At 44.7% G+C, this 71,824-nt stretch overlaps 3 protein-coding genes across 6 annotated transcripts; 2 read left to right on the top strand and 1 right to left on the bottom strand.

Annotated features, from left to right (window-relative positions):
- Positions 1–27,513: 27,513 nt before the first annotated feature.
- LOC119307284 lies at positions 27,514–29,851 on the bottom strand. 4 transcript variants are annotated; one of them, XR_005149225.1, is made up of 6 exons: positions 29,488–29,851; positions 29,349–29,413; positions 29,157–29,276; positions 28,959–29,057; positions 28,502–28,594; positions 27,514–28,245 (listed from the first exon to the last, which is right to left on the bottom strand). XR_005149225.1 is itself a non-coding variant. In XM_037583363.1 (4 exons), the coding sequence occupies exons 1-4, from the start codon at positions 29,525–29,527 to the stop codon at positions 28,132–28,134; spliced, it is 312 nt and encodes a 103-aa protein (XP_037439260.1). In that variant the 5' UTR covers positions 29,528–29,847; the 3' UTR covers positions 27,514–28,131. The 4 variants fall into 4 exon arrangements, 1 of the variants encoding a protein (XP_037439260.1); XR_005149224.1 differs by lacking the exon at positions 29,157–29,276 and having other exon boundaries at positions 27,514–27,803; positions 27,893–28,245; positions 29,488–29,849; XR_005149223.1 differs by lacking the exon at positions 29,157–29,276 and having other exon boundaries at positions 29,488–29,848.
- A 15,808-nt stretch (positions 29,852–45,659) lies between these two features.
- LOC119307283 (60S ribosomal protein L36-3-like) lies at positions 45,660–48,459 on the top strand. Its single transcript, XM_037583362.1, has 4 exons — positions 45,660–45,761; positions 45,849–45,978; positions 47,207–47,406; positions 48,199–48,459. Exons 2-4 carry the CDS (start codon positions 45,877–45,879, stop codon positions 48,236–48,238), a joined length of 342 nt encoding a protein of 113 aa, XP_037439259.1. The 5' UTR covers positions 45,660–45,761; positions 45,849–45,876; the 3' UTR covers positions 48,239–48,459.
- Positions 48,460–66,281: 17,822 nt separating this feature from the next.
- Positions 66,282–70,203, top strand: LOC119307282 (hydroxyproline O-galactosyltransferase GALT2-like). Its single transcript, XM_037583361.1, has 7 exons — positions 66,282–67,161; positions 67,676–67,908; positions 68,018–68,308; positions 68,616–68,744; positions 68,822–68,995; positions 69,068–69,175; positions 69,382–70,203. The coding sequence occupies exons 1-7, from the start codon at positions 66,324–66,326 to the stop codon at positions 69,595–69,597; spliced, it is 1,989 nt and encodes a 662-aa protein (XP_037439258.1). The 5' UTR covers positions 66,282–66,323; the 3' UTR covers positions 69,598–70,203.
- The last annotated feature ends 1,621 nt before the right edge of the window (positions 70,204–71,824 follow it).

The raw sequence follows: 71,824 nt of genomic DNA, 5'->3' as shown, positions 1-71,824 counted from the left end.
TTCGAAGAGACTTGCAAAGATAACTCAATCATACATAAAAGAATTCAGAGGAGATTCAAATATTTCTCATACATAAACTTGATCATAAACCCACAATTCATCGGATCTCGACAAACACACCGCAAAAATAGATTACATCGAATAGATCTCCACAAGAGAGGGGGAGAACATTGTATTGAGATCCAAAAAGAGAGAAGAAGTCATCTAGCTAATAACTATGGACCTGAAGGTCTGTGGTAAACTACTCACAACTCATCGGAAGGGCTATGATGTTGATGTAGATGCCCTCCGTGGTCGATTCCCCCTCCGGCAGAGCACCGGCGATGGCTCCAAGATGGGATCTCGCGGATACAGAAGGTTACGGCAGTGGAAATTGTGTTTCGGGTGCTCCCTGGATGTTTTCGGGGTACATAGGCTTATATAGGAGGAAGAAGTACGTCGGTGGCCGCCTGAGGGGCCCACAAGACAGGGGGCGCGCCCTATAGGGGGGGGGACGCCCTACCCTCTCGTGGCCGCCTCGGCTGCTTCTTGGCTTGCAGTCCAAGTCCTCTCGATCACGTACGTTCCAAAAATCACGCTCCCGAAGGTTTCATTCCGTTTGGACTCCGTTTGATATTCCTTTTCTTCGAAATACTGAAATAGGCAAAAAAATAGCAATACGGGCTAGGCCTCCGGTTAGTAGGTTAGTCCCAAAAATGATATAAATGTGTAAAATAAAGCCCGTAAACATCCAAAAGGGGTAATATAATAGCATGGAACAATCAAAAATTATAGATACATTGAAGACGTATTAGGCGGCCCCCACGGCCATCGCAGTTCTTGTTGCCGGACCGACCAGCGCCATCTTGGCCTTTCTCTTTGCCATGCTTCTCATACTCGCTAGATCAGGATCGCGCCCTGGCGCGAGGGTGCCGGTCCAAGCGTTTTGCCGAAGCACGTAACACTATGTCAGTAGGAACCCAGAGTAAAGAAACATTCAATTGTGATAGAATTAAAAACAATGGAGCACAAGATCAACATCAAGCTTATAAGGCAGGATCAAGCTTTTTGCATTCATACGACCACAAAATATAGCCATTCGACATGAAGTTCGATACCAAAAGCGAGAACACATTAGAGGTAATAAGAACAGGAACGTAATAAAAAGAGCCAACTATGGATCCATAATCACTAAGCATACTAATAAGTGGCGTAATCCATCTGCCTTGTCAATGCACTTCATAGGGACCGCCTCACACGAACCTTCTACACAAATATATTGAAACATGATACTATAAGAAAAGGCTGATGAGAGATACATAGTGAGAGACATGTTCAGAGATTTGCGGCTCCGAATTGCCGCTCAGCCAGCGGACACGACACCGAGCTCTTACTGCATCAACGACTCTGTTGTACGTTGTATGGAGAAGCAGGAAAAAGTTGATCAGAACTATGTATATATGGACATCTATGAGAGTGGAACCTGGGATGTAGTACCTGAGCGCACGCGCAACGCGAGTACAACAACCACACTTGATGGTGACCCCAACGAAGCAGCAGCGTGAGCCGCGACTTGCGCTCCTGCCATCAACAACGACGACGCCCATCATCGCGGTCATGCTCGACTTCACGCACACGAACAAGCAAGGGTTATACCATGTCCGTGCTCCCGCTGGACGATGCTGCCAGTTCTGTCGCCTCATGCGCTAGCTGGCTGATACGTTTCCAACGTATCTATAATTTATGAAGCATTCATGCTATATTATTATCTGTTTTGAATGATTATGGGCTTTATTATACACTTTTATATTACTTTTGGGACTAACCTATTAACCGGAGGCCCAGCCCATATTGCTGTTTTAATGCCTGTTTCAGTATTTCGGAGAAAAGGAATATCAAACGGAGTCCAAACGGAATGCAACCTTCGGCATCGTGATTTTTTGGAAGAATATCATCCTGGAGGCTTGGAGATCGAGTCAGAAGATACTCGAGGAGCCCAGGAGATAGCCCCCCCCTACAGGGCGCGGCCCCCTGTCTCGTGGACCCCTCGAGCACCTCCCGACCGACTTCTTTCGCCTATATAAGCCTACGTACCCTAAAACCATCGAATATCAAGATAGATTGGGAGTTCCGCCGCCGCAAGCCTCTGTAGCCACCAAAAACCTCTCGGGAGCCTATTTTTGCACCCTGCCGGAGGGGGAACCCATCACCGATGGCCATCTTCATCATCCCGGCGCTATCCATGATGAGGAGGGAGTAGTTCACCCTCGGGGCTGAGGGTATGTACCAGTAGCTATGTGTTTGATCTCTCTCTCTCATGTTCTCTTTCGTGTTCCCTCTATGGCACGATCTTGATGTATCCTGAGCTTTGCTATTATAGTTGGATCTTATGATGTTTCTCCCCCTCTACTCTCTTGTGATGAATTGAGTTTCCCCTTTGAAGTTATCTTATCGGATTGAGTCTTTTATGAGAACACTCGATGTATGTCTTGCCGTGCTTATCTGTGGTGACAATGGGATATCATGTGCCTCTTGATGTATGTTTTGGTGACCAACTTGCGGGTTCCGCCCATGAACCTATGCATAGGGGTTGGCACACGTTCTTGACTCTCCGGTAGAAACTTTGGGGCACTCTTTGAAGTACTTTGTGTTGGTTGGATGAATCTGAGATTGTGTGATGCATATTGTATAATCATGCCCACGGATACTTGTGGTGACAATGGAGTATCTTGGTGACATTAGGGTTTTTGGTTGATTTGTGTCTTAAGGTGTTATTCTAGTATGAACTCTTTAATAGATCTATCCGAAAGAATAACTTTGAGGTGGTTTCGTACCCTACCATAATCTCTACGTTTGTTCTCCGCTATTAGTGGCTTTGGAGTGACTCTTTGTTGCATGTTGTGGGCTTGTTATATGATCTATCTATGTTATTATTGTTGAGAGAACTTGCACTAGTGAAAGTATGAACCCTAGGCCTTGTTTCCTATCATTGCAATACCGTTTACGCTCACTTTTACCACTTGTTACCTTGCTGTTTTTATAATTTCAGATTACAAAAACCTAAATCTACTATCTATTTTGCACTTGTACCACCATCTCTTCGCCGAACTAGTGCACCTATACAATTTACCATTGTATTGGGTGTGTTGGGGACACAAGAGACTCTTTATTATTTGGTTGCAGGGTTGTTTGAGAGAGACCATCTTCATCCTATGCCTCCTACGGATTGATAAACCTTAGGTCATCCACTTGAGGGAAATTTGCTACTGTCCTACAAACCTGTGCACTTGCAGGCCCAACAACGTCTGCAAGAAGAAGGTTGTGTAGTAGAAATCAAGCTCTTTTCTGGCGCCGTTGCCGGGGAGGTTAGCGCTTGAAGGTATATCTTTAGATCTTGCAATCGAATCTTTTTGTTTCTTGTTTTATCACTAGTTTAGTTTATAAAAGAAAATTACAAAAAATGGAGTTAAGTTTGTCTCATATGCTTCGTCTTTTTAATATCTTTCGTGAGTATGATGAAAAGGAAAATTGTGCTCAAGTGCTAGAAGAAGAAAACTATAGAATGTTTGATACTAAATCTTTGAATGATGAGCATGGTTGCAATGTTGTTAGTATGAATTCCTTGAATATTCATGATGCTAATGATATGCAAAGCCACAAGCTTGGGGAGGCTATGTTTGATGAATATGATATTTTTAGTCCCCCAAGTTTTGATGGGGATATTTATTATGATGAAAGCATGCCTCCTATTTATGATGAATGATGAAAGTGGGTTTGGAAGAGTGTCAAATTTAGGAAGTAGTGATCCCACTATTTTGGAGGATGTTGAATCTTATTGTGATGAACATGAAAGTGGATTTCGAAGAGTGTCAACTTTATTTAGTGATGATTCCACTATCTTGGGAGAGGTTTCAATCGATTATGATGAGAACGAAGTTGCTACTTATGATGATTATTGTGATGAAACTTATGCTATAATAAGTAGTGATGATTATAAAACTTGTCATGATTATGATTACCCTTTTTCTGAACATTACTCTCTTAATGTGGAAACAATTTTTAGTGTTCAAGTCTCTTATGATACTCCCACTATTCTGAATGAGAAGAATTTTGCTTATGTGGAGAGTAGTAAATTTTCTATGCTTGTAGATCATGAAAATAATGCTTTAGGTGCTGGTTATATTGTTGAATTCATTCATGATGCTACTGAAAATTATTATGAGGGAGGAACATATGCTTGTAGGAATTGCAATAATGTCAAATTTCCTCTCTATGTGCTTAAAATTTTAAAGTTATGCTTGTTTTACCTTCCTATGCTTGTTGATTATTGTTCCCCTAAGTTGTTTGCTAACAAAATCCCTATGCATAGGAAGTGGGTTAGGCTTAAATGTGCTAGTCATATTCTTCATGATGTTCTCTTTATGTTTCAATTCTTATCTTTTATGTGAGCATCATTGTCATCATCATGCCTAGCTAAAAAGGCATTAAAGAAAAACGCTTGTTGGGAGACAACCCAATATTTATCCTTAATGTTTTTGTGTGTCCACATGATTATGCTACTGTAGTAATCATGTTTTATAGCTTTTCTTTCAATAAAGTGCCAAGTAGAACCTTTGGGAAGACTTGGGTGAAGTTTATATGATCTTGCTGTGAAAAACAGAAACTTTAGCGCTCACGAGATTAGCTGCCTTTTTTTACTGGAGAGTGCTTTTAGGTTGATTCTTTTTTCAGATGATTAATAGACAAATTTCTCAGGTCCAGAAATTTAGTTCATAATTTTTTGGGTTCCATAAGTATACGTTTGATACAGATTACTACAGACTGTTCTGTTTTTGACAGATTCTGTTTTCATTGTGTTGTTTGCTTATTTTGATGAATCTATGAGTAGTATCGGAGGGTATGAACCATAGAGAAGTTAGAATACATTAGATATTACACCAATATGAATTTAGAATGAGTTCATTACAGTACCTAAGTGGTGGTTTTATTTTCTTATACTAACAGAGCTTACGAGTTTTGTGTTGAGTTTTGTGTGGTTGAAGTTTTCAAGCTTTCGGTAAAGATTCGATGGACTATGGAATAAGGAGTGGCAAGAGCCTAAGCTTTGGGATGCCCAAGGCACCCCAAGGTAATATTCAAGGACAACCAAGAGCCTAAGCTTGGGGATGCCCCGGAAGGCATCCCCTTTTTCGTCTTCGTTCATCGGTAACTTTACTTGGAGCTATATTTTTATTTGCCACATGATATGTGTTTTGCTTGGAGCGTCAATTTATTTTGTTAGTTTTTGCTTGCTGTTAGTTAGAATAATGTTTTGCATCTTTAGTTTCAATAAAAAAGTCAAGGATAGCCTTTGCCATGCTTATTTTGCTAGTTTACATGTTGCTGTTTGAAAACAGAAAGTTTACCACTGTTGCAAAAATTCCCGAGAAAATTCAGAGAATGGTATAATATTGAATATTTTTGCATATTAAGATATGATAAATTTATTACAGTGGGAATTTTAGTTCATAATTTTTGGAGTCAGGGAAGTATTGATACTCTTGCATTCTTTACAGACTGTACTGTTTTGGCAGATTGCTGTTATAGTTGCATTGTTTGCATATGTTTGCTTGTTTAATGATCCTATTTGAGGATAGGAGTATTAAATATGCAGAGGCATTTAGTATGCAATGTTGAATAATAATGATAGTGATTTGTTACAGTAGAAAATGATAAGGTTTTGCATTGGTTTATACTAACCTATCTCACGAGTTCTTGTTGAGTTTGTTGTGAATGAAGCTTTTGATAAAAAGAGAAACCATGATATGAGAGGAATTAAGGAGACTGTCGTGGAATTAACACGTCAGATGTCCTCATGAAAGGACTTAGTCGTGGATCCATCGCTACGGGTTAGCTTGAAGGGGTTAAACCAGACAAGGGACACGGGAGTTTATACTAGTTCGGCCCCTTCGATGAAGGTAAAAGCCTACGTCTAGTTGTGATGGGATTGATTGGGTTTCGATGATCAAGGAGCAAATGTGCTTTGCCTGAGTCTTGAGTTGTTGTCTGTTGTCCCTGAACTGCCGCCAGGTCGTCCTTTATATACACGGGTTGACGCCCGACCGGTCTACAGAGTCCTGAGGCCGACTTATACAAGAGTCCGGCTCGGTCTCTCCTTTCCTAACTTTACAACACAAGTTTACATAAGCATGGCGGTTTGTTATCATGGGCCCTAATCCGCCGCTGGGCTCTGGGCCTCTAAGCTTCATAGTAAAACGACATCGTCTGAGTCTTCATGGGCTTCAATACGGTTGAGGGTAAACCGACCCCTCCTGGGCGGTTTATACTCAATAGTTATATCCCCAACATTAGGCCCCAGAGTGATTTGAACCTGTTCATGTCAATCTTCAGTACTTAGAAAAATCCTGAAACATCTTCCTTCGTTTCTCGTAAACCGCCGTGACGTCATCCTCCAGACACCGCAATGGATCATCATGATGTCATCTCTGTAAAAAACGAATAAAAAGATTCCCTTCATTTAATGTTATCCCAGAAATCGAGGCGATAGCTGCGCCACTTGCCACTTTGGACTCCTCGATTTTCGCGCCGGTCTTTATCTCCCTCCCCTGTTATAAATAGCCCCAACGGGCACTTTCATTTTTCCCCGTTCTCCTCATCTTCTTCCTCGCGACCGAAGAACTCCAGCGCCGCCGCCGCCGTCGATCTTCAAGTCTGCACCGACCAAGGCCGCTGTATCACCCTGTTTGTACCAGAGACTCTGCCGCACTCCTCCGCCGCCGAGTGGCCTTGGTAAGTTCACTCCCTGTAACCCTAGATATTCATTAGGGTTTTCGAGTTCATCCATGTCCGCCGTCGTTCCTTAGTTCTTCCGCAACCTTCTCGTTAGTCCGTTTACTGAGGGTGTATATATGCGTCTGCTAGGCCTTGACTTGTGGCTAGATTCATTTTGGTAGTCCACCGTCCCGTAGCTTCTTGCTGCTCGAAACAGATTCTTCCTGGATCTTCCCTGTTCCTCTTAACGCCATTGTAGGGTTCAGAAAAAATTTCTTTAGTTATCCACGGTAGATCCAAAATTGTACTGCAATATTGTGAAACCTGTTTTTGTAACACTTAGTAGATTTTGATCCCAGGCCCTTCTGCCTGCGGGCGGTTTAACCTTTGACAATCAATCCGCCATATACCATTAGCCCTGTCTTAAACTGCCAAATGACTTTGAACAGCAACTCTCCGGTTTAACACTGAATAATGCACTTAAACCGTTTAATTGTAAACCGGCTTTTAGTTTTCCTTTCAGTTTCCTTCTGAGATGACCAAACAATTCTCTGCTTGCAATTGGGTCCCGTCCCGGATTACGGAGACACAAATTAATGGTTATGTCACCACTGGCGCTTTAGCCTCAAAAAGGGTCCTTCACTGGCAAGTTCCGGGATCTGAATGCCCACCTGAACCTCAAGATGGAGAAGTGATTGTATTTATGCAACACTTAGACCAGGGATTCAGCCCGCCCAGATCAAAGTTTTTCTGGGATGTCCCCGCAAGCTTCCAGCTCCATCCACAAGATATTGGACCCACCTCCGTGTCCAATATATGCAACTTTCAAGTATTCTGCGAAGTCTACCTTCAAGAAGAGCCATCTGTGGACTTGTTCTAGGATTTTTTCCATTTGAACCACCGTACAGAGTTCTCTGATGGTCCCAACACAGAACTTGGTGGTGTTTCAATTCAGAAGAGGAAGGAAGTTGACTTCCCACATGCAAAACATCATAGCCATCCTAAAGATTGGAACCAAACTTGGTTTTATTGCCGGAACACCGCCCCTGATGGAGAAAATCCTTTGCTGGGTTATCGTCCTTACCGGCTTAGCAACGGTCACCCATTACCTTCACGCTTGTCCGCCACGGAACAGAAAAACTTTGCACCTCAAATCGCCAAGCTCCGGGCTCTCACGGCCAACGGTTTGACTGGCATTGACCTTGTCCGCTGCTGGGTATCTTGGGGCATTTTGCCTTTAAGCCGCCGCCCCGGATTGATGCATGAATATACTGGCAACGCCAAAGACCCTCAACGCTATCATGAAGTAGTATTGACGGATCTTGAAGTTACTGAATCTGTGAAGAAGATGCTCGATGAAACAATCACTTCATGCAGTCAAACCGGGTTGCCACCTTTTTGCGTCTCCAATCCACCGCCAGCGGTAAAGTTTATCTTAATATTTACTAATTCGCCTCCGCTTTAACTATGTGCTAACATTTCTTTGCCTTAATGTCACAGGCCAACAGCTCCTTCTGGAAACGGACTAAACCGACCAGGGCTCCTCGTGCAAAGACTAAGGCCACCAAGAAGATTTCCAAGAAGAAAACCGCCGAGTCTTCTGATCCGCTAGAAGATGAGGAATCAGACGCAGAGGTAGAACTTGACTCACTTGGTTCCTTATTCGTATATCTTATTGACAATGATTATTCCTAGGAGTATGCTAGGCCAGCCACACAGACAATGCTGAGGTAATCACTCTTTCTTCCGATTCAGATCTTGTGCCGGTTCAAAGAGTTTGTCGCGTAGTTCGGAAAGTAAAACAATCTCACCCCCTTGCTCATTTGGATCCAAAATTTTCTTTCAAGACACAGCAAGCTGCAGAACGTCGCACAACCCGGCACAATGGCCATCAAAACACCTCGTACGGTTTACCAGATACACCAACCCGGAAACATCGTCCAGAGGTGACTTGTTCTCCTGAAAAACTTTATCCTTTGAAGGGTTTCTTCCGATGGCCACTCAATCTGTCTGATCCGAATTATCAGGCATCTTCCAACTCGTCTGGTGGTTCATCAACCACTCAGCTGCCTCCCCTCAAGACCGTTGCTGGGTAAGTACACTATTCCTCAAGTTGTTTCTTCATGCGTTGGTTTATCATATTCTAACTTTGGATGTTGTAGCGCCAAGGCTCGATTGAGTAAAAAAGCCAAGACCAGCGGCCATACTGACGATGTTGATTCGGGGAAGACCCCAGAGAATGAGGGCGAAAATCCTGAGATTGCCACAGACCACTCTGCCCTGCAAAATCCAGGTGCTGATGCTAACCCGCCAGAAGCTGAACCGGAGACACAGGTCGATACGTCAACTCCTCATGCCACCCCTCCAAGTCCAACTATTGATCCACCAAGCCCTGTTACCAAACCGCCGAGCCCTGCTGCCAAAGCGCCAAGCCCTGTTAAGGAGAATGTCAATCCATCAAGCCCAGCCAAGGATGATAACATTGTTATTACTGGCACGGCATATACCACCCCAGGAAATCTAGTTGCTTTATCCAAGCATTCTGCCAAGGATGAATTTGTGTTTATGAACAAGGGGAAGAGCAAAACCGATTTGTCAGACTATGCTGATTTGTCTGCTCAGGACCTTCATTCCGGTTTCTTAAACCGTCTCTTCACCAGCCGGGACTATGAAGCCGGTTTGGTAAATTTGATGAAGGAGTGCTATGAGGTAAACCGTTTGATCCTTTATTCTGTATCTTCATTGCATTGTAGCCACCAAGGGCCGGTTTGTCTTATAGAGCCAAACCGGGACTTTGTATATTTCATACTGTCCTTTGTTGATTTTCCTTGTGTATTTGTTGATCAAACACCCATTAGCCCCCAAGTGCCAAGATTAAAACTTGTATTAATCCTTGGGACTTTAAACAATTAGTAGAAAAAAGATGATCCACATTAGCCCCCAAGTGCCAAGTGTATAACTGGTTATATGTTTGAGACTTTCAAAAACGTATTGACATGCTCTTCTTACTGTTGCAGAGTGAGATAAACCAACAAGTCTCTCAAATTGCCGATCTTCAAGAAAATCTGAAAACCCAACAAGCAGAAACCACCAAGGCCAGGGATGAATTGAAAACCGCCTTAACCACCATGGAGCAGCTCAAAGAGTGGTTCAAATCTGAGCGGGCCAACTGGGACACCGAAAAGGCTGGATTGCTGAAGCGGGCGGAAGACGCTGAATCGGCTCTTAAACCTGTGACGGAAGAGCTTACTGGATTAAAGCGCCAAGTCAATGCCATGACTTCTGCAATATTTGGTAAGTACCGTTAGCCAAGGCTTTATGAATTAATATTACGCTTTGAAATTTTGCCGGTTTAACGTGAAATCCTTAAACCGCTGTAGGTAGCGCATTGCTCATCTGGGCTCTGATATGCGGATGAAGCTCAAGGCCGCGTATGCGCTGATTGAACAGCTATATACCGGTGCCCAACGGGTTATCTGTGCAACTTCTTATGACAATGCAGCCCCGACACTGATCAAGGACACTCTGGCTAGGTTATCTATGACGCCAGCACAGATAGAAGAGGTGAAGCGATCCGCTGCCAGGGCTGGCGCTTTGTTAGCACTCACCCGAGCCAAGGCATGGATAGCTGACCTTGATCCGGTCAATATTGCCAAGGGCTTTCCCAGTGAACAGGAAAACGGGGCAGTGTTTGATAACTATGCCCTCAAACGTGTGACAAGGGAGATGCGTCCTCCGGCGAGTCAGTTGGCAGAAGAAGCAAACTTGACGGTTCACCGGTCCTTCTATGATGCTGACAACAAACGGGTTGAGGCTGTCATTCCGGAAGTGCAAAATCTTATTCCGCCAACCCGTAAGCACACTTACGCCCCTGACATTGATCCGACTGATCTTATAAGTGAAGAGGTTGTCTTTCAGGCCTTAACCCGGATTGACTGGACCAGCACTGACTTCCAGCCACTGGATGGGGAGGAGGAGGTTGAACCGACGCCAGATGACCCATCCACTTCACGTCAACATGGTGATGACGCGTGATCCGGCAATCCGATTGATATTACAGAAACTGTCCGATTTAAGACAATTCCATATTTTCGACCGTTAGGCGCTTTGTAATAGGGTAGCAAGAATACTTTGATCTGCTGTCATCATGCAGTGGGAAATACTTTATGTGATCCGTCATGAAAATTTCAATGTTGGTTCATATATCATAGTATGCAATCCCTATGTCTGCATAAAAAGAATTGTCCTGGCGGTTTACCGCCGGACGGGTCATAATGCCCAAGATAAAGCCTGATTGATAATCAAACTTTAAGAAATATGAAATAACTCATACATGTGATGCAATATCGCGTTAGTTGGTTTACCAACTGTGATTGTAATAAGGGTGAATACCCAAATCTGGAATTTTGAATAACTCCATCATGTGTTGATGGCGTATAAAAAGTCATACCAGGTTATAATGAACCTCAGATGATCGAAACTGGCGACAATTAGTCAAAGCTAGGCCGGTTTGATAATAAGATGACTGAAAAGCCATACCAGGTCAAAGAGACCGGTTTAATCATAGAATTTATCAAATGAAAAATGAAAAACGCAAATAAAACCATGTAGTCGAGGCTTTTCAAGGGCTGCCAGGCCCAAATTCGAGGCTTTTCATGGGCTGCCAGGCCGCTGAGTTAAACCATTTGACAAAGCCTTTTAAGATGGGCCTCCAACTAACCAATCACCATTTTAACTTTGACAAGTTCAGGGTCTCAATGAGAGTAACTGTCAAACGTTCGGAGGGTCATGCCAGGATTACCTGGATAGGAGTGGCTTACTTGATGAAGGCAGGTTAACCCGGGGTTTTAGGTAAATATACCAAGCTTCCAAGCCGTGGGTCGATACCCAGCTACAAGGGTCCTTTCAAACTCCTTGGTATTTGACACAAGGAGCCCCCAAGTAACATGATGAGCTGTGCTCATTGGGTGCCTATGTTTGAGCTGTGCATAGCATCCAGACTCTCTTTGGCCCCTTGGGTGTGAAGCTCCCAAGCTGTATTGTGGCATGATAGCCGGTTTAACAGGTAGTACTCCGCTTTGTCAGCTGAAGCCCCCATGTAACTCAATGGATATTTGAGAAAAAACAGCAGAGGCCCTGCTTATAGCAAGGATGCTAGTTTACTTTATTGATCATAATATATACATTGTTGAAATATGTACATAAGAAAAGCCTATGGCTCAAGTGTAATAAGGCCGTAGGAGAGCTATGTTCCACGGTCGTCGGGTCTCCTCCTCAGAGCTGCGTGAGTTGTCTCGAACGTCAATGAGGTAGTACGATCCGTTGTGCAAATTTTTGCAGACCACAAAGGGCCCTTCCCAAGGTGGGGATAACTTGTGCATGTCGGTCTGATCCTGGATGAGCCGGAGCACCAAGTCGCCTTCTTGAAAGGTTCTTGTCTTAACCCGGCGGTTGTGATAACGCTGCGGGTCTTGTTGATAAACCACCGACCGAGCCAGAGCCATGTCCCGTTTCTCATCTAACGGGTCCAGTGCCTCTTGGCGTGCTTGCTCATTGTCCGCTTCAACATAATTAGCAACTCGGGGCGAGTCATGACGAATATCACTTGGGAGGACCGCCTCTGCCCCATACACCATGAAGAAAGGTGTATATCCAGTTGATCGATTAGGGGTGGTGTTGATACTCCATAAGACAGAAGGCAACTCTTCCACCCAACAACCCGGCGTCCGCTTCAAGGGAATCATGAGCCGGGGTTTAATACCCTTTAAAATTTCTTGGTTGGCTCTCTCTGCTTGACCGTTGGACTGAGGGTGCGCCAAAGATGCTAAGTCAAGCCGAATGTGCTCTCTCTGACAGAAATCTTGCATCTCACCTTTAGAAAGGTTTGTGCCATTATTCGTGATGATGCTGTGTGGAAAGCCAAAGCGGAAGATAATATTTTTGAGAAACTGAACCGCCGTAGCTGCATCACACTTGCTAACAGGCTCCACCTCAACCCACTTGGTGAATTTATCAACCGCCACCAATAGCTGGGTCTTCTTATCCTTGGAACGCTTAAAGGGTCCCACCATATCAAGCCCCCAAGTGGCAAAAGGCCAAGTGATAGGAATCATCCGTAGTTCTTGGGCCGGAACATGAGCTCTGCGTGAATTTTTTTGACAAGCATCACAACGCTTTACCAAATCCTCCGCATCAGCATGAGCTGTTAACCAGTAGAACCCATGTCGAAAAGCTTTTGCAACCAGGGACTTTGAACCGGCATGATGACCACAATCCCCTTCATGAATTTCCCGTAGGATCTCTTGGCCTTCTTCCAGAGAAACACAACGCTGAAATACGCCTGAAACGCTACAACGGTGTAACTCGCCATTGTGAATAACCATGGACTTGGATCGCCGGACTATATGCCGAGCCAAAACTTCATCATCTGGTAATTCACCCGGTTCATGTACGCCAGATATGGAATCGTCCAATCTGGCACAACATGTAAAGCAGCCACCAACTGAGCCTCCGGATCAGGAACAGCCAAGTCCTCTTCTGTAGGCAACTTAACAGACGGGTTATGCAAGATATCTAAAAAGGTATTGGGAGGTACCGGTTTGCGCTGAGATCCAAGCCGGCTTAAAGCATCTGCTGCTTCATTTTTGCGCTGGTCGATATGCTCAACCTGATACCCTTTGAAGTGACCCGCCATAATATCTACCTCACGTCTGTAAGCCGCCATGAGTGGATCCTTAGAATCCCAAGTACCAGAAACTTGCTGAGCCACCAGATCAGAATCTCCAAAACAACGAACTCGACTTAAGTTCATCTTGTTAGCCACCCGGAGACCATGGAGTAAAGCTTTGTACTCAGCTGCATTGTTAGTACAGGGAAACATCAAGCAGAGAACATAGCAAATTTTATCACCTCGAGGGGAAGTAAGGAAAACTCCAGCCCCGAGCCCTCCAATTGCCTGGATCCATCAAAATGAATAGTCCAGTACGTATTATCCGGTTTTTCCTCTGGTGCTTGCAACTCGGTCCAATCATTGATGAAATCCACAAGTGCCTGGGATTTGATGGTTGTTCGAGGCACATACTTCAAACCATGTGGACCAAGCTCAATTGCCCACTTTGCAACCCGGCCAGTTGCTTCCCTGTTTTGAATTATATCACCCAAAGGAGCAGAACTAACCACTATGAAGGGATGGCCTTGGAAGTATTGCTTGAGCTTTCGACTTGCCATAAAAACCCCATACACCAACTTCTGCCAATGCGGATAGCGTTGTTTTGACTCGATCAGGACTTCACTGATGTAATACACGGGTCATTGAACCGGATACTCCTTCCCAGCCTCCTTACGTTCAACAACAATTGCCACACTGACCCCTCGGGCATTGGCAGCCACGTATAATAGCAAGGGCTCGTTATCAACCGGAGCTGCAAGAACCGGCGGTTCAACCAACTGCCGCTTTAACTCCTCAAAAGCCGCATTAGCTGCATCACTCCAGACGAAATCATCTGTCTTTTTCAACATTTGATACAAAGGAATTGCTTTCTCTCCCAAACTGCTGATAAACCGACTAAGGGCTGCAATCCAACCTGCTAGACGCTGAACATCATTGATACACTTCGGTTTAGCCAGGGATGTAATCGCTTTGATTTTCTCCGAATTAGCCTCAATGCCTCTGTTGGATACCAGAAAGCCCAAGAGCTTGCCTGCCGGAACACCAAAAACACATTTATCCAGATTGAGCATCATTTTGTAAACCCGAAGATTGTCAAACGTCTCTTTGAGGTCATCTATCAGTGTTTCCTTCTTCCTTGATTTTATCACAATGTCATCCACATAGGCATGAACATTACGCCCAATCTGCGTGTGAAGACAATTCTGCACACAACGCTGATAAGTTGCCTGGGCACTCTTGAGCCCAAAAGGCATAGAAACATAGCAGAAGGCTCCAAAGGGAGTGATGAAGGTTGTATTCTCCTGGTCCTTAACTGCCATCTTGATCTGATGATAACCTGAATAAGCATCAAGGAAACTCAGGCGCGCACAACCCGCCGTCGCATCAATAATCTGATCAATACGCGGGAGAGCAAAGGGATCGGCCGGAGAAGCTTTAGTCAAATCGGTGTAGTCCACACACATACGCCCAGTGTCGTTTTTCTTGAGAACAAGCACCGGATTAGCCAACCATTCAGGGTGAAATACTTCGACGATAAACCCAGCAGCCAACAGCCAGGCTACCTCTTCACCAATTGCCTTACGTCTTTCCTCATTAAAGCGATGAAGGAATTGCTTGACCGGTTTAAATTTGGGATCAATATTAAGAGTGTGCTCAGCGAGTTCCCTCGGTACACCTGGCATGTCAGAAGGCTTCCATGCAAAAATGTCCCGGTTCTCACGGATGAACTCTATGAGCGCGCTTTCCTATTTCGGATCCAGATTTGTGCTGATGCTGAATTGCTTGGACGAATTGCCAGGAACAAACTCAACAAGTTTAGTCTCATCAACCGGTTTGAAATGTAGGGTTGGTTCATGCTCAGTGGTGGGCTTCTTCAGAGGGGTCATGTCTGCCGGATCAACATTTTCCTTATAAAACTTCAACTCCTCTGTAGCACAAACCGACTCAGCATAAGCCGCATCACCTTCCTCACAATCCAAAGCGATTTTACGACTGCCGTGAACCGTAATGGTCCCTTTATGACCCAACATCTTGAGCTGCAAGTAAATATAACATGGCCTCGCCATGAACTTTGCATAAGCCGGTCGCCCAAACAGTGCGTGGTACGGGCTCTAGATCTTCACCACTTCAAAGGTCAATGTCTCAGACCGGGAATCGTGCTCATCACCAAACACAACTTCCAAAGCGATCTTACCAACAGGATATGCCGATTTACCTGGTACTACACCATGAAAAATAGTGTTGGACGGTTTAAGACTCTTGTCTGTCAACCCCATGCGATGGAAGGTCTCATAATACAGAATGTTGATACTGCTTCCTCCATCCATGAGTACCTTGGTGAACTTATAACCTCCCACCTGAGGTGCCACCACCAAAGCCAGGTGACCCGGATTATCAACCCGGGGCGGATGATCCTCCCTACTCCACACAATAGGTTGTTCGGACCACCGCAGATAACGTGGTACTGCCAGTTCAACAGCATTAATTGCCCTCTTGTGAAGCTTCCGATCACGCTTGCACAAACTAGTAGTGAACACGTGATACTGCCCACCATTCAACTACTTTGGGTGACTCTGGTAACCCGACTGCTGCTGATTCCCTTGATTATTCTGCTGGTTATTACCACCTTGGTTGTTCTGGTTGCCCTGATTATTCTGAAATCCAGAGTTTGAACCGCCGCCACCATGAAAACCTGGACCTGACCCGCCTGATGGCCCCTGATCATATCGGAAAAGATCAGAGTTTTTGAACTCCTTCATAATGTGACAATCCTTTCAGAGATGCGTTGCAGGAACCTCCTTGGTCCCATGCTTTGGGCAGGGCTGATTCATCAGACGCTCCAGATTCATTCCGCCGCCGTGCTGGGGCGGTTTACCCTTACGACGCTGAAGCGTTAGCTACGAAATCTGAATCCGCTTTACACTTACCGTTATTCCCATGGCCTCCTTGGTTATGCTGCTGTCCCTTGGCACCGCCGTTCTTCTTTCCCTTCTCCGGTTTCTCCTCATCAGAATTGGGATCCTTGGTATTATCAGAATCGGCATATTTGACCAAGGAGGCCATAAGGGTGCCCAAGTCATCGCAGTGGCGCTTGAGCCGTCCCAACTTCATCTTTAGTGACTTAAACCGGCAATTGCGTTCCAGAGTGATGATTGCCTGACCAGCGTTAATCCGGTCTGAAGAATGCAAAACTTCTGAAACCCGGCGTACCCAATGAGTGGTTGACTCGTTCTCCCCTTGAACACAGGTGTCCTGATCCACAATAGACATGGGCTGTTTGCAGGTGTCCTTGAAATTGCTATAAACCGGGCCTTCAACTGATCCCACGATTCGATGGAGTTAGCTGGCAAGTTTTTCAACCAAGTACGGGTTGTCCCTTCCAACATCATCGTGAAATACTTTGCACAAGCCACTTCATCCACGTCCAGCATCTCCATTGCCATTTCATAACTTTCAATCCACGCTTCAGGTGGTTGATCCGCCGTGTAATTCGGCACCTTACGTGGACCCTTGAAATCTTTAGGCAGTCGCACATTGCATAGAGCCGGAATGAGACAAGGCACTCCCAGGAGCTAAAGGCTAACCCGGTACCACGGTCTACTGACGCCGCAGGTTGAACCGGGGCGGGTTGATAACGACCCGCATGCTGCGCTGCCAAAGCGGCCTCCCTTCGTGCCCTGCCATTATCCACCACATCCTGAGCATTTACTTCACCACGTGCCAGATTGGGCCTTTGGGGAACATTCCGGTGTCGTGCACTGCTAGACACTTCTGGTTCATCCATGTGCCTGTTGTAACTTTTGCTCGGACGAGGAGTGGAATGAATTCTATCCCGACTGTAAGAATAAGCCTGCTGCTGCACCACGGCGGTTTGAAGAAGATCTCTGGCCTGCGGTGTCTCAATCGCTGCCAGTGAATCGCCCTCCATCGGAATAGCTGCCAAGCGAGATGCTGCAGCAATCATATTATCCAAAGGACTTGAGAAGTGACCCGGCGGAGTAGGCACGTATTGCGGCGGGTTATCTATTCTTCGAGGCGGTTCCATCGTCCGTGGTTGATCCGGTGCTGCCCTCGGCGCGTCAGTCCGGTTTGTGGCTACCGGATTACTTGGCCCAGCCCCTGGCGTGTTGAAAAGATTCATCCCCTCGTAGACTGATGGCAAACGTGACCGATACTTTCTCCGCATTACGTCATGTGTTGCATTCTGATCCAACAGGAGTCGGTAGTTCTGCGCCTGTATTTGCTGTGACTGGGTATCCAAAGCGGCCCGTTCTTCAGCCAACCTAGCGTCCTCCATTGCTAGATCCTCCTTGGCCTATGTTATCTGGTCCTTCAGCTTCGCAATATTCGCATTATGCTGATCCTGCGTCTCCGGGGTAACTGCTGTGGTCAACAAGGTAGCCCAGACATCCATCAAATCGGAGAGGACTTGAGCCGGTCGGCGCGCCGGGCCTCCTGCCGCGGCTGCTGATCTGGTATTCATTGCTGCGTTGGACGAAGACTGCAGAGTGGGATGTGTTCCGGCCATGAAAACAGCAACCCGACTCGGCGGTTCAAGGATGTCCGGAATACTGTTACCATCGGAATATCCTTCGAACACACCATCCTGAACTTGGTACAGGGACTCAGTTTCACCAGTGGACGATTCGTCATCAGAATAAATAACTGTCTCACCTTCAGACATCGGTTCAGATCCGATCCCATGGACACATCCGACGAACGCACGCTTCATGGAGGGTTTTACCTGGGCAGGGCTTGCACGCTGAGCTGTCTCGACGAGGTCGGTGTAGATGTCCAGCTCACGGACTGGTTCACCGATCTTGCCGATGAAGACGTGAATTCCGCCAAAGGGGACCCGGTCCCCGTACTCGATTGAGCCGGCCTCGGGGCCCCATCCTTCGTCGTTGACGTAGAGCTTGCTGCGACGACTTTTGGTCATCCGGCCGACCACGTACCCCTTAAGTCCTTCAGAGCAGCCCTTCAAGAACTCGACACCATCGTGCAATAGCCCCACGATGGGCGCCAACTGTCGTGGAATTAACACGTCAGATGTCCTCGTGAAAGGACTTAGTCGTGGAGCCATCGCTACGGGTTAGCTTGAAGGGGTTAAACCGGACAAGGGACACGGGAGTTTATACTAGTTCGGCCCCTTCGATGAAGGTAAAAGCCTACATCTAGTTGTGATGGGATTGATTGGGTTTCGATGATCAGGGAGCAAATATGCTTTGCCTGAGTCTCGAGTTGTTGTCTGTTGTCCCTGAACCGCTGTCGGGTCATCCCTTTATATACACAGGTTGACACCCGGCCGGTCTACAGATTCCCGAGGCCGACATATACAAGAGTCCGGCTCGGTCTCTCCTTTCCTAACTTTACAACACAAGTTTACATAAGCATGGCGGTTTGTTATCATGGGCCCTAATCCGCCACTGGGCTCTGGGCCTCTAAGCTTCATAGTAAAACGCCATCGTCTGAGTCTTCATGGGCTTCAATACGGTTGAGGGTAAACCGGCCCCTCCTGGGCGGTTTATACTCAATAGTTATATCCCCAACAGAGACACAAAAGTTCAAGCTTGGGGATTCCCAGGGCACCCCAAGATAATATTTCAAGAAGTCTCAAGCATCTAAGCTTGGGGATGCCTCGGTAGGTATCCCACCTTTCTTCTTCAACAACTATCGGTTAGTATCGGTTGAGCCTAAGTTTTTGCTTCTTCACATGAGTTGTGTTATCCTTGCAATGTCATTTTATTTTGTTTTGCTTGCTATTTGAGTAAGATACCAAGATCTGAAATTCTTTAATGAGAGAGAGTCTTCACATAGTTGCATAATTATTTAGCTACTCATTGATCTTCACTTATATCTTTTTGGAGTACTTTGCCATTTACTCGTGTGCTTCACTTATATCTTATGAGTAAATGGTTGAATAAGTTGAATGTCATAAATCTGAAATTACATATGTTTCATTTGCTTATCCCATGGGGAGTAATGACTTCACATCTAAGAAGTAGAGGTTGTAAATTTATTGACGGTTAGCAAGCATTGTTTTGGTCATTTGAACAATTCATGAAAGAATATTGAAGGAAGAGATATTTCACATATAAATATATTATCATAGACATATTTTATAATTGTGAGCACTCATTAAGTATGGCATGCTAAAGAGTTGATGTTGGACAAGGAAGACAACGTAATGGGTTATGTTTTCTCACATCTCAATTAAAGTATATTGTCATGGATCATTCAAACATGTTGAGCTTGCCTTTCCCCCTCATGCTAGCCAAAACTCCTAGCACCAAGTAGAGATACTACTTGTGCTTCCAATTATCCTTAAACCCAGTTTTTGCCATGAGAGTCCACCATACCTACCTATGGATTGAGTAAGATCCTTCAAGTAAGTTGTCATCGATGCAAGCAATAAAAATTTCTCTCTAAATATGCATGACTTATTAGTGTGGAGAAAAAAAATCTTTGTACGAACTTGTTATGGAAGCAATAAAAGCGACAGACTGCATAATAAAGGTCCATATACAAGGGGCAATATAAAGTGACGTTCTTTCACATTAAGATTTTGTGTATCCAACCCTAAAAACGCATGAACCTCTGCTTCCCTCTACGAAGGGCCTATATTTTACTTTATGTCTTTTACTTTTATGCAAGAGTCAAGGTGATCTTAACCTTTCTCTTTTTTTTCATTTTATCCTTTAGCAAGCACTTTGTGTTGGGGTGATCCTGATATATATATCCAATTGGATGTGCGTTAGCATGAACTATTATTGTTGACATCACCCAAAGGTGAATACGTTTGGAGGCAACATTATAAGCCCCAATCTTTCTCTGTGTCTGATTAAAACTTCATAACCACAAGTATTGCGTGAGTGTTAGCAATTGTAGAAGACTATATCATAGTTGAGTATGTGAAGTTTGCTAAATCAAAGCTCTGACATAGACTCTTCCTGAAAATAGGATGAATTGCAATTGTTTTGATGACTAAGAATGAAGTTTGCTAGCTTTCAAGAAAGTTTATGGTCTATGCTTTAACATGTGAATTGCTTGTTACTTGATCATTAAAAGTTTTATGAGATGAAGTACTGTTATGACATATAAATATGCTAGTAAAGGTGATTGAAATTATCATTGATCAAACTTGTGCACCTTCTAGCATTCACGCTTCATAAATTCTTTCTTTATCATTTACCTACTCAAGGACGAGTAGGAATTAAGCTTGGGGATGCTTGATACGTCTCCAACGTATCTATAATTTATGAAGCATTCATGCTATATTATTATCTTTTTTGAATGATTATGGGCTTTATTATACACTTTTATATTACTTTTGGGACTAACCTATTAACCGGAGGCCCACCCATATTGTTGTTTTATTGCCTGTTTCAGTATTTCGAAGAAAAGGAATATCAAACGGAGTCCAAACGGAATGAAACCTTCGGCATCGTGATTTTTTGGAAGAATATCATCCTGGAGGCTTGGAGATCAAGTCAGAAGATACTCGAGGAGCCCAGGAGATAGGGGGCACCCCCCCTACAGGGCGCAGCCCCCTATCTCGTGGACCCCTCGAGCACCTCCCGACCGACTTCTTTCTCCTATATAAGCCTACGTACCCTAAAACCATTGAATATCAATATAGATCGGGAGTTCCGCCGCCGCAAGCCTCTATAGCCACCAAAAACCTCTCAGGAGCCCGTTCCAGCACCCTGCCGGAGGGGGAACCCATCACCGGTGGCCATCTTCATCATCCCGACGCTATCCATGACGAGGAGGGAGTAGTTCACCCTCGGGGCTGAGGGTATGTACCAGTAGCTATGTGTTTGATCTCTCTCTCTCGTGTTCTCTTTCGTGTTACCTCTATGGCACGATCTTGATGTATCCTGAGCTTTGCTATTGTAGTTGGATCTTATGATGTTTCTCCCCCTCTACTCTCTTGTGATGAATTGAGTTTCCCCTTTGAAGTTATCTTATCGGATTGAGTCTTTTATGAGAACGCTTGATGTATGTCTTGTCGTGCTTATCTATGGTGACAATGGGATATCATGTGCCTCTTGATGTATGTTTTGGTGACCAACTTGCGGGTTCCGCCCATGAACCTATGCATAGGGGTTGGCACACGTTCTTGACTCTCCGGTATAAACTTTGGGGCACTCTTTTAAGTACTTTGTGTTGGTTGGATGAATCTGAGATTGTGTGATGCATATCGTATAATCATGCCCACGGATACTTGAGGTGACAATGGAGTATCTAGGTGACAATAGGGTTTTGGTTGATTTGTGTCTTAAGGTGTTATTCTAGTACGAACTCTTTAATAGATCGATCCGAAAGAATAACTTTGAGGTGGTTTCGTACCCTACCATAATCTCTACGTTTGTTCTCTGCTATTAGTGGCTTTGGAGTGACTCTTTGTTGCTTGTTGAGGTCTTGTTATATGATCTATCTATGTTATTATTGTTGAGAGAACTTGCACTAGTGAAAGTATGAACCCTAGGCCTTGTTTCCTATCATTGCAATACCGTTTACGCTCACTTTTACCATTTGTTACCTTGCTGTTTTTATAATTTCAGATTACAAAAACCTATATCTACTATCTATTTTGCACTTGTATCACCATCTCTTCGCCGAACTAGTGCACCTATACAATTTACCATTGTATTGGGTATGTTGGGGACACAAGAGACTCTTTGTTATTTGGTTGCAGGGTTGTTTGAGAGAGACCATCTTCATCCTACGCCTCCTACGGATTGATAAACCTTAGGTCATCCACTTGAGGGAAATTTGCTACTGTCCTACAAACCTGTGCACTTGCAGGCCCAACAACGTCTACAAGAAGAAGGTTGTGTAGTAGACATCACTGGCGCGTGGCGGTGAAAAGGTGGTTGGGCGTGAAGGTATCTTCCGAGTGGAGAGCTACCAATCGAAAACACATCAAGCAAAGAATCAGGAAAAAAAGAACCGAACAAAATAGTAATTAACTGTAAAACACCAATTCCTCATATAATAAGAAACTGGAAATTGGGAGCCGACTGGTTAACCAAATTAATCTAGCAACTAAGAATGACATTTTGATTCGAACAACTGCAATCACAATAAGCATAGACCGTCAATGCTCTTTTCTAATCAACCATGTGACCTATCTGGCATGTGATTATATGGCTAAGTAAGGACCATAATAAGCAGAATTGGGACCCGACTGGATAACATTTTGATTCGAAGAACAACAACCACAATAAGCAGAATTATGGGTAAGGCGCACTCCGCTGTGCCGGTTATAGTTGCATTCTGCATCAACTATGCATGCTAAGCTCAACCCAAAAAACATGTCTTCCAGGCTGTAGCTCTGAGTTTGTAGCTTTAAATAAACTACATGACAAAGCTCCAATTGTTATTCTAGTTCTCTTCTGGATTTATGGTGAAGAATTGGTAGCCAACATGTATGAATGTTCGAGCAAATATATAACATGGATAACAATTTGTCTTGGTGTGTTTGCATAATAGTTCTCTCTCCTACTTTGTGATAATACAATGGACAATTTTGTGGCTTGCAGTCTGTAGGAAATGAAAGCTTTCACTCTGCATCTAAGATTACTTAAATTATCTATATCCAATTTGTAGCTGTCAAACTGACTACAGGCATAAGGATTAAAAATAGTTACCTCACCTTTTGACAAGAAACAAAATTGATCTCAGTGTCATCATCACAAATGAATAGGTACATACACATATCTGTACAAAATATTTCAATAATTGACTCAAATCTATAGAAACTAATCAGAGAAATGATCTCAGAAAGATATAGTCAGAACCTGAGCTATAAATTGGTCTCAGAAATAAAACTGACAGCATGATTGATTTTAAGTGTCGCAGAACCCAGAGAGATAGTCAGGCATTAGCTCTACAAATTGAGCTCAGGAGCAAGTATAAACTAAAACCGAGATTAGCTTAAATTTGTACAGACTAAAACAGATAAATTATACATGTCTCGAACACAACAGAACAAATATATGTGCCAAAAAATACTCATATATTATATCAGCTTAGCAGGCAAGTCACGAGATTGAGAGGCCTGATATTGCATCATCAGATAGTAAAGTGTCTACTGATTTGAACTTAAGCAAGCAACAAACAATGCCCAAAAAACTTAGATAAAGCACAAGGGTGTCGATGTCGACATGGATAAAGTTAAGCCACCAATCCACGCACGCCACACTACTCTTGAAATGCATTAGCTACAAGTGCAGCCATAGTTATTTAGACCCATTTTTCTTAAATATTTGTTGGAATTACCTCTACCATAGACTGAAATATACCAGAATCAACTAACCATTGTTGTCCATTTGAAGGAGGACAGCCGCATCAGCCTCATCAAGCTTTGCTCCATACAATCCGCTCCTCTTGGTCAAACATTTATCCTATCATTGGTGGGAATTAATCTAGTGACAAAGGAAAAATGGTATATCTTAGAATGAACCTGCCGTGAGTTCATCGATACAAAGATTACAACACTTGACCATGAGAACTCACCTCAGGATCATAAGTTGAAGAGCTTGTGAGTGGTATTGCTTTGCCTTGATTTTCATGAAAAACAATAAGTGTGTCGAACACCCCCTTTGGGTCCATTTTGTGGAAAGCTCTGACTCGACCATTGCCATCAAAAGAGTAAATACAATTCTTACATGCAATGGATGGTTTCCGTGAAGGAATCTTCAAGTTTCTGTTGAAGTCAAAACAGATATGGTAATCTTACTACGAGGACATCATGATGCAGGTAAACGCCTAAGATAGTGGAATCCTAATATTGTTTACTTGAGGGATTCTTCACCAGTGTCATCTTCTCAGAGCACAACAGCTTGAAGGACAGTCTCCAGCATTCCAGTGGTCTGATATGTCAATGCAAATTCATTTTGTTCAAGAAAGAACCCAATCTGTGCAGTAAACAATATAACCCCTTAGAAATGCTCAGACCTTGGAGGCAAAACGAAATAAATGTCCACGAACAAATCATGTGCTTCATGCGTGTGAGTTCATATAAAAATATGTGTATGCCAGTGTCTATGTCTGCCGCGTATGTGTGTGTTTGCTCAAAGAACTGGATGTGCTCGTAAGAATTTCTCATCAATTGCTTTGCTGTCTGAAACCTAACACTGAATTAAACAGCAGATAATGCAAAGAATTTCAGAATAAGACCAGACCAAACCTCATTTGATCTTAGTAAAAGGAATTATAAACCAGCCAGATCATATAACTATGCCATCACCTCCTTCTTTTTCACCCCTCGGATAGTATATCTTGAAAAACAGTTGTTCGCAACAGCATAATCTACTGCGGTAACCCAACACAGCGTATGATAAGCATGACAACCTGATCGACCCAGAGGTTGGCCCGTGTAAAACCTAAGAACATTGATGTATATGTGACTCAGTCTAACAATCTACCCTTACACGACATCGCATTAATCTCACATCGTGGATTAGAAATCAATAAAAACAAAGACCGACATCTGTGTAATTTTCAGAAAGAAGCAAAATCTCCAGGGATTGAGTCTATCAAAGTACCTGAGCCAACCCAAAAACAGCAACTAATTCTACTCATAATAATGTAAAATCAGAACGAAGAAAATATGAAAGTATTGTTTAATCAAAGCAACATGATGCAAAGTTATCATCCTTGATATTTAAAGTCTGCATTAGAAGTATTATCCAAACACAATAAAAATTTGATAGCTCCTGCTTTCGGAATTGGAAAACCCACTAATGATATCGCTGAATAAACGGTGCTGAGAACCAAACATAACAACTCAAGATACAATCATAAGATTCTCCTAAGACTCGGGGTTTGCAAGTATGTATTCCTTCTGCCCTCCATAGAACATCTTAAAGATGCTAATGAAAATGTTAATGAAAATTTCAAAGTAAAAAAGAATGTATTCCTTCTGCCCTCCATAGAACTACTTCGCAGAGTAAATAAATATGGGAAGGGCACCAATTGACACACAAGCATGTTAGTACACAAAAATAATTTGACTGTCATGTACAGACTATTTTCAAACTCAGCCTACAAAAACAACTTGAACCTCTATTTTATTATACACAAGAATAATCAAACATCTAGGCATGTCAAACTTGGCATGAAAGTAACAAATATACGCTGAAAAAATAGATGTGGTTGTAGTACTTAATTAAATTGATCACTTGCCAGTCACAAACAGTGGAAGTCATATACAAGAATATCTTCATATGGTATATTTTTGTTGAGCTTCTCAGGGATGAGCATATATCTTAGAATTAATTAATGTGCAGTGTTAAGTTTCATTGTGTGCCATGACCATCACTGTACTATTCCCAAACCAATACAAATTTCATTTAGTAGCTAGTAGAGGGACAATAACAGAACTTTATATATGATGATGTAGCAAGTCTGCAGCAAAATGCTAAACATCCACGTGCATATGAGTACTTGGGATGTTTTGAGAAGCATGTACAACTACACGGACTTCAGCGTCGACTCTACTAAATCTGAGTATCAGGGACTAAACAAAGAGGGAGAAGAAGCAGGACCAGAACATTCAGGAGCTTACTGTGGTTCCGTGAGGTTGGCTAGTACTCCAACAAGGTGAAGATAGTGAGGTGGCAGAAGCTGCGGCATGCGACAAGCTGCTACGTCTTGAGCTTGCGTTGGTTTTCCCCGAATAGAAGAGGGTGATGCAGCAAGTGTAGCGTAAGTATTTCCTTCAGTTTTGAGAACCAAGGTATCAATCCAGTAGGAGGCTCCTCAAAAGTCCCATGCACCTACAGAAACAAACTAAGAACACGCAACCAACGCGATAAAGGGGTTGTCAATCCCTTCACAGCCTCTTGCGAAAGTGAGATCTGATAGAGAGATAATAATATATTTTTGGTATTTTGTAATATAGATGCAAAAAGTAAAGATGCAAATAAAGGTAGATTGAAAGCAAATATGATAAGAGATAGACCCGGGGGCCATAGGTTTCACTAGAGGCTTCTCTCAAGATAGCATAAGTATTACGGTGGGTGAACAAATTACTGTCGAGTAATTGATAGAAAAGCGCATAATTATGAGATTATCTAGGCATGATCATGTATATAGGCATCACGTCCGTAACAAGTAGACCGACTCCTGCCTGCATCTACTACTATTACTCCACACATCGACTGACTCATGCCTGCATCTAGAGTATTAAGTTCATAAGAACAGAGTAACGCCTTAAGCAAGATGACATGATATAGAGGGATAAACACATGCAATATGATATAAACCCCATCCTGTTATCCTCGATGGCAACAATACAATACGTGTCTTGCAACCCTTTCTGTCACTGGGTAAGAACACCGCAAGATTGAACCCAAAGCTAAACACTTCTTCCATGGCAAGAAAGATTAATCTAGTAGGCCAAACCAAACTGATAATTCGAAGAGAATTGCAAAGATAACTCAATCATACATAAAAGAATTCAGAGAAGATTCAAATATTATTCATAGATAAATTTGATCATAAACCCACAATTCATCGGATCTCGACAAACACACCGCAAAAAGAGATTACATCGAATAGATCTCCACAAGAGAGAGGAAGAACATTGTATTGAGATCCAAAAAGAGAGAAGAAGCCATCTAGCTAATAACTATGGACCCGTAGGTCTGTGGTAAACTACTAACAACTCATCGGAGGGGCTATGGTGTTGATGAAGAAGCCCTCCGTGGTCGATTCCCCCTCCGGCAGAGTGCCGGCGAAGGCTCCAAGATGAGATCTCACGAATACAGAAGGTTACGGCGGTGGAAATTGTGTTTAATGGTGCTCCTGGATGTTTTCGGGGTCCGTAGGTATATATAGAAGGAAGAAGTACGTCAGTGGACGCCCGAGGAGCCCACGAGACAGGGGGGCGCGCCCTAGAGGGGCGCCCTCTTATCCCGTGGGGCCCTCAGAGCTTTCTTGACTTGCACTCCAGGCTCTTCGGATCAGATTCGTTCCAAAAATAACGCTCCCGAAGGTTTCATTCCGTTTGGACTCCGTTTGATATTCCTTTTCTTCAAAATACTGAAATAAGCACAAAAACAGCAATATGGCCTGGGCCTCCGGTTAGTAGGTTAGTCCCAAAAATGATATAAATATGTAAAATAAAGCCCATAAACATCCAAAAGGGATAATATAATAGCATGGAACAATCAAAAATTATAGATACGTTGGAGACATATCACAAGCAAGGACTGAAGTCATGGGCATCACGACCAGGGGTATGGCACACAATGAGTTAATTAAGTAGTATGACACCAGGTCGACATCACAGAATATTGAGGTTGTTAGAATTTCACTTGCTTATATTCAACCTTTAGTTCTGATGCTTCTCAAGCCAACATACTTGTACCTGAAACATAAGCTTTATGGTAAGGTTCGCATGAACATCAGTTCCAACGATGGACTATTTAGGTCAAGAACATGACACATGGAATCTACCATAGCCATGTTATGCTCCTCACTTATAGAAAACAGAGACCGTCGAGTACAATGATTCCTGTTGTACATCGCATAAAACACATGATGTGCACATTGCTAAGGAAATCAAAGCCTAAATTGGTTACATAAACAATTATGAAGATTTAACCAGGAAAAGAGACTTGCCTGGAGCAAAGAATGGAGCCCGCCAACACACATCGTGGCGCGCCCCATTGGCAGTTGTTGGATGTATGGTTTTCTTACATAGCAACAAGTACGTAGTATTTATAAATGGTGACAGTCTTCGGATACAGAGCTGCTGGATGCTCAAGAGCGGCCAAATTAAGCCAGTAAAACAACTCAATAGAAGGTTCCTACATTTAAAACGACCAACACAACATAGGACTGGTCAGTGTCTTTGAATCTAGTCATTGCCAAATGGTGTATATTTGAACAGAGAAAAAGGCAAATCATTGCCAAACCGCACATATCTGAAGCAAGGAACTTTAGAATGGCAACTATCCATGACTAACTACCATCACCAAGGGAACTCCTCGGCGTCCGAATGGGTGATGTGGACACAAAGATAGAACAGAAAATAATGACTGTTAACAGTGTATCACGTATCACCTGAGATGCCACCTTCATAATGATTATAGGCAATCCAGGGACTTCTCCTTGCACTTGCTTAAACAAGGCTCTGACCTCATCATCTTTGTGTACCTATAAAATCATTTAGATGAAATAAAAATCATCTTGGGTTAATATACAATATTTGGAGAAAGTTGGAGTTCATTGTGTATGGACAGTGGACATTTCCATGTAACTATTTGGAAGTAGAGCATTCCATATAACTGTGGTAGAATGAATTAGAAAGATTAAAAGAATATCAACCTTCTTTATTCCTTTACCACCCACACCCCATGATAAATTCTTGCCCAAAAACAAACATGTCATCGTTCTGTTGTTAGTCTCAACTACGTACGGATTATTATACAAGATCTCCACTGCCCTGAACATTAGTACAAGAGCCCGAAATACAAATAAAGGACCTACATGTCCCTACAATTAAAACAAAATTACAAACCTGCACCTAGCAGCCACATATCTTACTTATCCATACACAATCTACAACTTATCCACTCTGTGAGCCTGCACATCTCCACGTTCTCACAGTACCGAGCAACTGCAATTCAATCACAGCACAAAAATTAAGATATGTCATCCGGATCACTCGGTCCCCCTTTTACACACAGAAGAATTCAACAGAGCAAGGAACCCCAACCTTACTGAATTTTAGAGTTCAAGCAGAAGTAGTACAGTACAAATCTGACTGATTGCAACCCCCAAACACACATCCACGCATCTGGCATCCGATCCACTAACTAATCCTACTCCATCCAGCCTAACTAACGCATGTACAGTGGTCAGATCGAAGGAGACAAATCACCATGTTTAGAACCAGGCAGGAGCTTACCTCATGCTGGAAGAACTTGGAGGAGAGGAAAGCCAAAGCCTTACTTCGTATGCATCCTCTTCTTCCTGCGCTCATGGGAGGGAAGAAAGGATTTTAGGACTGCGAGGAAGGAGCGGGGGAGCTGCGCGGGAGAGTGGACCTGGAGGACCGGGAGGAGGCGCGGGGGAGCGACATGGCATCGTGGAGTGGAGCGACGATGCATGACCCAGAGCAGCGTGGTCGCCTTGGCCACCGCAAGCGCGAGCAGGCAGAGCAGGTAGCCCGCCAGGAGCTCCGCAGTAGCCACCCCGGGCCGAGACCCTAACCCTGACCTCTCTCGCGAGGTCCAGCGGTGAGCCGCGCTCCTCCTAATGAGCAGAGATGAGGGCGAGCGGAGGCGAAGGCGACAGCGGAGCGAGGGCGAGCGGGGGCAGAGGCGGCAGCGGCGCGAGGGCGAGCTGAGGCGGAGGCGGCGTGAGGGCGAGCGGTGGCTGCGTGCGAGGCAGAGGGGATCGCGGGAGGGAGAGGAGGAGGTGGGACGAGCGAATGTGGGAGGAGCGACGGCTAGGTCACACCCATGTGGTGATTGGATATTTTCTCAACCATGGGAAATGATGAAAATGCCCTCAGTGGCCATCCAGTTTTACAAGCGGTGGCAAACTTTCATTGCTACAGGGGTGCTACAGCGGGGAGGGACTGGATCGGACGGATGAGATCTGCCGGCGGCTCGATCCGACGGTTGGAATCGCATCAAAGGAGACGATCGGACGGCCAAGAAGCCCAAACCGCTGAGAACGCAGATGTTTCGAGCAGTCTCATTTTTCTGGATGCTTTTGCTTTTCGGCAAGCTGCTCTACTTGCCGAATTTTTTTATGGTCATGGCCCTTGGTGTGGTGGATCTTGCAGTATGGTTTGTCGGAGCCCTCTGCCTTGTTGCCTGCCGCAGCCTCCCGACAATCACCGCACACGGCAACCTCCTTGCCAAAGCCGTCAGTCTTCGGTTTCTTGGCGGCATATGAGTTGCCGGAGCTCTCGACTACCATCACTGCCTTGCCTTTGCACTTGCAATTGCGCTTCTGGCCCAGCTTGACTGGGATGGATGCATTGTCGTGCTCGGAGTCAACCTCGGCTCCGGCGTCCTCCCTGGGAAGTCTCTTACCCTCCTCAGCACAAGCACACTGATCTCCCAAGGTGTACATGTCATTAACGGTGTTCACCTGCTGGACGTTCATGTCAGCCCACATCATGCGATTGCAAACATTCGTGTGGAGTGAAGCAATCACAACAACGGGGTGCACGTTAGGGATGTTTGTGGTGCACACGGCTAAACCGCTGGACATACTTGCAAAGGGACTCACTATCCTTCTATGGAATCAAGTGGAGGTCACCGGGCTTTCCCGGAGGCACATGGCCCCCGATATAAGTCCCAACGAACACGTGACACAAATTCGACCAAGAAGAGATAGAGCCCTCCGACAAGTTCATCAGCCAAGATCTCACGTTGGGCTTGAGCGCCAACGGAAAATAGTTGGCGAGAATCTTGTTGTCCCGGTCACCAGCGGCTTGCACCGTGATGGTATAAATCCCAAGGAACTCAAATGGGTTGAGCTTGCCGTCATACTTTTCTGGCAATTCGGGCTTGAAGTTTCGAGAAGAGGGCCATTGAACTTGCCGCGGCTCACGGGTAATCGCTGGGCAGCCCACATCATAGGGCAGGCACCCAAGGAACCCCAACGCAGGCTCGTTCACCATCGGCCCTTCTCACGCAATTGATTGATGACATACTTCCTGGCGTTGCTCGATGGTAGTTCGAGCGTCCTCAATGTGTCGGTCGTTGATGACGTGGCGCTGGTCTTGGTGGCGGTTCTGGCGGCCATGCGGATCAGACGACGCCACAGACACGTCATCTCGGGCGTCGACCACTGGCTCTGCCGTACTTGCCGGGGAGGGGACTACACTGTTGCAGCATCACCCATGTCTTGCTTAATAGCCTCTCACATTTGCGTTGTTGGCTCCCACTGTGAGGCCCCGTAGGCGGCACCCCATCCTCGTTGGTGAAGCTCATGAGGCTCTGGATGGTGGCACGCCGCGCATCCATCTTCTCCGGAGCCGGATGAAAGTCTAACAACAGTTGCACCTATGCCAGCACCTCCGTCAGCGGCTTGGGCATGATTTAGCGCAAAGACTGAGAGGTGCCTCGACTTCTGTATGAACCAGAAGGGGCTCCATCTCCATCCTGCCGCCGCGGTCGATGCTCACCAACAGCTTGACGTGGTGGCATGCCATGTGCACCATGGGACTGGTACACATGCTCCTTACCCGGGCGCCGACCAGGGTCGTTGCAGGGAGGCGTCTCGTGTCCATCTTGCAATGGCCTCGGTGCGCCTCCATACCAGTTCGGTGGTCTTGGACCCCGCGACGTCGTCCTTGGACGTAGCTGCAGCGGCCTTGTGAACCGTGACGCCGCCTCTCGACGTGGCGACGCGTGGGTCTTGGCTCCCGGCAGAGTGATGACTCTTGTCACCGGAAGGGTGTGGAGAGTGCTCGCTGATACGTCTCCAACGTATCTACTTTTCCAAACACTTTTGCCCTTGTTTTGGACTCTAACTTGCATGATTTGAATGAAACTAACCCGGACTGACGCTATTTTTAGCTGAACTGCCATGGTGTTGTTTAATGTGCAGAAAACAAAAGTTCTCGGAATGACCTGAAAATCCACAGAGATAACTTTTGGAAAATATAAAAAATACTGGCGAAAGAATCAAGGCCAGGGGGCCCACACCCTGTCCACGAGGGTGGGCGGCACGCCCCCCTGTCTCGTGGGCCCCCTGATGCTCCACCGACCTCAACTCCAACTCCATATATTCCGTTTCACGGAGAAAAAAATCAGGGAGAAAGTTTCATCACGTTTTACGACATGGAGCCACCGCCAAGCCCTAATCTCTCTCGGGAGGGCTGATCTGGAGTCCGTTCGGGGATCCAGAAAGGGGGATTCGTTGCCGTCGTCATCATCAACCATCCTCCATCATCAATTTCATGATGCTCACCGCCGTGCGTGAGTAATTCCATCATAGGCTTGCTGGATGGTGATGGGGTGGATGAGATTTACCATGTAATCAAGTTAGTTTTGTTAGGGTTTGATCCCTAGTATCCACTATGTTCTGAGATTGATGTTGCTATGACTTTGCTATGCTTAATACTTGTCACTAGGGCCCGAGTGCCATGATTTCAGATCTGAACCTATTATGTTTTCATGAATATATGTGAGTTCTTGATCCTATCTTGCAAGTCTATAGTCACCTATTATGTGTTATGATCCGACAACCCTGAAGTGACAATAATCGGGATACTTCTCGGTGATGACCGTAGTTTGAGGAGTTCATGTATTCACTATGTGTTAATGCTTTGGTCCGGTACTCCATTAAAAGGAGGCCTTAATATCCCTTAGTTTCCACTAGGACCCCGCTGCCACGGGAGGGTAGGACAAAAGATGTCATGCAAGTTCTTTTCCATAAGCACATATGACTATATTCGGAATACATGCCTACATTACATTGATGAACTGGAGCTAGTTCTGTGTCACCCTATGTTATAGCTATTACATGAGGAATCGCATCCGACATAATTATCCATCATTGATCCAATGCCTACGAGCTTTTCACATATTGTGCTTCGCTTATTTACTTTTCGTTGCTACTGTTACAATTACTACAAAACTACTATCGTTACTTTTGCTACTGTTTCCGTTACTATCATACTACTTTGCTACTAAATATTTTGCTGTAGATACTAAGTTATCCAGGTGTGGTTGAATTGACAACTCAACTGCTATTACTTGAGAATATTCTTTGGCTCCACTTGTGTCGAATCAATAAATTTGGGTTGAATACTCTACCCTCGAAAGCTGTTGTGATCCCCTATACTTGTGGGTCATCAGGACTAATTTCTGGCACCGTTGCTGGGGAGCATAGCTCTATTCTTTGTGTCACTTGGGATTTATATCTGCTGGTCAGTATGAAGAACTTGAAAGACGAAAGAACTAAGATTTTCCCTCAACTACGAGGGGAGGTAAGGAACTGCCATCTAGCTCTGCACTAGATTCTCCTTCTGTTTTGAGTAAGCTTGCGACACCTAAACCTGCTACTGCTATGAATTCTGATATGTCGCATGTTATTGATGATGCCACTTCTGCTATGCATGATATTTATGATGAAACTACTTCTATGCTTGATATTACCGTGCCATTAGGTGAATTTCTTGATGAACAACTTGCTAGGGTTAGAGAGAATGAAATTATTGAAAATGAAATTATTGATAATAGTGATGATGAAGGTTCTCCCCCTAATTATGAATTGCATGTTGTTCCTGTGGGTTATGTTATGGATGAAGAAGCTGCTAGAGCTATTTTTCCTTGCAATGTTAGATATGATCTTAAGAAGTTATTAGCTAAATGGAAGCAGCAATTCCTTAATGCTAGAATAAAACCTGACACTGCTTTTGCTACTTCACCTATCTGTGTTACTGTTAAGGATTATGAATTCTCTGTTGATCCTGAGATAATTAGAATCTGATCCTTATTATGGCAATGAATCTGAAACTGTTGTGGCACATCTTACCAAGTTGAATGATATAGCCACCCTGTTTACTAATGATGAGAAGTCTCGCTATTATTATATCCTTAAGATATTTCCCTTCTCATTAAAGGGTGATGCTAAAACTTCGTTTAATTCTCTTGATCCTGGTTGTGTGCGTAGTCCCCAGGATATGATTTATTACTTCTCTGCTAAATATTTCCCTGCTCATAAGAAACAAGCTGCCTTGCGGGAAATATATAATTTTGTGCAAATCGAAGAAGAGAGTCTCCCACAAGCTTGGGGGAGGCCTCTCCGATTACTTAATGCTTTGCCTGATCATCCTTTTAAGAAAAATGAAATACTTAATATCTTTTATAATGGACTAACTGATGCTTCCAAGGACCACTTGGATAGTTGTGCTGGTTGTGTTTTCAGGGAAAGAACAGTCGACTGAGATGAATTGTTACTGAATAATATGTTGACTAATGAAAATAATTGCACTCTTCCTGAGCCAATTCCTGAGGCAATTCCTGAACCAATTGAGCCAACTCCTGAACCTATTCCTAAACCTACTCCGAAGAAGAGAGGTGTTCTATTTCCCAGTCCTGAAGATATGCAAGAGGCAAAGAAATCAATGAAAGAAAAAGGTATTAAAGCTGAAGATGTTAAGAATTTACCTCCTATTGAAGAAAATACATGGTCTTAATATATCGCCTGTTGAAGAAACACATTGTCTTGATAACCCGACACAGGTAGTAAAGGTAAATTCTCTCTATAGATATGATAAAGTTGAAATCCCGTCTACTAAATTTTATAGCCCATGCTTAGATGAATTTGATGACTTTATGGCTAGACAAGAAAGTTTAATGCTTATGTTGGTAGAGAGTTAAAGAATAATGCTTTCATGATAGGACGCTTGAGTGATTATATGGCTAGAGTTAAAGGTGAACTTAAACTCATTAGCAAATATGCTTCTATGGTCACCACTCAAGCTGAACAAGTACTTAAGGCTCAAAGTGATTTGCTAGATGAATTAAATAATAAACATGATTTTGCTGTTAGAGTGGCTACTAGAACTGGTAGAATGACTCAGGAATCTTTGTATCCTGAAGGCCACCCTAAGAGAATCGAGCAAGATTCTCAGAGAAATAATGTATATGCACCTAGTCCTTCTAGGAAGAAGAAAAATAAAAATGATAGGACTTTTCATGCTTCTAGTGAACCTGTTATAGACACACCTGAGAATCCCAATGACATTTCTATTTCTGATGTTGAAACACAATCAGGTGATGAACATGAACCTAGTGATAATGTTAATGATAATGTTCATGTTGATGCTCAACCTAGCAATAATAATGAAGTAGAGATTGAACCTGTTGTTGATCTTGATAACCCACAATCAAAGAATCAACATTATGATAAAAGAGATTTTGTTGCTAGGAAGCATGATAAAGAAAGAGAACCATGGGTTCAGAAACCCATGCCTTTTCCTCCTAAACCATCCAAGACAAAGGATGATGAGGATTTTGAGCGCTTTGCTGAAATGATTAGACCTATCTTCTTACGTATGCGCTTAACTGATATGCTTAAAGTAAATCCTTATGCTAAATATTTGAAGGATATCATTACAAATAAAAGAAAGATACCGGAAGATGAAATTTCCACCATGCTTGCTAATTATACTTTTAAAGGTGGAATACCAAAGAAACTTGGAGATCCAGGGGTACCAACTATACCATGCTCCATTAAAAGAAACTATGTTAAAACTGCTTTATGTGATCTTGGAGCCGGTGTTAGTGTTATGCCTCTCTCTTTATATCGTAGACTTGAATTGAATAAGTTGACACCTACTGAAATATCTTTGCAAATGGCCGATAAATCAACTGTTATACCTGTCGGTATTTGTGAGGATGTGCCTGTTGTGGTTGCAAATGTCACTATCTTAATGGACTTTGTTATTCTTGATATTCCCGAGGACGATAGTATGTCGATTATCCTTGGTAGACCCTTTTTGAATACTACAGGGGATGTTATTGATTGCAACAAAGGCAATGTCACTTTTCATGTTAATGGTAATGAGCATACGGTACACTTTTCGAGGAAACAACCTCAAGTTCATAGCATCAATTCTATTGGAAAAATTCCAACTATATTGGAGGTTTTGAATTTCCTCTCCCTACTGTCAAGAAAAAGTATGATACTCTTATTGTTGGGGATGTTCATATCCCTGTTGAGGTAACCTAGTGTTATTCGAAATTTCTCCGGTTACATGTTATTCGGAATGAGTTTGTTAACAAGACTTGATCAACCTTATTAGTGGATTCCTTTTGATGATCATGAGATCGATGAAACTAGAAGGCACAACCTTCTGTACCCTCTTTTTACTTTCTGTAATTTAGAATAAATAAAGCAAAAATAGTATTATCTGTCTGTTTTCTGAATTATTCGTGCAATAAAAAATATCCCGAAAATAAAAGTGCTCCAAATGCCCTACAAATTTAGTATGATTTTTTATGGATTATTTGAGGATTTTAGGCACTGAGAACACTGCAGGGGGGGCAAGCACCTGGCCACGAGGGTGGAGCGCACGCCCACACCCCCTAGGTGCGCCCCCCTATCTCGTGGGCCCACGGTGGCCCCCCTCCACTTATACCTGCACCCACACACTCCATCTTCCTCCCAAAAAAATCCCCATCCAGCTCAAGCACGAGTTCTAGCTCATTTTGCTGCGATTTTCAATCTCCTTGCTCAAAGCTCCATTCACAAAACTGCTTTAGGAGATTATTGCTTGGTATGTGACTCCTCCATTGGTCCAATTAGTTTTTGTTCTAGTGCTTTATTCATTGCAAATTTTTGCTGCATAGATGACCCTGTTCTTGAGCTTGCATGTCAAATTTATGAGGTCCCAAGTAATTCTAATGCATGATATAGGCTCTAGGCACTTATAAGAGTAGTTGCTATCTATCTTGTTTAGTCTTATTCACTTTTATTTTGAAGTTACTAAAAATTTCAGAATTTTTCAGAGGAAAGAAATATGTCCAGGAGAATGTACCAAGGTGGTTCCTCAACAAAGACAAGACCTAGGCGTGCTATGCGCGAGCAAGACGATGAACCACCAAGGGAAGCTGAAGAGCGGGCTTGTGAGTGGCCATCAGATGAGTTTATGGTTAATGCAGGTATCAAGGATGAATTTGACACATATGTGTGTAATGCCGATCTTGAGGAGTTCATACAAGATAAGTGTCCTCAGTACTACCAATTGACTGATTCATTCGTGAGAAGGTTTAAATTTTCATCTTCGCGTAATTCTCAGAATGTCCTGTTTGATATTTATGATGAATCTTATACCATGGACTTAGAAGATTTTACTACTGCTTGCAAACTCCCATAGTGGGGCAATGTTCATGAACCCCACAAATCTGAATATAAAGATTTCCTTGCTAGTATCACTGTGGGAGAATCTAGGGATATAGCACAAGCTACCATAGGGAGCATTCATTTTCCTGCTATATATTATTTTGCTCTCTTCATTGGTAGATGCATTAACGGTAAAGATGAAGCATGTCACATGTGTGTCCCTGATCTTTGTGTCCTCAAGAGTGTTGTATTAGGTAATAAAGATTACAACTTGGGGGCAATAGTTGCACATAAGTTGCATAATAATGGTATATCTGGAGATTTGTTTGGAGGAATTTATGCGACCCGTGTTGCTAATTATCTTGGTATACCTCCACGTGATGGTGATTTAGAGTTGCCTGCCGCTTATTTAGATTATGACGTGATGGTCAGACATCATTTTCTTTTGAGGAATGAACAATTCCTCCAGTATCGACTAATCTTTGACAGATGTCGCGCTGTCCATGTTACTCTCCCTGCTCCTTTCCTGTTTGATTACCAGGCAAAACGAAGATATGTTGTTACTAGGGAGGAGGCAGCCGAACATGAGGGGAGAGCGGAGGTAGCTCGCCAACATGCTGCAACTCAAGAGGCATTGGCTGCTGCATCTCAGTACGACCCCTGTTATAACTTCGGATATCAGCCAGGCTATCCTTGGCATTAGACCAACTTAGGCCAAAAGCCTAAGCTTGGGGGAGTACGTATTTCTCACCGACTTTACATTCATGTTCACATACTACTCTAGTTGTCCGTTCTCATACTCTTTCATTGTATTATCCATGCTAGTTTAATTTCTTTTTCTAGTTTTCTTCTTGTGAGTTTGATAAACCTTATAGAAAACCCAAAAGTTAGTTAGTTTATTTTCCATGCTTGCAGTAGTATTTAAAAAGAAAACTCAAAAAGATTTCTCGTTCTTCTTTTGCTTGTTGGGAGCTTTCCCGTGTAAATAATTTCTTTTCTTTCCTTTGGGGGTCAAGAGTAGAATACCATATTGAAAATGTTTAGTGGCTCTCATATGCATGATTGTTGATTTAATTTAGAGCCCATATTACCTTGTCTTCTCTCTTGAATTGAATGCTTGCAGATTCCAGTTAGTCCAATGCACGTGCACTATTATTATTATACACACCGTTCGGTCGTGCAAGTGAAAGGCAATAATAACGATATATGATGGACTGATTGAGATGAGAAAAGCTGGTATGAATTCGACCTCTCTTGTTTTTGTAAATATGACGAGTTCATCATTCCTGATTCAGCTTATTATGAAGTAAACATATTTGCAATGACATTTATAGATTATAGTTGCTTATGCCATGCTTAAATTAGCTAGGAGCTTATAATGGTTTACCTTGCGTGCCAGCATGCTATTAAAATGATTGTGATGTGGTATGATGGGATGGTATCCTCTTTTGAATGAATTGAGTGACTCGACTTGGCACATGTTCACGCATGTAGTTGAAACAAAATCAACATAGCCTTCACGATATTTATGTTCATGGTGGATTATATCCTACTCATGCTTGCACCTGGTGTAAATTAATTTTAATGCATGTTCATGACTGTTGTCGCTGTGTCAGTTGGTCGCTTCCCAGTCTTTTGCTAGCCTTCACCTGTACTAAGCGGGAATACTGCTTGTGCATCCAAACTCCATAAACTCCAAAGTTATTCCATATGAGTCCATACCTTCCTATATGCGGTATCTACCTGCCGTTCCAAGTAAATTTGTATGTGCCAAACTCCAAACCTTCAAATGAAATTCTGTTTTGTATGCTCGAGCAGCTCATGTTTCAACTAGGGTTGTTTGTATCTTCTATGCTAGGTGGGTTATTCTCAAGGGGAGTGGACTCCGCTCCTCATTTACGAGAAAATGGTTGGTAACCTGGATGCCCAGTCCCATGATCAAAAAGATCAAAGCAAATCAAAATAATTAAACAAAACTCCCCCAGGGCTGTTGCTAGTTGGAGGCACTCGTTGTTTCGAGCAAGCCATGGATTGATGCTTGTTGGTGGTGGGGGAGTATAAACTTTTACCATTCTGTTAGGGAACCGCCTATAATGTATGTAGCATGGAAGATATCGAGATCTCGTAGTTGTTGCGTTGACAGTGAAAGTATGCCGCTCAAAATGTTATTCATCTCTATTTTAAAATCGAGCTCTGGCACCTCTACAAATCATTGCTTCCCTCTGCGAAGGGCCTATCTATTTACTTTTATGTTGAGTCATCACCCTCTTATTAAAAAGCACCCGCTGAAGAGCACACTGTCATTTGCATTCATTACTATTAGTTTATACTGCATATGACTTGACTAGATCTCTTTTACCATGAATTACAATGTTTAGTCAGTCCTTGATCTTTAAAGGTGCTCTGCATTTATGTTTTGCGGTCTCAGAAAGGGCTAGCGAGATACCATCTTGTTATATTGTATTATGATTGTTTTGAGAAAGTGTTGTCATCCGAGTTTTATTATTATTGCTCGCTAGTTGATTATGCCATTGATATGAGTAAATATGAGACCTAAGTGTTATCGTGAATATGGTTAGTTCATAATCTTTGGTGAAAACTTGAATGCTGGATTTACATATTTATAACAACAAAAGCAAATAGAGTTTGTAAAAGTTTTTCTTTATCACTTTCAGTTTACCAACTGAATTGCTTGAGGACAAGCAAAGGTTTAAACTTGGGGGAGTTGATACGTCTCCAACGTATCTACTTTTCCAAACACTTTTGCCCTTGTTTTGGACTCTAACTTGCATGATTTGAATGAAACTAACCCGAACTGACGCTGTTTTCAGCAAAACTGCCATGGTGTTGTTTAATGTGCAGAAAACAAAAGTTCTCGGAATGACCTGAAAATCCACGGAGATAACTTTTGGAAAATATAAAAAAAACTGGCAAAAGAATCAAGGCCAGGGGGCCCACACCCTGTCCACGAGGGTGGGGGGCGCGCCCCCTCCCCCTGGGCGCGCCCCCTGTCTCGTGGGCCCCCTGATGCTCCACCAACCTCAACTCCAACTCCATATATTCCGTTTCATGGAGAAAAAATCAGGGTAGAATATTCTTTTACGACACAGAGCCGCCGCCAAGCCCTAATCTCTCTCGGGAGGGCTGATCTGGAGTCCGTTCGGGGCTCCGGAGAGGGGGATTCGTCGCCGTCGTCATCATCAACCATCCTCCATCACCAATTTCATGATGCTCACCGCCGTGCGTGAGTAATTCCATCGTAGGCTTGCTGGACGGTGATGGGTTGGATGAGATTTACCGTGTAATCAAGTTAGTTTTGTTAGGGTTTGATCCCTAGTATCCACTATGTTCTGAGATTGATGTTGCTATGACTTTGCTATGCCTAATGCTTGTCAATAGGGCCCGAGTGCCATGATTTCAGATCTGAACCTATTATGTTTTCATGAATATATATGAGTTCTTGATCCTATCTTGCAAGTCTATAGTCACCTATTATGTGTTATGATCCGACAACCCTGAAGTGACAATAATCGGGATACTTCTCGGTGATGACCATAGTTTGAGGAGTTCATGTATTCACTATGTGTTAATGCTTTGGTCCGGTACTCTAGTAAAAGGAGGCCTTAATATCCCTTAGTTTCCACTAGGACCCCGCTGCCACGGGAGGGTAGGACAAAAGATGTCATGCAAGTTCTTTTCCATAAGCACGTATTACTATATTCGGAATAGATGCCTACATTACATTGATGAACTGGAGCTAGTTCTGTGTCACCCTATGTTATAGCTATTACATGAGGAATCACATCCGACATAATTATCCATGACTGAGCTTTTCACATATTGGGCTTCGCTTATATACTTTTCTGTTGCTACTATTACACTTACTACAAAACTACTATCGTTACTTTTGCTACTGTTTCCGTTACTATCATACTACTTTACTACTAAATACTTTGCTGCAGATACTAAGTTATCCAGGTGTGGTTGAATTGACAACTCAACTTCTAATACTTGAGAATATTCTTTGGCTCCCCTTGTGTCGAATCAATAAATTTGGGTTGAATATTCTATCCTCGAAAGCTGTTGCGATCCCCTATACTTGTGGGTCATCGCTCGCCGTCGGTCCCGTCCTCCGAAGGTGTCTGGACTGGTAGCTTGGAGCCAGACGATGCACCCACCGTCGTGCTCTTCTTCTTCGGCACCATGGATGACATAGACAGTGAAACTTGCACGAAGACTGCTGGAGTAGATCCGCACAAGCGATCCCCTGCCTGGCGCGCCAAAGATGTCAGAGTACGACGATCTATGGGACCGGCGAGGATCCCTTTGTAGTTCGCTTGGGAGATTGACGAGCACGGAGAGCAAATCCAAGAATCAACGCGCGGGGGTTTCTCAGGTTCGGGCCGTCGTGGGGGGTAAGACCCTACTCCTGTTCTCTGGTGGATTGAGTAGGAGCACAAGTTACAAGTACAGCTTGCAGGAAGAACGTGTGCAAGGTGCGGCTACTATATAAGCGAGTGCAATGTGTTGACCCGTGCCAAGGTAGCCTTGGGTCTCCTTTTATAGATGAAAAGGGGTCATCGCAGTGGCAGCATGGTCATTCTACATGTATGAATAGTGGCTTCGACATTATCTAACCATCCCACCAGACTAGGACAAGGGCATTTAATGCATCGTGAGCTGGTAACCATCCTTTGGCAAGGTGTCGTCTCTCCTACGCCATCGGGCTGGATGAGCTCTATCTTCTTGCCGCACCCACTAGATGGGTGTCAATAAAGTTAACCCTGATGTAGTGTGCTGACATGTGCCCTGTTGACTCTCCTCAAGCCATCTGCCCGCTGGACACCTAACCTTGCAAAGCCATCGGCTGGCCAATGAGGTGGAGCGACTGAAGGTCAAGATGAAGAAATTCCTGGCAAGGAGCTTGCCGGGTCTTGTCTTGCCGGTGCGATGCTTGCCGGCAACTGGAGTCTTGTTTTTCAGTACTAGCTTAGTACTTCTCGATGACCTGCCGGGATGTCTTCTTCACGGTCTTGGTGTCCAAGTGTTGAAAATTGGGTTGAGTTATCCTTCGGCAAGCCCTTGCCGTCCGGAGGGCTGCAACTGCCTGTGCATGAATCCAGGGTACTAAGGAACCCCTAATTTAGAGCCTGTTCGGAATTCCGCCGGCTCCGCAAAATCCCTGGAGCTGCGGAGCCGGGACACAACAGCTCCATGATTTTCAACAGTAACTGCACCAGAGTGGAGTTGTGGAGCGAAGATTCTCCAAACAGGGCCTTAATACACCGACATTGACTGAGTAGACCAAGTTTTAGGCGCACCCATATGGAAAAAGGCAACAATTTTGTTATCGGTTCGTGTGACATTTTGTTTTCACTATGGCGTGTGTATTGTATCTTTTTGCGGTAAATATTGTATTTTCTTCCTTTCTCTAAACGTAAATATTGTTTTGGCTTTTTTTTGAGGGAAATATCTGAGAGCTTTTATTCAACAAAAGCATTCTTGGGGCAGTCTGCCAACAGGCTGCTAACCAAGAACGAGGGAGTCTGGTCCAGACAACTATCAGTCACCAAGAGTGTACAAGCATGTTTTGCACACAAATGGGCCGACATGTTGGCTATCCTTAATACATGCTGAATTACAAAGTAATCAAATTCTAAAGAGAGCTCTCCAATTTCATCAAGAATAGGTGCCACAGCAGAACGATTTGCATGACGAGAATTCCACAGATTCAGCAAAGCCAAGCAATCAGTTTCCATCTTCACTCGCTTTAGGCCTCACAGATTGGCGAAAATGACTCCTTCTCCGAGGGCTAGTGCCTCCATGATCAATGGGTCTGTTACCCCAAGATGTGGCTTACACCACGTGCCCAATAGACTAGACGCCGAGTGCGCCACTCCACCAGCTCCTCCCTTGCCAGAGAGAAGATCAATGGCTCCATCACAATTAATCTTGACAATATCATCCTTTGGTGGCCGCCATCCATAGCCTGGTAAAACTGAAACTTGCTTCCTGGGTAGCTCCAGAAGTGCAAGGAATTCTCTAATCTTTCTCACTGCATTGCCAGGATCAAGTCTCTCCTTATCATGTACCCATCTGTTGCGCGGGTGCCAGATAGCCCACATAACTGTAATGATTTTTGCCCTTTCATCCTCTGCAAACCTGCTGTCACATATGATATCCCTGGACCAAGTGTCAGGGTGCAGACGTGGTAGATGAAAATCAAATAACGCTTCTGCTTAATTCCAGAAGCGCTTGGCATGTGTACAATGTATCAATGCATGCATCAGATCTTCGCCCATAGCAAGGCATACGTTGCATCGATCCAATCGTATGATATGTCTGCGCTTTAGAGTCTCTTCGACTGGCAAAATCTTATTCAACACCCGCCACCAGAAAACTCGCACTTTAGGTATAACCTTTAACTTCCATAAGGAATTCCATAGCTGTCGTTCAGTCTGTGAAGTACCATATCCGTCCCTTCCTCTCGAGCTAGTCGCTCTTTGTGTCACAAGAGTACGGTATGCTGATTTGACAATGTAGATTCCGGTGGATTCAAAGGCCCATGCTAGAAAATCCTCTCCTCCACCATTGCGCAGCGGGATATTTAAGATTGCTTGGGCATCCGGTGCTAGGAAGGTTGCACGAACAAGCTCATGTTGCCATGTCCAATTTACCTGGTCAATCAGCTCATTCATAAAAACAAGAGGTGTGTTATCAGGTTTTACCATAGGAGACATCGAAATAGTATCAGGGATCCACTTATCCTCCCAAATGGAGATCGTGGAGCCATCTCCCACCCTCTTGATCAGACCGAGCTTCAGTGCCTTGCGACCTGCAACAATCGCCCTCCAGATAGGTGACGCCGTCTTCGGGATTGTAGCATTCATGAAGTCTGAATCTGGGAAGTATCTAGATTTCATAACTCGAGAGCATAAACTCTCCGGGTATAACATGAACCTCCAGCCGTGTTTCCCCAACAGAGCGAGGTTAAAGGCCTCAAGATCCCGAAACCCCATCCCCCATCTTCTTTCGGGGTGGCTAGCTTCTTCCATGAAAGCCAATGCATCGAGCGCCTGTCGATGTTGCTACTCCAGAAATGCCTGGCCATGCAAGACGTAATCTTCTTGCACACCTTTTTTGTTAATCGGAAGCAAGTCATATTGAAGGTTGGTATCGCTTGAATGATTGATTTCAGCAATATTTCTCGCCCCGCACACGCCAAATCTCTCTCTGAGTATCCCACCATCTTGCTCCTCGCCCGATCACAGATGTGCTCGAACGTGCCACTAGTAATCCTGCCGACGGCCGTTGGTAAACCAAGGTACCTGTCACTGAAAGCTTCAACCGCCTCCTTTTCGCCAGAGTGTTCGGAGTAAAATAGATTGCACTCTTCTCTTTGTTAACACTTTGCCCCGAGCACATAGCATAAATGTTCAATATCTCATTGAGTCGGTCCACACTTTCTCCCTTTGCACCAATAAAAATAAGACAATCGTCGGCAAAGAGGAGATGATTGATCCAAGGTGATCTAACCGAGGCTCTCACACCGTGTCAATAAAAGAGCCATAATTGTTCAATAGAGAGGTTAGTCCTTCCGCACATAACAAGAAAAGGAAGGGTGACGCTGGATCCCCCTGCCCTAGTCCTCTCGAGGGGTGGAAGACCGGGAGGAGCTCCCCATTCACCTTCACCGTGAATCTGACCGAAGTCACACACGTCATGATCAATTCAATAAAATTGTGACTGAACCCAAGTCGCTGCATCACTGCTTCCAAGTAATGCCATTCCACACGATCATACGCTTTCATCATATCGAGCTTCACCGCACACGTGTAGTTTTTGCCCTTCTTTTTTCTTCTCATTGTGTGCACACTCTCAAAAGCCACTAGAACGTTATCAGTAATATTACGTCCGGGTACAAAGGCACTTTGTTCTTCTCCCACTATCACATTCATCCACACCTTCAGCCTGTTTGTCACCATCTTGAATGCGATCTTGTATGGTACAGGGCAAAGGGCGATTGGACGGTACTGAGATATTTGCTGCGGATGCTTCACCTTAGGGATAAGCGTGATAGACGTTTTGGCTGCTAGCTGACATAGTACTCCCTCCGTTTGGAAATACTTGTCCAAGTAATGGATGTATCTAAATGAAAGATACATCCATTACTTGGACACGTATTTTCGGACGGAGGGAGAGCATTTACGTTGATCAAATGATGAAATACTGCATTTTTTTAGCAAATCAAACACTGTACGTTTTTTTTTTGGCATCAAATGCTGCATTTTGCACTAACAACTTACACGCGCACAAAAGTGGGCCTATGCGGTTGGATCGCGATCCATACCGTGAGCAAAATAAGCCCAGTAAGACAGGCCCATCAATCTAACATGGAGAGATCTCACGCTCTGGCCATATATAAGATCCCGCCTCACGCAGCTTAGGGTTTCTTCCCGGGCGCTGGCGGCGGATTAGGGTTTCACCTGCGTCCATTCTCAACGTAAGCCTGCGAGCAGCGCCGCCGCCTATACCATGATGAATCTTGCTTCAGATCGCTCGTACGTAACCTTGCGTGCGTCCGTTGCAGGTTAGCAGGAGCGAGTGGGAGTCCGGCCATGGCGCCGTCGCAGCCCAAGTCAGGGCTCTTCGTGGGCATCAACAAGGGCCACGTCGTCACCAAGCGCGAGCTGCCGCCACGCCCGTCCGACCGCAAGGGGGTAAGCCGTCCCTAGCCTCCAATATCCTCTGCTATGTTCATAAGGATCCATACGCGTCCTCTGCTATGTTCTCAGTGCGCGATTGATCTGCCCTTTTAGACTGTGCTGGCCTCTGACCGTTCTCTAGATATGTGTTTGCTCGGTAGTTCCGTTGTTTTAGTCTACTAGTTTTAGTATTATTTTCTTGACTGTTGTAGTTATGATCTAAAAAGGGTGTCGAGCTAGATGTTGAGAGTACTGTAGCATAGTATGGTTGATGCTGCTGAAGGGCAAAAGTAGTCGGGTTAAATATCTGTGAGGTGTACCTTGTATTGCATGGAAGCTCGCCGAATTGAGACCAACTGATAAAAAAATTCTACACATTGGGAGCAGCCTCGTGTCTGCAGTGATGTAATGATGCATGAACACACGTTTGGAAATTTTGATACTTCAGAAGTCCCAAGTTGTTAGTCCTGGAGGTTGATAGTTGTTGGTGATGAAATGTGACCGCTCAATCAAGTACCTTATAATTTCATTTCTAAAGTATCACTGACTGTACTACACATCTTTTTGAAGAATATTGCAATATATATCTGTAACAGTTTTGCTAAAGCACATCTAAATTTGCCATAAGTATTGCACATCTAAGTCCTATGTCATTGATCTTACACCGAGATTCATGTGGGTATATTCTTTTAACTTTTTCCTTTTCTTTTTATACTTGATCGAGTCACTTAGATGTGCAATAACTAGGGCACATCTAGATAGGCCCTAGACAGACCCTATCTGTAATTAGTTGTAAATGCAGTTTTCAATGCCATCTAGTATTAGTCTTAATTCTCCTATTGTTCAATACTTTGATGCATAACCATGGCCTTGCATAACTTGGGAGCATTGATAGCCTCTTGTTTTCATGTGTAAATCTGGATTCTGTATTGGGCTTGATTACCCACACGGTTCTGTTGTATTCTGCAGTGAAGTAATAGCAAATGCAGATGGAGATTACCTTCCTTCCTTGCATATTATTTAGTACTGTTGTCAAGTCATGTTGAAAGTAAAATAGGACCTTGCTGTGTTTGGGACCAAATTGTTATTCGGCTATTCTAGCTGGCTTTTTTTACCGAATTATAACTTGTGTGAACCTGAAACAAAGTTAACTTACATGCTCCTATATGCTCAGCTGAATTATTATAACATTTCTATCCAGTTTGCAGTCATCCTTACAATGTTATCTTGGCATATTTTGCAGAAAGGTACCAAGAGGGTGCATTTTGTCAGGAACTTGATTAGGGAGGTTGCTGGATTCGCTCCCTATGAGAAACGTATCACTGAGCTTCTTAAGGTTGGAAAGGACAAGCGCGCACTCAAGGTCGCCAAGAGAAAGCTTGGTACTCACAAGAGAGCAAAGAAGAAGAGAGAGGAGATGTCAAGTGTCCTTAGGAAGATGAGGTATGTAACCACTCGACTCACCATTTATATTATGAACATTATTTGACTCTGCTGTCCTATTATTCAGTTTTCCTTTTTGCTCTGGACTACTTAGTTACCTAGAGCATTGCGTAGTGCATCCTCTAGCATTAGGAGAATTATGAATTTGTTGGGTTTATAAGTGAATTGAAGACAAAAAGAATTCCTTAACATTAAGAAATGCTGTGCTGGCTTCCAGCCGAGCTTAAATAAAGTGCTAGGTCTAAATTCCTTTTTTTAATCTCTCCTTAGTACCTATCTCGTCTCTGCCTAGTACCTACCTTGTAGTATGTGCCGGGGCATGCTTAGCATGACTAGGCCCTAGGTGTTCTGTTGTTGCATTCGCCTATGCACGCTTAAGCGAACGCCTATGCACTCACCAATTCTTCCAGCTTTAAAAAAAAATAGATGTGGCTTTCCTCCCTGTCAACTAGTGTAGTTTGTAGACAGCAGTTTCCACTTTAGATGATGGTGTTTTCGGTGTTGCATATATAGTGCAATCTTCACCATAAGTATGTTTCTATTGCTTGTACTCCCTCCGTCTGGAATTACTTGTCACATAAATGAATGAAAATGGATGTATCTAGAATTAAAATACATCTAAATACATCCATTTCTCCGACCAAGTATTTCCCGATGGAGGGAGTAGTTCTTTAGGTTTTTCTTTTGCCTGACCATGTTCATGTCTTCTACATTCAAGAAAAAATAGTTGCAATTCTGTTTTGCTGTAACAGTTGGTATACAAATGACAAATTGCTCTCTCCTGATATGCAGGTCTGCTGGTGGTGGTGGTGCTGGTGACAAGAAGAAATAGAGCGTGGCTAGTCGGTGAATTTTATCCCAAAACTCTGTCCTGTATTACCAGTCCGTACCTTTAGAGCTATCTATGGCCATAGTGTTGGATTTTGGAATTAAGCCTGTGGTTTCTATTTTGAGAAGACCAATCTTTTTAAGATATTTATGTCAGATTGGTGCCTTTGTTTTATTGTTACTTGTTTTGTTTGATTACTTGATACCCAGCTGTTTATTCGGTTATGTAGCTTGTCGGGGTTTTGTACATGCGATTGTTGTATGTTTTCAGAAGACGTATTGCTGTAGAAAGCCCTGCCACGGTGTGAACTTGCACCCCATACCCCCGTTACAGCATCCATTTCTGGCAGAAACCTAATATCTTGATTTGTCAATTGTTAACGTCACAAGGTTGCGCACTGATAAGAATCTCTTGTTCCTGACACACAGTTCTGTGTTGTGAGAGTACATAGGATAGGGGATTGCAATGTCTTACCCACTCCAGTCCTACATGATTTTGTATGCACCAAAATTCTTTTGATTCCCTGAAAGAAATTCTAAAAAGAGGTGTAGTGATTGCTAGTAGATTTCCTATGGAAAGTACTCCCTCCGTCCGGAAAAACTTGTCCCAAGCTTGTTTGTCAAATGGATGTATCTAGCACTAACTTGGTGCTAGATACATCCATTTGAGGGACAAGTTTTTCCGGATGGAGGGAGTAGTACAAAGATAGGAAATTTTTCTATAGGATCCAATCCTATAAAACTTGTATGCAATTCCTTTGGAATCAAAGGAGCCCTTAAATTGTTCTATTTGTATGCTGGCATCTCTATTTGTAATGTGTTTGTGCCGATTCTCTTTGGAGGATGTTGGAAGCTTTTGTCAGCTAATTGTGGATTGTGTCGGAGTAGGAGGACATCCTCAAACGAGCGTTATATTTCTCATCTTCACAAACTCGAGATATCAACTTGAACACTAGTGACTAACCAAAGACCACAACGCCAGTAAATTCATCCAGAGCATCAACCAACTGTCCATAGACCATAGGTGTCCTATGTGCAAGATGGTAGATGCAGCTATATACTACCACCTCCGAGGCTCTAAATTTGTACATATCCTTGTAAATTTTCATTGCATCTCATTCACTAATGCCAAACTTAAAAAATGTACTGCAACAGAATTGCACCATCTGTGATCTATTATAACTCTTATTACATAGTACATCCATGGAACCAGTAACGTTTCTCGCAGACAATGTCAATCAACTCAGAAAAACATGACGATCCAGAAAACTTCTTTAGGCCTTGTTTGGTAGCTTAGGAAATTTTTCCAATACAAAAGAAAAACTTACTCCCTACGTTCCATATTAGTTCTCGCTGATTTAGTACGTCTTTGTGCTAAATCAAGTTGTACTAAATCATCAACAACTAATATAGAACGATGAGAACATTTATATCACCCCTAAGAAAACAATGATTTTGTACTAAATTTGTGATTGCATGATATGGTTTTGTTGATTTACTAAACAATAAAAACTTGACTGTGACCAAAAAAAGATCTGAATTATGTAAATAAACTTATGTGTTTCAGCAAAGCAACATTTTTCACAAATAACATTGGAATTTCAAGGCACAATTATGAAATAGAAACAATGCTGCTAGTAGCATAATGGGAGTTGGAAGAGACAATAAATCGATCTTAGTAGTAACTTGAAATAGGGACGCGGATTTTTGGGACATGGTGCTACGTGAGGATGAAATCTCGGTTGTTCATATGTGCTATGAGATTAGTATTTAATATAGCAAATTATTGAATACCAAAATGATACCGTTGGTTAATTTGGAGATACGCGTCTGTGATACATGTGGGTTGAGCTAGGCATCTTAAATGCGTTTTTAATGGTGGTGTCTTTTATTGCTACTCTGCCAATTCGAGTGAATGTGCAGATCCTCATAACGTGGTGTTGTACTGAACTGTAAATACAAGTGATGTGGTGCAGTGTTTTGGGCTCAATTGTTTTTACTTGAATTGTTGTTTCTACGTATGAGGCTTGCAATATTTTTTTTCCGTTGATGGATATGTTGTTCGATGTGTTTATACATCTGCCGAGTTAAATGTATTACATATTACATCTAGTACATATACCACATCAATGGAGATTTCATGTTTTATCCTGTCATCTACCACTCCAGGCTTGAATGTGTTCTAACATGGTTTTTTCATGCTTTGCTCTACCATGTTAATCCTTTTCATAAATGAACCTGGGACATGAGCATAAAGTATTGTTGTTGGACGAGCCGGTGAAGTACTCTTAGGCATTGAGTGACACATCTGTACAACTACAATTCTACATCTTTATTTTTTTCTTCCAAAAGAGCTCCATATCTCTATGGATGAGTTCTAGGCTCTAGAATGCAAGAACTAGAGAAGCAGGATGAATGAGAAAGGAGCTGTGGGTTGGACCAGGGATGGCCTGCATGTTATGGCCCGCGTGTTGCATTTAAAAGATGTTGGGTGCCTTGATGTCCTGCCATCCGTTTACAACAGAATTAATTTGTGGCTCATTAAACAAATGGGTTAAGCCGAAGGTGTTTTTGGTGGTTGGCTTGTACGCAGGGCATTCTCCTGTCATGAGTTTGCATGGATGGATAAGAGCCATTCAATGTTGTTTCAATGCATGAGGCTGACTTGTGGGCCATCTCCTGGCAAGGTCAGAGGTAATGAGCGAGCTATACCATTTGTATACCGTGGATGAAATTTAATATACGCACTTGATGTATTAAAGTTGCACGAATCACATGGGAATGGACGGTTTTGATTTCGTCCTCGCGTGGCTGCATGTCCACTCGTGATTTATCGCTTGAAATAGCCCTAAACCGAAATAGAAACCCTTCAATAATTAATGCTAGCAGTGGTAGTATAATGACAGCTGCAAGAGACAATAAATCGATCTTTTCTTAGTACTACTAACTTGAAATAACCCAAAACATCCATAATAACTCAAATTGAACACATCTTTTGTTCTACTCTAGGTAATAAACACTTGAATTAACTCCATACCCCAAAGAAAACCACAGGAAAGAGTAAACTCTCACTGTCTCTCCAAGAAACCGCCAGCTCAGCACCAAAATTCTTTTGATTCCATCAAAGAAATTCTAGAAAGAGGTTCTAGTGATTGCTAGATTTCCTATAGAAAGTAGTACAAAGATAGGACATTTTTCTATAGGATCCAATCCTATAAAACCTGTATGCAATTCCTTTGAATCAAAGGAGCCCTTAAATTGGTCTATTTGTATGCTGGCATCGCTATTTATAATGTGTTTGTGCCGATTCTCTTCCGAGGATGTTGAAGTTTTTGCCAGCTAATTGTGGATTGTTTCAGAGTAGGAGGACAACCTCAAACGAGCGTTATATTTCTCCATAGTGCCATCCTCCGCAACCCATATCTGGCTCTTCTGCTCATCTTCACAAACTCGAGATATCAACTTGAACACTAGTGACTAACCAAAGACCACACCACCAGTAAATTCATCCAAAGCATCAACCAACTGCCATAGACCATAGGTGTCCTATGTGCAAGTTGGTAGATGCAGCTATATACTACCACCTCCGAGGCTCTGGATTTGTACTTATCCTTGTAAATTTTCATTGCATCTTATTCACCAATGCCAAACTAAAAAAATGTACCAGAACAACATTGCACCATCTATGATCTATGATACTCCATCCGTTCCTAAATATAAGTCTTTGTAGAGATTTCACTACGAACTACATACGAAGCAAAATGAGTGAATCTACACTCTAAAATGCATCTATATACATCCGTATGTGATCCATAGTGGAATCTCTATGAAGACTTATATTTAGGAACGGAGGGAGTAACTATTACTCCCTCCGTCCCGAAATAAGTGTCTGAGACACTTATTTTGGGACGGAGGTGTAAGGGCATACTTATCCCCAAGATGTTTTGGTGATTGATGACAATGCTTTTGCGGACTAATCGTGTGCGTTGAGTTCTTTTAGAGATTCATCCTTTGGCACGAGACGATTACCTCCCCTCGGTGTTTTATTCAAGACGGTGTAGCTCCTTCGTTTCTCTGCTCGTGGTCTAGTTTCGTAGGAGTCACCGTACTATCAAAAGGGGATGCGCTTTGGTAATGCTACGGTGGAATCAACACGTACACATCCTTATCACACCCGATGCTTCTTTCTGCTTCATTGGAGCTATCTTTCCTATCTGTGCCTGCCTATCCTGTCCCAGCGGTAGTACTGCGGTCCTCAGCGGTAGTACCGCCGAAGCACGTCAAGCGGTAGTACCGCCGAAGCACGTCGAGCGGTAGTACCGCTTGCGGTCTTCGGCCGTAGTACCGCAGTGGTTCCGGGCTACTACCGCCTCGACTCTCAACCATTATTTTTCGTGTCGGGTTTTACGGTACTAGTAGCGCTAGTAGTGGCGGTAGTACCGCTCCAAGCGGTAGTACCGCCAATACTTCTGCGGTAGTACCGCTCTGGGGCCAGGACCCTGCATCCCTCGTCAGCGCGGCAGTACCGCTGGGAGGGAGCGGTAGTACCGCTTATCAGCGGTAGTACCGTCTTGCCCAAGCGGTAGTACCGCTCTGTGCGTGGCTCTTTGGGGGGGGGGGTAACGGTTGGATTGTTTCCCCCACTATATAAAGGTGTCTTCTTCCCCAAAGTTGACTTACCTCTTCCCCCAAAAGCTCCATTGTTGCTCCAAGCTCCATTTTTGCCCGATCTCTCTCCCTAGCCAATCAAACTTGTTGATTTGCTCGGGATTGGTTAAGAAGGCCCCGATCTACACTTCCACCAAGAGAAATTTGATTCCCCCCACTAATCCCTAGCAGATCTTGTTACTCTTGGGTGTTTGAGCACCCTAGACGGTTGAGGTCACCTCGAAGCCATACTCCATTGTGGTGAAGCTTCGTGGTGTTGTTGGGAGCCTCCAAGTGTTGTGGAGATAGCCCCAACCTTGTTTGTAAAGGTTCGGTCGCCGCCTTCAAGGGCACTAATAGTGGAATCACGACATCTCGCATTGTGTGAGGGCGTGAGGAGATTATGGTGGCCCTAGTGGCTTCTTGGGGAGCATTGTGCCTCCACACCACTCTAACGGAGACGCACTTCCCCTTAAAAGGAAGGAACTTCGATAACACATCCTCGTCTCCACCGGCTCCACTCTTGGTTATTTCGTGCCTTTACTTTTGCAAGCTTACTTGTGTTGCATTTATTGCTTGCTTGTGTGCTAGTTGTCTTTGCATCATATAGGTTGTCCACATAGTTGCATATCTAGACAACCTATTTTGTTGCAAGGTTTAAATTATTAAAGAAAAGCTTAAAAATTGTTAGTTGCCTATTCACCCCCCTCTAGTCAACCATATCGATCCTTTCAATTGGTATCAGAGCCTCGTCTCTTTATTAAGGACTTTGCCGTCCGAAGAGTATGGTTGACACCAACGACGGTGCGGAGGAGCACTTCGGTGTGAATCCTATCTCGTCTACGGCCGATGGGGGAACCTCTGTCTCATGTGAGGAGTTCAATGTGGCTTTAGACACATTGAAAACCTCCATGACGACCGAGGTTGAAAGCATGTTTACTAAATTCCTAGAAGGACTTAAACTATCCACCTCGCCGATGAAAGTGGGTGATCCCACTAACAAGGTGATGGATGCTAACTCCGACAAGGGGGAAGATAATAGTGAGAAGGGTCCTTCTACTAGTGGTAGAAATGGCACCGACATCTATGCCCATGTGGAACCTCCTACTTATGGTGGACCGATTCCCTCTACTCATTTAAATCATGCCGGTCCTCCTCCTAAGATTGTGAAAAATGAGGATTTTGATGCTTGGGTTTATCGTTTCAAGCGTCATTTAAAACATGTGAATACTAATCTTTGGAGAATCATAGAAGAAGGTTTCTATCCACATGACCCAAGCAACTTCACCCCTCGAGAAGCCGTGGATAATCAATTCAATGAGAGTGCTCTCTTCATCATCCAAGATGCAATCCTTCCCGAAGATCTCCCTCATCTTCGACCTCATGCCATGGCTAAAGACGCATGGCAATGTGTTGTGTCTCTCTATCGAGGAAGTGCTAGCATTCAACGCTCCAACTATGAACTGGTGCAAGATGAAGCCGATGAGTTTGCAATGAAAGAAGATGAAGAACCTCGTGAGCTCTTTCGAAGAGTGACCAAACTCGCGGTCGCACTCCGAGATCATGGGAGCAAGGACGCGGATGACAATTGGATCAAGCGCAAGTTCCTCAAGGCCATGATGCCCTACAACAAGGCCATGTCCTCCATCATTCGCCAAAGACCGGACTTCCACTCCATGACCTCAAGTGAAGTGTTGGATGAGTTCGTTGCAATGAGCATCTTGGACAAGACCGCCGACAATGCGGTGCTCCGTTCTCAAAGGGCAAAGAAGCCCAACCTTGCCCTGAAGGCCAAGGTTAGTGTGGAAGAAGAGGAAGAAGAGTAAGATGAGGAGAGCAACCTCGAAGACACGAAATATGATTATCATGAGCACATGGCTCTTGCCTCAAGACAATTTTGGAGCAAGAAGAATACAAGACCCAACTTCAACAAGAACAACTCAAGTGGCCTCAAGGGAAAGCAATGAGTTAGAACTTGTTTCAACTGTGGCAATGTGAGCCATTTCATTGCGGATTGTCCTTACGAGAAGCGGGAAGACAATGGTGGCAAGTTCATCCGAAAGGACAAAGCCAAGTCCTTCCCCAACAAGAACAACTTCACCAAGAAGACTCCTACTCGCGGGTTGGTGGTTCAAGAAGAATACCATGAGGATGACGATGATGATGAAGATAGTGAAGCAATGGCTATGGCATCCGTTGCCATTGCCACAACTCCCCGGGTGTCTCTCTTCGACTCACCCAACGAGAACATCACCGCCAAGTGCCTCATGGCCAAAGCCACCAACAAGGTAACCCCCAACATCAAAACCACCACTATTCCTAATCCTTCTTTGACCATTGGCTTTGATGATGGTAAGGGGTCTAATGAGGAGGTAAATGAATTTGAGTCCTTCATGAGTAAGCTCAAGGGCAAATCCAAGAAGCACTTCGTTGCTCTCTTGGAACAACTTGGTGAAGCCAATGACATGATCGAGGCTCACGAAGAAACCATCTCTAAGATGGAAGGTCATAGTCGTGACTATGCCGATGAGATATCGGATCTCTCTAATGCTCTTGAGGAAGAGCGTGGGCATCATTTGGCTCTTGAGGAGTCACACAACGATGACCATGCCAAATTAAAGAAAGATCTTGATCATGCTCTTGTTGTGTCTCGTGTGCTAACTTCCGAGAAGGCTAAACTTGGGGTTGATCATGCTAGACTCAAGGAGGAGTTTGATGTACTTGACAAGGCCCATAAGTTCTTGAAAGGTGCTCATGCAAACCTCAAGGAGTCTCATGCTCAACTCCAAGTTAAGCTAACCAAGGAAAAGGCCACATTTCCTCACATGGTCTTAATTGATAATGCAAATGCTACTAACCCGTGTTGTGAGCATGTGCATCTTGTGGAGGAGAATGCCAAGTTGAAGGAACAACTTGAGAAAGGTCTTGTGTCATGCATACAAGGTGAGAAGAACCTAAATGACTTTTTGAGCAATCAAAAGGAAGTTGTGGGCAAGGAGGGAGTTGGGTTCTCACCCAAGTCCAAGAATAAGAAGAAGAACGAGAAGAAGAATAACAAGACCAAACGACCTCCCCCACTTAAGCAAACTTTTGTGAAGGAGGGAGAGGGTGCTTCTAAGGAGAAGAATAACAATGCGAAGAGTGGTGATGCCAAAAAGGGAAAAGCCATCTCTCCAACAAAGCCGGCGACTTTAACCCCTCTTATGTGTTGTGCCGTGCTAGTGATGGGCATGTTTATGCTAAATTTGTTGGTTCTGCTTATGAGTACATTGAATGGTCTATTTGGGTGCCTAAGACCCTTGTTACTAACATCAAAGGACCCATTACTAAATGGGTACCTAAAACCAAGCATTGATCTCTTGTAGGTGTTTGCTTCCGGTGGGGGGTCATGGTTGCTCGATAGTGGAGCAACAAATCATATGACCGGGAGCAAGGACTTGGTGGTGGACGTGCAAAAGATCCCATCTATGCCCACCAATGTCGAGTGGGGTGATGCCTCACATTCTAAGGTATTGGGTCTTGGCAAGGTTGTCATTTCTCATGATCAAACGATCGAGAAAGTCATGCTTGTTGAGTCCCTTGCATTCAATTTACTTTCCGTTCGTCAACTTGCACTCATGGGCTTTGCCACCTTCTTTGATATTGATACCGTGGCCCTCTTATGGAGCAAGACTCTTAAAGTAGCCTTTCTTGGGCATGTCGAGAATGGTCTCTATGTGATTAACTTTTCGAAGCAACCCACTAAGACCGCGACATGCCTAATGGCTAAAGTTGATGTGGGATGGCTTTGGCATCGCTGTTTAGCCCACGTCAATATGAGATCTTTGCAAAGTCTTCTCAAGGGGGACCATGTCCGTGGACTAACAAATGTTAGTTTTGCCAAAGATCATGCTTGCAGTGCTTGTATCGAAGGAAAGCTACATGAGACGGCTCACCCTCCCACGACTATCATCTACTCGAAGAGACCCTTGGAGCTCCTTCACATGGACCTCTTTGGACCTCCATCCTTTGATAGTCTTGGGGGTAGAAAGTATTGCTTGGTGATTGTGGATGATTATTCAAGATACACTTGGGTATACTTCTTCAAGAGGAAGAGTGAGACTCAACAAACCGTCATCGACTTTGCAAATGAAGCTCAACATCAACATAATGCAAAGATCTTGACAATAAGAAGTGACAACGGCACCGAGTTCAAGAACTACACCTTGGGTGAGTTTCTTAGTGATGAGGGGATCAAGCATCAATATTCTGCACCATATACCCCTCAACAAAATGGTGTTGCGAAGAGGAAGAACCGGACGTTGATGGATGCGGCAAGGACCATGATGGCGGAGTTCAAGTCTCCATACAACTTTTGGGCCGAAGCCATCAACACCGCATGTCATGCATCCAATCGACTCTATCTCCACAAAGGCTTGAACAAGACTCCTTATGAGATACTCACCGGAAACAAGCCCAATCTCAAGTACTTCCGGGTGTTCGGGTGTAAGTGTTTCATTCTCAAGAAAGGTGTTCGGTTGTCTAAATTTGAGGCTAGAGCTTATGAGGGCATATTTGTTGGTTATGCTACAAACTCTCATGCTTACCGTGTTCTTAACAAGTCCACCGGACTCATTGAGGAGACATGTAACGTGGAGTTTGACGAAAATAACGGCTCCCAAGTGGAGCAAAGTGGTACTTGTGATGTAGGTGATGAAATTCCTCCCCAAGCCATAAGAAGAATGGGTATTGGTAATATTCTACCCATTGAGGAACCCCTTGTGGCCGAAGGAGAAGGACAATGCTCCACTCAAGTGGAGCCTTGACCTACTCAAGACCCACATGCTTCCGAAGAACAAAGTGTAGGCCCTCAACCTCGTGAACAAGACCAAGGGCAAGATCAATCTCAAGATGGTGGTGAACCTCCAAATGATGCCCAAGGTCAAGTTCTCCCCCTCGAGCAAGTTCAAGATCATGAGCAAGCTCAAGATCAAGAACAAGCTCAAGACGACGCTCAAGATAATCAAGTTAACCCTCCTCCTTCCACATCCGAGGAGGAATTAGAGCGTCGTGCCGCGAAGATTGCTTCCAAGCTCACCACCAAAGGCCACCTCATGGAAAATGTGGTTGGAAGCCTAAGAAAGGGGGTAAGCACTCGTAGACAATTAGCAAACTATTGTGAACATCACGCGTTTGTCTCTTGTGTTGAACCCCAAAAGGTCTATGAGGCGCTCGAAGACTCGGATTAGCTCAATGCCATGCACGAAGAACTCAACAACTTCGAGTATAACAAGGTTTGGAGATTGGTGCCAAGGCCATCGGGGAACCACAACGTCATTGGAACCAAGTGGATTTTCAAGAACAAGCAAGATGCTCATGGGAACATCATTCACAACAAGGCAAGATTGGTAGCACAAGGCTACTCCCAAGTCGAGGGTATCGACTACGGTGAAACCTTTGCTCCCGTTGCTCGCCTTGAATCCATTCGTTTGTTGATTGCTTATGCTTCCCATCATAACTTTAAGTTACAACAAATGGATGTGAAAAGTGCTTTTCTTAATGGTCCTATTAATGAGTTGGTTTATGTCAAGCAACCCCCCGGGTTCGAGGATCCTACTTCCCGGATCATGTGTATCAACTCGATAAGGCACTCTATGGCCTTAAACAAGCCCCACGTGCGTGGTATGACCACCTTATCGAGTTGTTACAAGATCGTGGATTTGAAGTTGGGCAAATCGATCCCACTTTTTTTACTAAGAAGGTCAAAGGGGAGTTGTTTGTGTGCCAACTATATGTTGATGACATTATCTTTGGTTCCCCTAACAAAGCTTTCAATGAAGAATTTGCCGCTCTCATGACCTCTAAGTTCAAGATGTCTTCAATGGGAGAGTTGAAGTTCTTCCTTGGTTTTGATATCAAACAAAGAAGAGAAGGTACCTTCATCAACCAAGCCAAATACACTCAAGACATGCTTAAGAGATTCAAGCTAAGTGATGTCAAGCCGGCTTCTACTCCAATGCCAACTTGACATTGATCCCAATGGTAAAGCGGTGGATCAAAAGGTATATCGCTCTATGATTGGATCCTTGCTTTACCTTTGTGCATCTAGACCAGATATCATGTTGAGTGTGGGTATGTGTGCACGGTTTCAAGCCGCACCAAAGGAAAGCCATTTTGTGGCGGTCAAGCGAATCTTTCGATATTTGGCTCATACCCCAAACTTTGGCCTTTGGTACCCAAGAGGAGCAAACTTCAAGCTTGAAGGATTTACGGATTCCGATTGGGCGGGAGACAAGGTGGATAGGAAGTCCACTTCCGGAGGGTGCCAATTTCTTGGTTGCTCTTTGGTGAGTTGTGAAGGAAATATGCCCCAGAGGCAATAATAAAGTTATTATTTATTTCCTTATATCATGATAAATGTTTATTATTCATGCTAGAATTGTATTAACCGGAAACATAATACATGTGTGAATACATAGACAAACATAGTGTCACTAGTATGCCTCTACTTGACTAGCTCGTGAATCAAAGATGGTTAAGTTTCCTAGCCATAGACATGAGTTCTCATTTGATTAACGGGATCACATCATTAGGAGAATGATGTGATTGACATGACCCATTCCGTTAGCCTAGCACTTGATCATTTAGTATGTTGCTATTGCTTTCTTCATGACTTATACATGTTCCTGTAACTATGAGATTATGCAACTCCAGTTTACCGGAGGAACACTTTGGGTGCTACCAAACGTCACAACGTAACTGGGTGATTATAAAGGAGTACTACAGGTGCCTCCAAAGGTACATGTTGGGTTGGCGTATTTCAAGATTAGGTTTTGTCACTCCGATTGTCGGAGAGGTATCTCTGGGCCCTCTCGGTAATGCACATCATTATAAGCCTTGCAAGCAATGTAGCTAATGAGTTAGTTACGGAATGATGCATTACGTAACGAGTAAAGAGACTTGCCGATAACGAGATTGAACTAGGTATTGGATACCGACGATCGAATCTCGGGCAAGTAACATACCGATGACAAAGGGAACAACGTATGTTGTTATGCGGTTTGACCGATAAAGATCTTCGTAGAATATGTAGGAGCCAATATGAGCATCCAGGTTCCGCTATTGGTTATTGACCGAGAATAGTTCTAGGTCATGTCTACATTGTTCTCGAACCCATAGGGTCCGCACGCTTAAGGTTTCGATGACAGTTATATTATGAGTTTACATGTTTTGATGTACCGAAGGAGTTCGGAGTCCCGGATGAGATCGGGGACATGACGAGGAGTCTCGAAATGGTCGAGACGTAAAGATTCATATATTGGATGATATGGTTAGGCCAAGGGGTCAAGCCCATGAGGCTTTAGGTCGGTGCAAAAGGAGTTTTGCGGAGGCCAGGGGGGCAAACGCCGGAGACCCTGGCGTCTGGTCCTGGGCCAGACGCCGAGGCCCATGGCGTCTGGGCCAGATGCCAAGGATTGTGGCGTTTGGTCCTGGAGTCCGAGCGGGACTCTTGCCTTTCGGGCAAAACCGACTTTGAGGAGGCTTTTGCTCCAAGTTTTGACCCCGGGGCTCAACATATAAATAGAGGGGCAGGGCTAGCACCAAAGACACAACAATTGATCCCTTGGATCTATTAGCCGTGTGCTGATGGAACTCTCCCTCGACACTCGGCTGGATCGGAGTTCGAGGGATGTCATCGAGCTGAACGTGTGCTAGAACTCGGAGGTGCCGTAGTTTCGGTGCTTGATCGGTCGGGCCATGAAGACGTATGACTACATCAACCGCGTTGTGCTAATGCTTCCGCTTACGTCTACAAGGGTATGTAGACAACACTCTCCCCTCTCGTTGCTATGCCATCACCATGATCTTGCGTGTGCGTAGGAAATTTTTGAAATTACTACGTTCCCCAACAAGTTGGTCTTCCAAGAAGCAAAGTTGTGTGTCTCTCTCTTCCATCGAAGCGGAATATGTGGCGGCCGGTAGTTGTTGTGCACAACTCTTATGGATGAGGCAAACTTTAGAGGAATACAATGTCATTTGTGACAAAGTGCCTCTTTGGTGTGACAATGAAAGTGCCATCAAGATTTCTCTCAACCCGGTGCAACATTTCAAGACGAAGCATATTGAGATTCAGTATCACTTCATCCGGGATCACATTAGGCGAGGGGAGATCGAGCTCAAGTATGTCAACACTCATGATAACCTTGCAGATATTTTCACAAAGCCCTTGGATGAAGCAAGATTTCACGAGTTAAGGCATGAGCTAAATATCATTGATTCGAGCAATGTGACTTGAGCCCGTGCACACCCCTCCTCACTCTACTTGTTGTCTAGTCTAGATGTAGGCATGGACATAGGGGGAGTGTTGCTCTCTCAATGAACTCTCCCTCCCCCCATTATGCATAAATTGATCTAGTCTTTCACTTTAACCATTTTTATGGTACTGGTGCTTCAAGGACGAGTTTTGGTCATGGGTCCAAGGTTAAAATCTTCGCGACGCCATACCTCTTGACTCAAACATAGGTGGCCTCGGCCACCGCCCTCTCTTGAAGAGGTGTGTTCTGGTCCGTTGTTAGTGTGTTTGTGGCCGTGTTGGTCTTTCCTCCTTCTTGGCTGTGTTTTCTGTTCCTTTTGAGCTAGAGCCGTGTGTCTAGAGGCCTGTTGGTTGCTGAGCGGTACTACCGCTGGTGGTGTGCGGTACTACCGCCCACCAGCGCGGTACTACCGCTGCGAGGCGGGGACAGGGGGTTATATCGGGGGCAGGGGGAGTTTTTCTTCTCCCCCATACCGATTCGCTCGCCCCCTCGCTCTGTTCGTCTCTCCAGCAACCGGCGCCGCGGGAGGGCTCCGGCGGATCTCCCTCTCCGGGGCGCTCCTCTCCATTTCCTTCGGTGGAGACGATCCCCACCTTGTCCTCCTGCCATGGATGCCGGTATTGCCCCCGTTCCCTCTCTCTTCTTGTCTAGATTTCCAATCTAGCATCTTAGGGGCAATAGTAGTTGCATCTCTAGATTTTTGGCCAAATCTAGGCTTGAGTAGGATGTAGAAGGCATCTAGGCAGTTTGGATTGGTGTTTGGTAGAAGTATTTTTGAATTTGGTAGGACAGTAGTGCCGGATCTGACCACGGCAGTAGGAAACTGCTGTTTCCGCGTCTCGAGCGGTACTACCGCTCCCTCTGGAGCGGTACTGCCGCTCACAGGTCGCGGTACTACCGCCCTCTACCAGGTTCCACCATACTCTTACTAATCAGTGATACTTTTTGGTTGTGTTTGGTGGCTTATGCTCATTCTTTCTAGTTGTTTGCATGTTCTTGTGTGTGGTTCCAGGTGATGAGCTTCCTGAGTCTGCAGGAGGTTCCTCAAGCGCTCCACCTCCACCTCAACTCCAGAAGAAATCTGCTGTCAAGCCGAAGCAATCTGGCAAAACTATGCCAGAAATGCAAGCCAAGGAGTTCTGGGCAAGACGTCGCCGCAACCCCTATGAGGCAGACCAAGATCCCACTTTGGTCAACCGTCCCTTCTGGAACAGGTTTCAGTTTGCCATCTTCTTTTATGTACTCAAGGCCAAGAAGAACCTCATTGTTAACGTGCACTCCATCGACACCGACCATATGGAGAAGGATCCTGAATACTTTGGTGAAGCTCTTCAGATGTGCACTCAACTGAACATTCTTGGTGTCATGCAATTCAACAAAGATTATGATGCTGATATTGTGGCCCAATTCTATGCCATGGTTCATCTCGGGACTGATGAGGATAGGACACTAACTTGGATGACCAATGGCAAGTTGCTTTCAGTCAAGTGGAAGGCGTTCATGAAATTGATTGGGGTGGAAGATCAAGGGCTTGCGTCTCTTGTCGGCTTTCGCCCACACTGCAACACCGCCTCCACTCACAAGCAAGCTCTATGGCCCTACTGCACTTTGAAGATCAACCCTGAGACGAAGAAGGAAACGTATGAGCTGCGTGCCTTTCTGGACATTCTTCACCGTGTCTTTCATGAGACTCTTTCCCTCGCATCGGGAATCTGGATATGGTTCATTCTTATCTCGTGGACATGCTTCTCTTCTGCCAGCGTGAGAAGGAACAAAACATCGGAGAGTCCCTGGATATATCTCATGTTATGTGGTCTGAGCTTTTATCTGCTATCTCCGAGCGCAAGTGCCCGATTTATGGTCCGTTCATCATGCTGCTTATCGAGAAGGCCTGGGATCGTGTCTATCCCAAGGTGATGCTAGAGACTGGAGAGTTGGTTTCTCACGACATCAAGCGTCTGAGGAAGAAGGCCAACTGGGGCACTCAGGTCCCTAAATCTGGAAGTCCTTCGTCTGCTACTGCCATGGAGATCGAGGAGGAGGCTGAGGCTGAGGATGATGATGACTATGTGCCTTCTGCGGCAAAGCCCTCTTGGGCAAAGAAGCTCAAGCTCAAGATGAAGAAGCTGTTCTGCATGGAGTCTCACGGTCAGTACATGACTCATGTGGCTGAGAAGAAGGCCTGTAGTCGTCACAAGGAGCTCATGCATCAGTTGGGTGCCACCGTTAATAGTGGATTTGAGGACCAGCTTACTGAGGAGGAGGAGTGGATTCAACAGCACTGCCCGTGGACCGATTCTGATGCCGAGCACTTCCCGACCCACGACGGTGGCGTAGACGATCCCGCTGAGACCTGATATTTGAGTCCCTCTCTTGCTATCACCTGGAGCCGTAGCAACACTCCCTCTCCTTTTTGGTGTCTCGATGCCAAAGGGGGAGAGAGTTTAGGGATTTGTGTTGTGTCTTCCGTCTTCTGTGTTTTCTCGCAGTTTGCCTTGTTTGGTTTGTGTTAGTGAGACCTAAGTTCCAGTCATATGGTGTGAGACATATGCTACCTTATCTTTCGAGTATCATTATCTATGTCTATCTAGCTTATGAGTTGCATGCTTATCTTGTTATCTATGTTGCTCTCATATACCATGCTTAGGTAGTTGGTCTCTAAAATGTAGGGGGAGCGTTGATCCTGGTATCTGTGCCGTGTAGTCCAAAGCACTTATCTAGACAGCACACATCTAGGGGGAGCCCATCTACATTTTAGGACGGTGGGGTTTTGCGCTTGTCCTATATCTTTCCTGTTTGTGCAAATCCCGTATTGTCATCAATCCACCAAAAAGGGGGAGATTGTAAGGGCATATTTATCCCCAAGATGTTTTGGTGATTGATGACAATGCTTTTGCGGACTAATCATGTGCGTTGAGTTCTTTCAGAGATTCATCCTTTGGCACGAGACGATTACCTCCCCTCGGTGTTTTATTCAAGACGATGTAGCTCCTTCGTTTCTCTGCTGGTGGTCTAGTTTCGTAGGAGTCACCGTACTATCAAGAGGGGATCCGCTTTGGTAAGGCTAGGATGGAATCAACACGTACACATCCTTATCACACCCGATGCTTCTTTCCGCTTCATTGGAGCTATCTTTCCTATCTGTGCCTGCCTGTCCTGTCCCAGCGCTAGTACCACGGTCCTCAGCGGTAGTACCGCCGAAGCACGTCAAGCGGTAGTACCGCTCCCCGAGCGGTAGTACCGCTTGGGGTCTTCGGCCGTAGTACCGTAGTGGTTCCGGGCTACTACCGCCTCGACTCTCGACCGCTATTTTTCGTGTCGGGTTTTACGGTACTAGTAGCGGTAGTAGTGGCGGTAGTACCGCTCCAAGCGGTAGTACCACCAATACTTCCGCGGTAGTACCGCTCTGGGGCCAGGACCCTGCATCCCTCGTCAGCGCGGCAGTACCGCTGGGAGGGAGCGGTAGTACCGTCCTACCCAAGCGGTAGTACCGCTCTGTGCGTGGCTCTTTGGGGGGGGGGGTAACGGTTGGATTGTTTCCCCCACTATATAAAGGTGTCTTCTTCCCCAAAGTTGACTTACCTCTTCCCCCAAAAGCTCCATTGTTGCTCCAAGCTCCATTTTCGCCCGATCTCTCTCCCTAGCCAATCAAACTTGTTGATTTGCTCGGGATTGGTTGAGAAGGCCCCGATCTACACTTCCACCAAGAGAAATTTGATTCCCCCACTAATCCCTAGCGGATCTTGTTACTCTTGGGTGTTTGAGCACCCTAGACGGTTGAGGTCACCTCGAAGCCATACTCCATTGTGGTGAAGCTTCGTGGTGTTGTTGGGAGCCTCCAAGTGTTGTGGGGATAGCCCCAACCTTGTTTGTAAAGGTTCGGTCGCCGCCTTCAAGGGCACCAATAGTGGAATCACGACATCTCGCATTGTGTGAGGGCGTGAGGAGATTACGGTGGCCTAGTGGCTTCTTGGGGAGCATTGTGCCTCCACACCGCTCTAACAGAGACGTACTTCCCCTTAAAAGGAAGGAACTTCGGTAACACATCCTCGTCTCCACCGGCTCCACTCTTGGTTATTTCGTGCCTTTACTTTTGCAAGCTTACTTGTGTTGCATCTATTGCTTGCTTGTGTGCTAGTTGTCTTTGCATCATATAGGTTATCTACATAGTTGCATATCTAGACAATCTATTTTGTTGCAAGGTTTAAATTGTTAAAGAAAAGCTTAAAAATTGTTAGTTGCCTATTCACCCCCCCGCCCTCTAGTCAACCATATCGATCCTTTCAGGAGGGAGTATTACATACATCCATGGAACCAGGAACGTTTCTCGCAGACAATGCCAATCAACTCACAAAAACATGACGGTCCTGAAAACTTCTTTAGGCCTTGTTTGGTTGCTTAGGAAATTTTTCCAAAACAAAAGAAAAACTTACTCCCTACGTTTCATATTAGTTCTCGATGATTTAGTACGTCTTTGTGCTAAATCAAGTTGTGCTAAATCATGAACAACTAATATAGAACGATGAGAGCATTTATTATCCCTAAGAAAAAAATGATTTTGTACTAAATTTGTGATTGCATGATATGGTTTTGTTGATTTACTAAACAATAAAAACTTGATAGTGACAAAAAAAAGACCCGAATTATGTAAATGAACTCATGTGTTTCAGCAAAGCAACATTTTTCACAAATAACATGGGAGTTTCAGGACACAATTATGAAATAGAAACCATGCTGCTAGTAGCATAATGAGAGTCGGAAGAGACAATAAATCGATCTTAGTAGTAACTTGAAATAACCCTAATCGGAATAGAAACCATTTAATAGTTAATGCTAGCAGTAGTATAATGAGAGTTGCAAGAGGCAATAAATCGATCTTTTCTTAGTAACTTGAAATAACCCAAAACATCTATAATAACTCAAATTGAACACATCTTGAATTAACTCCATACCCCAAACAAAACCACAAGAAGGAGTAAACTCTCACTATCTCCCCAAGAAACCGCCAGCTCAGCACCAACAACCCTCCTCCCCATCACTTTCCCCTTCCCGTTTTTATTCCCCGGCTCTCCGCGGACCCGGCGAGCTCCGCTACCATCCCCAGACCCGGTAGCCCACCCGCTCCTCGCCGGCGCGCCGCCGCCGCCGATGAAGCGCGCGCGCAGCTCCGAGATCTTCCTCGGCGGCCGGGCGCGCGCGCGCAGGCGCCTGGCGCCCCTCCTCGCCGCGGCCGCCTTCGCGTACCTCGTCTTCGTCTCCGTCAAGCTCTCCGGCCTCGGCAGCTGGCAGGACGCCGCGGCTATCCCCCGCCCGGAAACCGCCGCCTCGCGAGGCGAGCTGCTGCAGCGGGATGCCCTCGAGCGGGCGCCCCGCGGGCGCCGCGCCGCTGGGGGCGGTGCTGCTGTCACGGGGTACGGCCGCATCACCGGGGAGATCCTCCGGCGCCACGAGGCTCTTGGCGGGGGGAGCCGGAGGAGGTGGGGCCTGCGGGGAAACTTCTCCGAGCTCGAGCGCATGGCCGCGGAGGCGTGGGCGCTCGGGGCCAGGGCGTGGGAGGAGGCCTCCGCGTTCTCCGGCGACGTGGACGCCATCGTCTCGGGCGACGGCGCGGCGGTCGAGTGCCCCGCCTCGCTCGAGCTCGGTGGCGGCGGGGAGGGCGAGACGGCCGCGTTCCTGCCGTGCGGGCTGGCGGTGGGGTCGGCGGTGACGGTCGTGGCGACGCCGCGCGAGGCGGTGGCGGAGTACGTGGAGGCGCTGGAGCGGAGCGGGAGCGGGAACGGGACGGTCATGGTGGCGCAGTTCGCGGTGGAGCTGCGCGGCCTGCGCGCCTCCGAGGGCGAGGACCCGCCCAGGATCCTCCACCTCAACCCGCGGCTCCGCGGCGACTGGAGCCGTCGGCCGGTGCTGGAGATGAACACCTGCTTCCGCATGCAGTGGGGCAAGGCGCAGCGCTGCGACGGCACCCCCTCCAAGGACGACGACCATGGTGCGTGCGCTCAGCTCATTGTACTGCAGTTAGCTGTAATTGAGCTTGCTTATTTTGCTGTCTTTCTGCTCCGGGCACAAGGACAATGCAACATTGCCTGTTCAGTAACCAGTAATCTGTATGGGTCAATATACCATTCTGTATTGATCTTCCATTCTCCATTCGTAGGCACGCAAGCTTGTGTTTATTTGAATCACTTGCTCATTAGTTATTTTGACTGTTCGTAGATTGTAGCAATGATTTTAGTTCCTGTACAATTGGACTTACTGGTGCTAGTTGACAGAAAAGGGGATGCTACGTGTAATTGCGTCGCGCTCCATAGTTTTTCAGATTTTCCGTATACAATTGTAATGTATTGGCTGGATCATGTTTTACCAATCTGTCTCCCAAAATGTTTTCTGATGCTACATTTCTTCTGTACTATGTTTTTCTTTTTGAAATGGTATCAACCCTCACCTCCGTGTCAGTTGACATTACCTCTATGTGTGCTGACAGTGTTGTTAACTTTTTGCAGTCGATGGTTTTCCAAAATGTGAGAAATGGGAACGGAGGGACATGGCTGATTCAAAAGAAACAAAAACAAGCTCATGGTTCAACAGGTTCATCGGCCGAGCAAAGAAACCAGAAATGACCTGGCCATACCCATTTTTAGAGGGGAAGATGTTTGTTCTCACTATCCAAGCTGGTGTTGAAGGATACCATATTAATGTAGGGGGTCGTCATGTTGCCTCATTTCCTCATCGGATGGTAAATTCGGTTCCTATGACAAAGATTTTATTCGGTGTATACAATTACGGATGTTGTACAGTTCTGCGAATGGAAATACTGACTAGTTTTTGTTCTCAATGTTTATCAGGGATTCACTCTCGAAGATGCAACTGGTTTAGCTGTAACAGGCGGCATAGATGTTCACTCAGTGTATGCAACCTCTCTTCCGAAGGCTCATCCTAGTTTTTCTCTGCAAAATGTCTTGGAAATGTCTGATAAGTGGAAGGCTTGCCCTGTGCCAGAGGAACCAATTCAGCTTTTTATCGGCATTCTCTCTGCTACAAACCATTTTGCTGAGCGGATGGCTATTAGAAAAACTTGGATGCAGTTTCCTGCAATCCAATTGGGAAATGTGGTTGCTCGATTCTTTGTCGCACTGGTAAGATAAGTCTTGCTTTCTCCGTTCACAAATATAAGCTGTTCTAACTTTTTTGTGAATCGGATGTATATAGACACATTTTAGTGTGTTTGCTCACTCATTTCAGTCCGCATGTAGACAATATTGAAATATCAAGAACATCTTATATTTGTGAACAGAGGGAGTATGTTTTAAAAAATGACTGAATCCTTTTTGTCGATGTATGATATGCTACAGTTTGGTCTTCGTATGCATTTTGCCATAATGTCTTGTTCATATAATTGCAAAATAACGTTAACACCACTGTGGGATATGTTTGCTTTTGTAGAGCCATAGAAAAGAGATAAATGCAGCACTAAAGAAGGAAGCAGAATATTTTGGAGACGTTGTCATTCTGCCATTTATCGACCGGTATGAGTTGGTGGTTCTCAAAACAGTTGCGATATGTCAGTACGGGGTAAGCCATGATGGTTCTTCACATATTAGTTGGCTCTTGGCAATGCTTCATTATCACTCACTCTTATTTCTGTGCAGGTGCAAAATGTTACCGCGGAGTATATCATGAAGTGCGACGATGATACCTTTGTGAGGCTGGATGTAGTGTTGCAACAGGTCTCTACCTTCAACAGAACCTTGCCTCTTTATCTTGGCAACCTAAATCTCTTACACAGGCCTCTCCGGAGCGGTAAATGGGCCGTGACGTTCGAGGTACGTTTCGTTTCCCACAATGTGAATCATATACATACACCTGTGCACTTCTCACAACGCAGGCACCTGCAGGAATGGCCAGAATTGGTGTATCCCCCCTATGCCAACGGACCCGGCTACGTAATTTCGATTAATATTGCCAGAGACATCGTGTCCCGTCACGCAATTCAGTCACTAAGGGTAAGATCTTTACTCTGGCCGAACTGCAGCGCATCGGTGTGCAAGAAAAAAAGTATCATCATCATCTGACCCTGAATCCGGAAGAAAAAAAGTATCAATATATCATCATCTGACCCTGAATCCGCAAGAAAAAAAGTATCATCATCGTCTTACGGCAACCATCTTTTTTTTTGCTGGTGTCTAACGGCCACCATCTGCTGCTGCAGCTGTTCAAGATGGAGGATGTGAGCATGGGCATGTGGGTCGAAGACTACAACACTACCACCATCACCGCGCCGGTGCAGTACATTCACAGCTGGAAGTTCTGCCAGTATGGCTGCGTGGACAACTACTTCACGGCGCACTACCAGTCCCCCAGGCAGATGCTGTGCCTCTGGGACAAACTGTCGTTAGGCCGCGCGCAATGCTGCAACTACAGATGACACGGCGCTCATCCATGTCTGCTTCACCAGAGCAACCGATGGCTTAACCAGGCGGCATCCGTCAGTCCCACTGCCGTAGTGTCATTTTAGAAGAACACCAGGGACCAGGCCAGCATGACTGACACCCACCAGACCGGGTGTCCATCACCCTTAACTCGAGTTCCCTACATCTGCTCTATTGACTGACGGCAGTGGAGACCATGGACCTCACCATTGCCTGTTCTTCAGTACACAAACAAGGTACGCCATCAACGGGTTTGATGTTTATCAGCTGCTTCACCTCCTGGAGCTCATACATTGGATGTTTGGATGGATGAATCACGGGGGGCCAAAATTTGCCGCGTGTAATGTACAGGGGGCGAGTAATTTTGTACTCCAGTTTGTAGGGTTGTTGTGCCCCTTGGCTTGCAGAGGGAGCTGATGTCTCGTTGATATTGAATTTGGTGTCATGTTCTGTAGGACTAATATAAAAGGGTTTGCTAATTCTTAGTCTTCTCATGAGACATGTTTCATAACCTTTAATATTCACGAGACATGTACCCAACTACTGATGTAGGAGTGTAGTTTATGGTTCTTGTTCTTGTTTCGTTTTTGAAGAAACAAATCCATGCTCAAGTGGGTTCAAACTTTGACCTCGGGTTTGAGATTATTTGATACCATGTGCGTCTCGCCGAGGTTGGATATACAGTATTTTTCATTAGCAGAAGACGTGTCTGTTGGCACAAAGACCGAGATGTTATGGCCGTTGATGAAAGACTACCATATGTTCTCATCAATCATTTTTGCCATCGAGTTATTTCTGACTTTTATTGAATTTCAGTTCTTCTGGAATATTTATGATTTATTCCAAATCTGCGGCAATCTCGATCAGAGCAGAAAATGAGGATGAAGAGCTTGTTAAGTCTGCGCTACCATGAAGAATCGACACCTTTCCATGCAAATACCTCGGGCTCCAGCTTAGCATCAGGCAACTCAAAAGGTTAGAGTGGCAGCCAATTGTTGACATGGCTCTCCACATCCTGCCAGGATGGCAAAGGGGTCTCGTGACAAGGCCGGGGAGGCGCATTCTTGTCAATCAAGTAATGAGGGCGCACGCTACACATCATCTCATGATAGCGGAGGCACCTAAATGGGCTCTGGAGAGAGTGGACAAGGGGTGTCGTGCATTTTTCTGGTCCGGAACCGAGGCGGTGAATGGAGGCAAATGTGCCGTCTCCTGGGCTAGAGTGTGCAGGCCTAAACACTTGGGAGGCTTGAGTGTCATTGACCTGTTTAAGCACGGTATCACTTTAAGACTCAGATGAGAATGGCTCAGACGCACTGATGATTCCAGGCCGTGGCAAGGCCTCAACTTGACCTCGGACAAAAAGGTGCATCAAGCTTTTGGAAGCCTTGTCAAATGAGAACGGTATCACTTTAAGACTCAGATGGGAATGGCTCAGACGCACTGATGATTCCAGGCCGTGGCAAGGCCTCAACTTGACCTCGGACAAAAAGGTGGATCAAGCTTTTGGAAGCCTTGTCAAATGAGAAGTTGGTTCAGGAGGCAAGACCTTGTTCTGGAAAGACCGATGGATACATGGAGAGCTATTAAAGATTTTGCACCATTGTTTGTGGCAAAGGTGCGGACACAAGTGGCAAACAGGAGACTTGTGCGAGATGCGATGTACATGCATTCATGGATGGACGATGTCGTGGGTGACCTATGCACTGAGGGCCTCACCCAGTTCATCGGCCTTTGGGAGATTCTCTTGGAAGTTCATTTGGACGCTCAGGTCGAGGACTGTCCCATCTGGGCTTGGAACACGTCCGGAGTCTACACGGCATCATCTGCGTACAAGATGCTATGCGAGGGATGAATCAGATTCCACTGCTTCGGAGCCATATGGAAGTGTTGGGCACCGCTTGCGTGCAAGCTATTCATGTGGCTCGCGGTGCAATATGTCTATGGACCTCGGACAGGAGAGCTAGGCACGGATTGCAAGACCAAGCATCAAAATGTTACATGTGTGACCAGGAGGAGGATACAGTTGACCACATTTTGCTGCAGTGCGTGTTCTCGCGGCAAGTGTGGTTCCGCTGCACTACTAGGATGGGTTTGACGGCCGACCTTTGCCCAACAAATGACTCAAGATTGGTGCAGCGGTGGATGGGTACGAGAAAGCGAATAGATAAGCAGTCTCGGAAAGGTTTTGACACCCTCGTGATGCTAATCTGTTGGACGCAA

The sequence above is a fragment of the Triticum dicoccoides genome, chromosome 5B (genome assembly GCF_002162155.2).
Source record: "Triticum dicoccoides isolate Atlit2015 ecotype Zavitan chromosome 5B, WEW_v2.0, whole genome shotgun sequence".
Taxonomy (NCBI): Eukaryota; Viridiplantae; Streptophyta; class Magnoliopsida; order Poales; family Poaceae; genus Triticum; species Triticum dicoccoides.
The sequence above is the reverse complement of the archived record's forward strand: the minus strand, read 5'-3'. Positions and strand labels throughout refer to the sequence as shown.

Coding starts and splice junctions, on each gene's coding strand:
- LOC119307284 (XM_037583363.1), bottom strand. CDS start 29,527: ATGCCATGTCGCTCCCCCGCGCCTCCTCCCGGTCCTCCAG. Junction 29,414..29,487: donor GCCTCCTCCCGGTCCTCCAG/GTCCACTCTCCC, acceptor CCATGAGCGCAG/GAAGAAGAGGATGCATACGA. Junction 28,595..29,348: donor CCAAGTTCTTCCAGCATGAG/GTAAGCTCCTGC, acceptor ATGATTTTATAG/GTACACAAAGATGATGAGGT.
- LOC119307283 (XM_037583362.1), top strand. CDS start 45,877: ATGGCGCCGTCGCAGCCCAAGTCAGGGCTCTTCGTGGGCATCAACAAG. Junction 45,979..47,206: donor GCCCGTCCGACCGCAAGGGG/GTAAGCCGTCCC, acceptor CATATTTTGCAG/AAAGGTACCAAGAGGGTGCA. Junction 47,407..48,198: donor AGTGTCCTTAGGAAGATGAG/GTATGTAACCAC, acceptor CCTGATATGCAG/GTCTGCTGGTGGTGGTGGTG.
- LOC119307282 (XM_037583361.1), top strand. CDS start 66,324: ATGAAGCGCGCGCGCAGCTCCGAGATCTTCCTCGGCGGCCGGGCGCGC. Junction 67,162..67,675: donor CTCCAAGGACGACGACCATG/GTGCGTGCGCTC, acceptor AACTTTTTGCAG/TCGATGGTTTTCCAAAATGT. Junction 68,745..68,821: donor TTGCGATATGTCAGTACGGG/GTAAGCCATGAT, acceptor ATTTCTGTGCAG/GTGCAAAATGTTACCGCGGA.